Source organism: Panicum virgatum, chromosome 4K (assembly GCF_016808335.1).
Source record: "Panicum virgatum strain AP13 chromosome 4K, P.virgatum_v5, whole genome shotgun sequence".
Taxonomy (NCBI): domain Eukaryota; kingdom Viridiplantae; phylum Streptophyta; class Magnoliopsida; order Poales; family Poaceae; genus Panicum; species Panicum virgatum.
The window spans coordinates 40404577-40460174 of record NC_053139.1 but is presented as its reverse complement, the minus strand read 5'-3'; the positions used below and the strand labels follow the sequence as shown (position 1 = coordinate 40460174).

General features: G+C 45.2%; 8 protein-coding genes and 1 pseudogene across 14 annotated transcripts; 5 read left to right on the top strand and 4 right to left on the bottom strand.

Moving 5' to 3' along the window:
• Positions 1 to 1782: 1782 nt before the first annotated feature.
• On the bottom strand, positions 1783 to 4375 carry LOC120704033 (ESCRT-related protein CHMP1-like). Of its 2 annotated transcripts, none has more exons than XM_039988276.1 (2): positions 3509 to 4375; positions 1783 to 2064 (listed from the first exon to the last, which is right to left on the bottom strand). In XM_039988276.1, the coding sequence occupies exon 1, from the start codon at positions 4149 to 4151 to the stop codon at positions 3537 to 3539; it is 615 nt and encodes a 204-aa protein (XP_039844210.1). In that variant the 5' UTR covers positions 4152 to 4375; the 3' UTR covers positions 1783 to 2064; positions 3509 to 3536. The 2 variants fall into 2 exon arrangements, with proteins under 2 accessions (XP_039844210.1, XP_039844209.1); XM_039988275.1 differs by having other exon boundaries at positions 1783 to 2053; positions 3509 to 4372.
• A 6314-nt stretch (positions 4376 to 10689) lies between these two features.
• Positions 10690 to 14411, top strand: LOC120704031 (proteasome subunit beta type-3). Its single transcript, XM_039988272.1, has 7 exons — positions 10690 to 10864; positions 10958 to 11139; positions 11233 to 11340; positions 12533 to 12622; positions 13591 to 13675; positions 13863 to 13957; positions 14108 to 14411. The coding sequence occupies exons 1-7, from the start codon at positions 10859 to 10861 to the stop codon at positions 14154 to 14156; spliced, it is 615 nt and encodes a 204-aa protein (XP_039844206.1). The 5' UTR covers positions 10690 to 10858; the 3' UTR covers positions 14157 to 14411.
• A 9069-nt stretch (positions 14412 to 23480) lies between these two features.
• On the top strand, positions 23481 to 30926 carry LOC120704030 (PX domain-containing protein EREL1-like). The gene is made up of 10 exons (XM_039988271.1): positions 23481 to 23779; positions 24795 to 24923; positions 25414 to 25512; positions 26376 to 26468; positions 26589 to 26697; positions 26807 to 27459; positions 27718 to 27882; positions 27966 to 28208; positions 29122 to 29340; positions 30221 to 30926. The coding sequence occupies exons 1-10, from the start codon at positions 23666 to 23668 to the stop codon at positions 30497 to 30499; spliced, it is 2103 nt and encodes a 700-aa protein (XP_039844205.1). The 5' UTR covers positions 23481 to 23665; the 3' UTR covers positions 30500 to 30926.
• A 581-nt stretch (positions 30927 to 31507) lies between these two features.
• Positions 31508 to 34302, top strand: LOC120704029. Of its 2 annotated transcripts, none has more exons than XM_039988269.1 (5): positions 31508 to 31965; positions 32776 to 32911; positions 33395 to 33618; positions 33744 to 33917; positions 34004 to 34302. In XM_039988269.1, the coding sequence occupies exons 1-5, from the start codon at positions 31777 to 31779 to the stop codon at positions 34088 to 34090; spliced, it is 810 nt and encodes a 269-aa protein (XP_039844203.1). In that variant the 5' UTR covers positions 31508 to 31776; the 3' UTR covers positions 34091 to 34302. The 2 variants fall into 2 exon arrangements, with proteins under 2 accessions (XP_039844203.1, XP_039844204.1); XM_039988270.1 differs by lacking the exon at positions 31508 to 31965 and adding an exon at positions 31998 to 32438.
• Positions 34303 to 37910: 3608 nt separating this feature from the next.
• On the top strand, positions 37911 to 42393 carry LOC120704027. Of its 4 annotated transcripts, XR_005687365.1 has the most exons (9): positions 37923 to 38086; positions 38179 to 38326; positions 38725 to 38912; positions 39008 to 39179; positions 39779 to 39990; positions 40289 to 40411; positions 40491 to 40594; positions 40926 to 41022; positions 42040 to 42182. XR_005687365.1 is itself a non-coding variant. In XM_039988266.1 (8 exons), the coding sequence occupies exons 1-8, from the start codon at positions 38014 to 38016 to the stop codon at positions 42172 to 42174; spliced, it is 1155 nt and encodes a 384-aa protein (XP_039844200.1). In that variant the 5' UTR covers positions 37911 to 38013; the 3' UTR covers positions 42175 to 42393. The 4 variants fall into 4 exon arrangements, 3 of the variants coding, with proteins under 3 accessions (XP_039844200.1, XP_039844201.1, XP_039844202.1); XM_039988266.1 differs by lacking the exon at positions 40926 to 41022 and having other exon boundaries at positions 37911 to 38086; positions 42040 to 42393; XM_039988267.1 differs by lacking the exons at positions 40926 to 41022; positions 42040 to 42182 and adding an exon at positions 40713 to 40883.
• Positions 42394 to 43829: 1436 nt separating this feature from the next.
• LOC120702232 (receptor-like kinase TMK3) lies at positions 43830 to 45171 on the top strand. Its single transcript, XM_039985957.1, has 2 exons — positions 43830 to 43927; positions 44163 to 45171. Exons 1-2 carry the CDS (start codon positions 43830 to 43832, stop codon positions 45169 to 45171), a joined length of 1107 nt encoding a protein of 368 aa, XP_039841891.1.
• Positions 45172 to 45481: 310 nt separating this feature from the next.
• Positions 45482 to 49751, bottom strand: LOC120704026 (UMP-CMP kinase 2-like). 2 transcript variants are annotated; one of them, XM_039988265.1, is made up of 9 exons: positions 49482 to 49751; positions 49303 to 49350; positions 49144 to 49192; positions 48783 to 48900; positions 48505 to 48661; positions 47931 to 48011; positions 47506 to 47613; positions 46945 to 47009; positions 45482 to 45768 (listed from the first exon to the last, which is right to left on the bottom strand). In XM_039988265.1, the coding sequence occupies exons 1-9, from the start codon at positions 49587 to 49589 to the stop codon at positions 45762 to 45764; spliced, it is 741 nt and encodes a 246-aa protein (XP_039844199.1). In that variant the 5' UTR covers positions 49590 to 49751; the 3' UTR covers positions 45482 to 45761. The 2 variants fall into 2 exon arrangements, 1 of the variants encoding a protein (XP_039844199.1); XR_005687364.1 differs by having other exon boundaries at positions 46945 to 47613.
• A 1245-nt stretch (positions 49752 to 50996) lies between these two features.
• Positions 50997 to 53044, bottom strand: LOC120704024 (annotated as a pseudogene).
• A 133-nt stretch (positions 53045 to 53177) lies between these two features.
• LOC120704025 lies at positions 53178 to 55266 on the bottom strand. The gene is made up of 5 exons (XM_039988264.1): positions 54971 to 55266; positions 54389 to 54542; positions 53986 to 54164; positions 53711 to 53884; positions 53178 to 53624 (listed from the first exon to the last, which is right to left on the bottom strand). Exons 1-5 carry the CDS (start codon positions 55163 to 55165, stop codon positions 53538 to 53540), a joined length of 789 nt encoding a protein of 262 aa, XP_039844198.1. The 5' UTR covers positions 55166 to 55266; the 3' UTR covers positions 53178 to 53537.
• Between the last annotated feature and the right edge of the window lie 332 nt (positions 55267 to 55598).

Genomic DNA, 55598 nt, shown 5'->3' with positions numbered 1-55598 from the left:
TCTCACTTTTACGTACGTTGGCTGTCTGCAGAACAGAATAACGGGTAATTAGCACCTCATTACTCATCCCCTAAACCAAACAGTGTATTGGTTTGCTCCATTCCTCTAACCGAACACAATCAAACGAACGTCCGATCCTGTGAGGGACCAGTTCATTCTGGATTAGCTGATTTCGGATGGGGGCATTCCCCAAACCAGATCAATAGATCTTAGGTTCTGTTTCATTAAAAGTTCACTTTTTTTTCGAGCAACATCGGGGGAGATCCCCACCTACCATTAACTTAAAATTAGAGTTACAAAAAAATGCTCCCGGCATTCCAGGAGAGAGGTACAGGAGAGGGATTCAGAATGAATTAAGGAGAGGTTAGAAGGCCGAGCCATGCCCGCCATTCCCTAACAAACATTGCGTACTTCTTGTATCTACACATCCATCCGTCGATGTCTCGGCAAACACGGTTGACTCGAGTCGACCTGATTAAAAGTTCACTTCAGATTAGCGATAATTTTTCTTAGAGTGTGATTTCCATGTATGCCATAAAAAAGATATCATCTCAAAGTTTGCTTCTGTTGTGAGCTGCTTGTTTAAATTTTTCTCTCCCCTTCATGCAATTTTCTACTGCTTTCAATTTGTATCACCCAATAGGGCCTTGGATCTTGTAATTTTTCTTTACTATACGATGTTCAATTTGTCCCGGGCCCTCTGGTGGCTCCGCACGGCCACACAGTTCTTCGTTTGCACCGATCGACCTCACTGACAGGCCGGCGAGTCAGTAGTCACCATTGAGGCGGCGCCCGGTTCAGGATGGTGACACTCACGATCCCAATTAAGCATATGGTCATCTACGTCGGCCTTGAACACTAGATTAGCGGTGCCACAGAGACTAAGAACTGCCACAGGTGGATTAGCGTTTAGCAAGTTGAACACTAGATATGCATCTCATGCTACTTGAAATCGAACTCGTCGGAGTATGTGTGATTAGCGAGTGATGTGGCTGCCAAAACTGACAGCCAACATATTTGTGCTCGTTTTCGATTTTGGGCCGGGAGCCAATATGATTGGACAGCCCACAAGTGGTAGTGCGTGGGCCTAGTAGTGCGCGGTCGTCGAAGCACACTCCCAGTCCCCACCAGCAACAGCAACTGAACTACGCGGTCCCGATTCCGCCTCGTTTAGTCCCACCTCGGAAAACAAGCGGAGCGCGGCACAGCTTAAAAACTCGGCTCCCAGCCCGTTTTTTCGCCGAGCTCAGCAGCGTGAGCTTGTAACCCGAGCGGGGGGGCGTTAGGGTGGTGTGGACGTCGTCGTATGGTAAGTGGGTTTAGGCTGGGTAAGTGGGGGGGTAAAGTGGGTCGGCGGGGCTTATAAGCGTTTAGGCTGGGTCTCACGATCCATAATGTGCGGCAGGCACGGCGTGAGGCTCTCTTCACAGAGCAGCGACAACTGCCCGCTTCCAACGGTGGAAGGATAACGGGCCGCTGCGCTCTCGGGCCCACAACGGGCCTCGCAGCCTACCCCGACGGACCACCATCTTTTTGTTTTTTTTCACGTTGTCCGACTCCATACGCATATCCTCTTCATTCAAACCCATGGTGCAATCAAATGCCACTTAAATCCCATGAAAGTCAAAATTCCCTCAAATTCCTCTAAAAAGGTAATCATAGTTGCGGTTGAGATTAATTTACAATTAAAACCATTTGTATACGAGTACAACCTTTGATAACAGTTTGAATTTGTTGGTAACAGTTTGATCTTAAATTTTTAATGCAAGGGGGTGAACGGTATAGCAAACTGATGCCAGGCATTGACAACTTCAACATTGTTCAGACGAGACGTGGACTGTCCAAACAGCAACACAGAACCACAGACGTTTGCAAGCCCGCAAATTATGGATTTTATAGTACAAGATAACACAGCAAAGTTTTCAAGTCCACAGACCCCATATGGCGATGCCAACACACTTAAGCATAACAGTATTTACGAATCTACCAAATATGAGTAGCAGTCAAGGTGACACTGGGTAATTGCCGCTCAACAGCATAGCATGAATGGCATCTGCAAAAGAGCTACAATGAAATTAGTATACAAAAGGTAAGTTCAACAAGTTAAAAGCATGAACCGGAAGCATTTTGCACTACGGTAAAGAGCAATCAGAGGAATAATGTGGGTACCCAGCATCCATTAGTTTAGCGCACACATAAGTTAGAGGACATTCGCATAGCATTTATGAGTTATGACTTGCCATAAATAAACATACCAGAGTTAACAGTATTATTTATAGTTCATTATAGTTCAGAAGTTTGAAAGTCTGGATCACATAGTATCTTGGCAACAACAGCACAGAAATCATTATCACTGTTTTCTTTGATGAAGTTACAAGTTTGAGCAAAAACAGCCTCTATTACAAGACAAACTACTGATGGTGTGCAAAATGTCACGTGTGCTTCAGAAATTCATTTTTAGATATGCAATCTAAATGGCAACACACAGTAATTGAGCAGCACATCAAAACAAAATTGAAGTGAGACTAGTAGTTCATCCATATTACGAATGGTTCTGCTAATTCTGTGAACATGCTAATAAATTGCTATCAGTATAACAGACTTCATATAGTAACCTTAAATCAATTTTACTACAACTCTATCTGACCTTATCTTAGACTTATTCATGCCTTTGCTCCAGCAAAGGTAAAACCGCAACAGTATGCAGAGCCACAGAGGTAATCAGGTAACAGCACCATCAACAAATAAATATATACATTATACTGGAGCACAAGATGAGCATGTTCCATACACTGTAAGTTCAAGAAACATATGCAATTGTTCACATAATATTTTCCAAGAACATACCCAGGCTATAGCTGGCACTAGCAACTTATGGAACAGCTAACTAGCAGAATGTCCTTAAGACAAAATGGAACTTGAATATTACCAGGAAAAACAAAAAAAAATGTGCAGGGTCCTCGTAGTCAACTATTACTGGGGCAAGTGATTTTAGCAGCACAGCCCTCATTCCCAGAATTGACCAGACATTTTGCGACGTGAAAGCCACTATCACAAGATGCTACCTAGAGAAACTCACGTCTATAGCATTATCAGATTTAGTTATAGTACTGCAAGTCTTTGCCAACCATGTAACATCCATAATAGTGATTTTAGCGTTATAGGTGGTGCTATATGCTGCTTCAGGCATCCACAGACATTAACAGCTGTAGTAACATTACGGTTATTTTAAATGCAAAAAAATAATAAGGTACCCCACTATCAATATATATCTTGGAAATATTTAGTGGTGAAAATTTGAAGAGAAGGCACATCATTAATTGCTAAGTGTATCTGTCCTCTGTAACTCAAAAACTCAAGTTTGGTTGAATTGATTGTGGATACATACAAAACCACATTCACTTGCAATTGGGCACAATGTTATCCAGCAAAGCAATCGAGATAGTAGTTCACGACAATATCCGTAGGCTGCTGCAGCAAAACATACATCAACTGAATCTATCATCACCTGAAATGGCTGAAAGCCTGAAAGGTGCTCAGCCGCGGGCCTTGAGCTCGGCAAGGCGGCGAGAGAGGTCGTCCTCGTCGACCTTCTCCTTATCCTTGGCAGCAGGGATGGCGTGCGCCGCGGCCTGCGGGAGGCCGACGGAGACCTCGAGGCCATAGTCGTCGGCGACCTGCTGCATGAGGCTGTTGACCTCGGTCTCGGGCGTGGAGAGCGAGGTGGAGCCGGCCATGGCGCCCTCCATGAACTCGGCCTGGACCTCCATGTTGACGAACTGGCGCTCGAAGTTGTCCATGGTCTCGGACATCTTCTGGAGGTTCCCGGTGGCGAGCGCGGAGTCGAGCGACTTGACGATGGACTGCATGGACTTGCCAATGACCTGCATCTTGGCCTGCGTGTCAAGGCGCGCCACGACGGCGTCGAGGCGGGAGGCGAGGCGGAGGTAGTTCATGTGCTCGGTGCGCTTGCGGATGGCGTTCTCGGCGTAGATGCGGGCGCCGTCCACGTTGCCCTTCTCGATCGCCTTCTTCACCTTGAGCTTCTGCTCCTTCTCCTCCTTCTCGCACTTGCGCGCCTGCCGCTGCAGCGACTTGGAGGTGAACTTGAGGTCGAAGATCTGGTTCATCAGCTTCTCGGGGTTCCCCATGGCGGCCGGCGGGCGGGAGTCTGGAGGGCTGGGCTGGGCTGGATCTGGGATTCGGCGAGGGTTCGGGGATGATCGGCAGTAGATCGAGGCGGGGAATCGGGGAGGTTTCGCGGCGGCGAGGAGGAGGAGGGGAACGAATGGGGATTTTTTTTGTCGAGGCGATCGGGTTGGGGGAATTGGATACGATTTTGATCGGGGAAGTCGACGACCACGCGGTTTGGGGGCAACACGGTTAAGCAACGTGCTGCCGTTTGGGTGAGGGAGCCCGTGCGGTGGCTGCGCCTGCGCGTGGGGTCTCGACGTCTCGTGTGGCGGCCGTGTCCTGGCCGTTGATGGTAAAGTCACGGCGTGCCTCGCGGTTACGCATCCACCGTTCATGGACGTCCAACGCTCCTTCTTCGTTGACTTTCTTTTTCCCAATAGTTTTCTTAATGTAAAAAGTACATATTACTATACTCCGTATATCATCTCAGTTGAAATAAAGAAAATATATAGATCTTTCCTAATTGAGATTTGGGGTTCCAAATACTCATCTTACATCCTAACACCTATAAGCATCATGTGTTTTTATGTTCGTCATATGCTCATTGTTGAAAGAGTCATGTAACTCTAGTATATTTCGGTTAGGATGCAGGATAACAATTAATCATGTGTTAGCCGAGAGTCAGCTTGTTGTTGTAGATTAAGTCTAGATCAGTTAGCATATATCTAGATTTGTTGTTGAGTATATCTCTTATAACAAACTCTTGGCTGACCTTATCAGGTTGTTATCCTAGCGTCTATGTAAGCCACCTGAGGGGCTGTTCCTCAAATTAATCTATTAACACGCAAACACCAGAGACCTGAGTTTGGGCTCGGTGCTTCCATCATAGACGCCTCTGATTTTTCATGGTAATCAGAGCCAAACCTTCCTAGATCTTCGACGTCGACCATGGCATCGTCTTCAGCCGCTCCGCCCAATCCTCTCGTGGCTAGCTCTGTCACCGAAAAGCTTTCCAAGGCAAATCATGTCCTCTGGAAGGCCCAGGTACGGTCTGCCATGCGAGGTGCTCGCCTGCTGGGCCATCTCACCGGAGCAACCAAGGCGCCTGCGGAGGAGATCATCGACAAGGAAGGGAAGAAGGCTCCGAACCCGGAGTTTGAAGAATGGGAGGCTAAGGATCAGCAGATCCTAAGCTTCATCCTAGCATCGCTTGGGAAAGATATCCTGGCGCACGTCGCCACCGCGCAGACGGCGCATGAAGTCTGGAGGTCCATCGAGGCCATGTTTGCATCGCAAACCCGTGCCCGCGTTGTCAATCTTCGCATCGCTCTTGCCACAACCAAGAAAGGTAACCTGTCCATTACAGATTACTACACTAAGATGAAGGGTTTTGGCGATGAGATGGCAGCAGCAGGGCGTCCACTTGATGAAGGAGAACTCGTCGAGTACATCATCACCGGCTTGAACAGCGAATTTGAGTCGCTCGTGTCGGCCCTGGTCACCAGGGTTGAACCCATCGGCATGGAGGAGTTGTACTCCCAGATGCTGAACTTTGAGACCCGTATGGATCTCACGTATGGAGGCAGCGATCACAGCTCAGCCAACTGGGCTGGGCGTGGAGGCCGCGGAGGTGCCAAGGGCACTGGTCGCGGTGGCTGGGGCCGGGGCTTTGTCCCTGGTCGTGGCCGCGGTGGCAATCAAGGCAGCACCAACCCGCGCCAAGGAGGAGGCTACCCCAACAAACGCCAGTACAACAACAAGAAGCCGACCCCAACCTGCCAAGTCTGCTTCAAGAAGGGCCACACCGCAGCTGAGTGTTGGCATCGTTTCGAAGAAGATTACACCCCAGAGGAGAAGCATGTCGCTGCTGCCGCGACGTCTACATATGGTGTTGACACCAATTGGTATACTGATACCGGTGCAACTGACCATGTGACTGGTGAATTGGAGAAGCTCCACATCAAGGACAAGTACAAGGGTGGCGATCAGATCCATACTGCCAGTGGTTCAGGTATGGGCATTAGTCACATTGGTCATACTACCGTTCACACCCCTAGTCGTAACATTCATCTTAATAATGTCCTATACGTCCCTGAAGCAAAGAAAAATCTAGTCTCTGTGCATCGCCTTACGACTGACAACTCTGTATTTCTTGAATTTCACCCTGAATTTTTCTTGGTAAAGGATCAAGCCACGAAGAACACACTCCTTAGAGGGAACTGCCGCAAGGGGCTCTATCCCCTGCCTGCATCTACGATGCCCACAATAAAGCAAGCCCATGGTGTCACCAAATTACCTTTGTCTCGGTGGCACAGTCGTCTTGGCCATCCCTCTTCTTTCATTGTTAAGCAAGTTGTCAGTAGGAATAATCTCCCGTGCTTAGACATGTCTTCCAGTGAGTCGGTCTGTAATGCATGTCAACAAGCAAAGAGTCATCAATTACCATACTCTAGGTCTTTGAGTGAATCTCGTTTTCCTCTAGAGCTTGTGTATTCTGATGTCTGGGGTAAAGCTCCAGAATCTGTTGGGAGAAAACAATATTATGTTAGCTTCATTGATGATTACAGTAAATTTACCTGGATTTATCTGTTGCGATATAAATCTGAGGTCTTTCAGAAATTCCATGAGTTTCAGGCAATGGTTGAGAAACAATTTGATAGAAAAATTCTCACCATGCAAACTGATTGGGGGGGGGTGAATATCAAGCACTTCATTCTTTTTTTACCAAGATTGGTATTGTGCATCATGTTTCCTGTCCTCACACCCATCAACAAAATGGGTCGGCCGAACGAAAGCATCGTCACATAGTTGAAGTAGGGCTGTCTCTGTTGGCTCATGCATTTATGCCATTAAAATTTTAGGATGAAGCATTCCTTGCTGCCACCTATTTAATCAATCGGGTCCCTAGCAAAGTTATCGACAACACTACACCTCTTGAGCGTTTGTTTCATCAAAAACCAGATTATAGTTTCCTTCGAACTTTTGGCTGTGCCTGTTGGCCCCATCTTAGGCCATACAACACAAGGAAACTAGAGTTCCGTTCAAAGTAGTGCGTTTTTCTTGGTGTTAGTGATATGCACAAAGGCTATAAATGTCTTGATATTACCTCTGGCCGAGTTTATATATCTAGGGATGTTATTTTTGATGAAACTGTCTTTCCATTTAGCACTCTTCATGCTAATGCTGGTGCACGGCTCCAATCTGAGATCACCCATCTACCATCCTTTCTTCTAAATCCAGGATATGGGGGTGACGTAGTAGATCATGTGGCTACTAGCTCTCCTGAATGTGCTAATCGTTTGCATGAAGTTTGCAGTGAAAATCCAGGTCAAAATGGTGCAAATTCTGCATCAGATCATGCAGCAACGGGGGAGAACGCAGGCGCTGAACACGAGGAGAATCTGCCTACTAATCTCCCTGCTCCTCTGCAACTTCCGGCGACAGCATTCAGATCGGGATCGGCGCCAATCATTGCTGATTCGCCGACCAGCGAGCCAGAAGCGGCCGCGTGCCCGACCACTCCACCGGCAAATCCAGGAGTCGAATCAGGTGCTGCCACACCGGCTGTGGAACCTGTGGCTGCTACACCGGCTGTTGAACCAGAGAATGTACAACGTCCACGTACCCGTCTACAAGATGGTATACGAAGACCAAAGGTATATACCGATGGTACTATTAAATATGGCTGTTTTACCTCATCTGGTGAACCTTATAATGTTGAAGAAGCCTTGAGTCATAAAGATTGGAAAGCTGCTATGAATAGTGAATATGATGCATTGATGAAAAATAAAACTTGGCACCTTGTTCCACCTTTAAAAGGGAGAAATGTCATAGGATGTAAATGGGTGTACAAGGTCAAGAGAAAGGCTGATGGGAGTTCAGATAGATATAAAGCTAGATTGGTAGCAAAAGGGTTCAAGCAACGCTATGGCATAGACTATGAAGATACATTTAGTCCAGTTGTTAAAGCTGCCACTATTAGAATTGTTCTCTCTATTGCTATCTCGAAACAATGGAGTATGCGACAGTTAGATGTTCAGAATGCTTTCTTGCATGGTCTGCTGGAGGAAGAAGTGTACATGGAACAACCTTCAGGATTTGTTGATACAACCAGACCTAATTATGTGTGCAAACTTGATAAAGCTCTATATGGGTTAAAACAAGCTCCAAGGGCTTGGTATTCTAGGCTAAGTACTAAGCTTATCTCTCTTGGTTTTCAAGCATCCAAAGCTGACACATCACTGTTTCTCTATAGTAAAGGCAGTATAACTATGTTTGTTCTTGTTTATGTTGATGACATCATAGTGGTCAGTTCTACAGAAAAGGGAACGACAGCATTATTGCAGGATCTCAAGGAAGATTTTGCGTTGAAAGATTTGGGTGATCTTCATTACTTCTTGGGAATAGAGGTAAATAAGGTGAATGATGGCATAGTTTTAACTCAAGAAAAATATGCATCAGATTTGCTAAAGAAAGTTGGTATGTCAGATTGTAAACCGGTCAGTACTCCTCTATCTACCAGTGAAAAGCTGTCTTTATATGAAGGGTCGCCGTTAGGGCCAAGTGATGCATCACAATACAGAAGTATAGTAGGTGCTTTGCAATATTTGACTTTAACTAGACCTGATATTGCATTCTCGGTTAACAAAGTTTGTCAATTCTTGCATGCTCCTACTACTGTTCATTGGGCAGCAGTCAAAAGAATTTTGAGATATATAAAACAGTGTGTGCAGCTGGGACTTAAGATACAAAGGTCAGATTCAACCTTAGTAAGTGCCTTTTCAGATGCTGATTGGGCTGGTTGTGTGGATGATAGAAAATCAACTGGAGGATTTGCTGTCTTTCTTGGAGCTAACCTTGTGTCATGGAGTGCAAGAAAACAAGTAACAGTCTCACGCTCAAGTACTGAATCAGAATACAAAGCAATAGCTAATGCTACAGCAGAGATTATGTGGATACAGACATTACTCAAGGAGATGAGAGTGCCATGTCCACAAGCCGCAAAGTTATGGTGTGATAATATAGGTGCTAAATATTTATCTGCTAACCCTTTCATGCCAGGACAAAACACATTGAAGTTGACTATCACTTTGTAAGAGAAAGAGTTTTAAATAAACTCTTAGTAATTGATTTTGTTCCCTCTGGAGATCAAGTTGCTGATGGCTTCACGAAGGCACTGCCAGTTCGACTTTTGGAGAATTTCAAGGTCAATCTTAACCTAAGCTCGGTTAGGATTGAGGGAGGCTGTTGAAAGAGTCATGTAACTCTAGTATATTTCGGTTAGGATGCAGGATAACAATTAATCATGTGTTAGCCGAGAGTCAGCTTGTTGTTGTAGATTAAGTCTAGATCAGTTAGCATATATCTAGATTTGTTGTTGAGTATATCTCTTGTAACAAACTCTTGGCTGACCTTATCAGGTTGTTATCCTAGCGTCTATGTAAGCCACCTGAGGGGCTGTTCCTCAAATTAATCTATTAACACGCAAACACCAGAGACCTGAGTTTGGGCTCGGTGCTTCCATCATAGACGCCTCTGATTTTTCACTCATTGATCAATCGATATAATTATCATTTTGTTTATGTTTTTATTTGACTTAGCATTATATATCATGAGAAGACACGAAAGACGTTACATATCCACTAATTACGCGGAGCTCTTAAAATAAGAAGAATCATATAGGATACATTTATTTATAAGATTGTAAAGATGAATATTTGAAAATATACAAAACTTGTGTATATTAGGTCGAAGTTACTGGTAGGTGGATATTTGAAAGTTATGAGCCTGTTTGGTTGAGCTCCAAAATTTACCTTGCCAAAATGAGGGCAAGCCAAGATATTGGCATGCAAACTTCTTTTTGCCAAAATTTAGGTTTGGTTTGGTGCCATGAATTTTTGGACAACACTTGGTTTGGTGCCAAAACGTGTTAGCCAATATTTTGCCACTGATTGGTTTTATGTCAAAATTAATTGCCAATGTGGTGGGCTAGTAGTATCTGACTGAGTGAGTAGGAAATCGCACACACAAAAGGAGGGGAAGAGGAGTGCTCAGGCTGGAAGAGCCAAAATGTGGGCACCGAAACACTGAGTTTGATCTGCCAATTTATTTTTGATTTGAATCAAGGGAGCGCCAAAGTTTCGTCATGACAATAGTTTTGGCAAGGCACATATTGGACCTCAACCTAGCAGGCCCTATATCTCTTTTTCTTTGCTTTTGTAGATTCCATTAATAAATTAATAATGTAAAAATTAGTCTTACATTGACTGTATTTCCACCATCCCAAATTATAGACCATTTTAATAAATTTAAATATATAATTTTTGCTATGCATATCGAGATGCATATACACAAATAATGAATCGAGAAATCCTACACCATCTACAACTCTATATAATGGAGGAAGTACAAACCTGCTGCAAAACGCAAATAAATATTGTTTAGGAAAAATCGAATTCTATAGTTTGAATTTAAGAGACACCCTTACTAACCATGTTGACTCGATCACTCGAATAGAACCCCGATCACAAACCGCACACAAACTGAGGTGAGGTCGGACGGTTCCGGCATCGCTGGACCCTTCTTCTTGCTCACCAAGAAGCCCAACTCGGCCTCCATCAAAAAGCCCACCTCCGTCGCTACTACCACCCCTTTGCTCCGCTCCGCTCCTCGACGCCGACGCACCAATCGAACCCTCCTCCGCGACCTCGCCGCAGCTCCGGCCATGTCGGTGAGTACCCCCGACCACCGCGCCACCCGTGCCTTCCTCCCCTCCCTCTGGATCTCGAATTCCTGACGGGTTTTCGACCCCCGCCCCTCGCAGATCTTCGAGTACAACGGGTCCGCCGTGATGGCGATGGTGGGGAAGAACTGCTTCGCGATCGCCAGCGACCGGCGGCTGGGCGTGCAGCTGCAGACCATCGCCACTGACTTCCAGCGGGTGTTCAAGATCCACGACAAGCTATACATCGGCCTCTCGGGGCTCGCCACCGACGCCCAGACGCTGTGAGTCGCGGCTCCCGGATTCGGCCCCTGCCCGCCCCACGGGCTGTTTTTTTTTTTTGGTTCGGCGGCTTAGGGTTTTGGGTCCCTGTGCAGGTACCAGAGGCTGGTGTTTAGACACAAGCTGTATCAGCTGCGGGAGGAGAGGGACATGAAACCCGAGACCTTCGCCAGCCTCGTTTCTGCGCTCCTTTACGAGAAGAGGTGAAAATTTTACTACCGCAGTTTTGGTGGAATTGTGTAGAATACTGGATAGACCTTGCTTGGTAGTTCTTGTCTTAATGCTCTGCCAGATTGTGAGACAGTAGATGCACAATTTACTGGAATTTTGATGCTGCTTGAGTGTTTGGTCATAGGAAGGTCTACTGGAGACAAGTACAGTGATTTTAGTGTTGACATGTATTTTTGGGAACAGATGGAAGTGAAGCTTTGCGCTCACACAAATTTATGTCTAAAGTTTTTTTTAAAAAAAAAAATCAGCCGGCGGGGAAAGACCGCCCCCACAGTATTGCACTAAGAAGAAGCTCTTAGTTAACCGACCAAGAAAAGGCCCCGAACCCAGCTTCACCCCTACATGTCTGCACTATTACCTGGGCCGGCAACCACTGCTACTACGGTGCTACCCCTGTAGGGCTACTGGCACCCTGCAACTATTTTTTTAGGGTCGCCAGTGAGGGTTTCTTTTTTTTTTTGTGTGTGTGTGCGCGTGTGTGCCGCCAGGTCTTGGACCCTGTCTGGCAGCTCCTACACCTAGGGATCTGACCGTTATGCTATGAAAGTTTATGCTAGTGTATGTTGCACGGATTGCCTGTTTGTGGCTTTGTGCTGAATGTGCTTTCTATGAACTATACATCGGTGTTGCCACCATTAATTGTTTCGTTTGGATCCAAAAATAAGTACATACTTTTCTGTGCACAAGATATTAGGTTTTGTAATTGGTCAGAATATTCAACATCATACTGTAATGGTGTTTGGGGATGCAGAACTTTGACGCTAGATGTGTTGTTTTGTATTCTAAACTTGCTGCGACACTAAGGGAGTACTTCATATGTACTTTGTATGCTTGTTATGGTCAAGCTATGAATTATCTATTTTCTCCAGAATTAGCTGAACGTAAACCAACCTCATTGACAATTTTAAAGAACCCTTGTTACAACTAGAATGATATGTTGCAAAGTTTTTTCTTCTTAAAGGAGGAAGATGAAACTAAATCATTATCTAAGGAACTAGGGTAGGTATGCTCATATTTATGAAGATTCTGATTGATATGCACCGTTTTTTGAAGTCTTTCAATTTGCAGTTGCTCATAAATTATCTCTTGTGTTCCAGTACTGATGCTGACTCATGGCAATTGCAATGTTCATCTAATTTTTATCACGCCACATGAAATTTTCAGATTTGGGCCATATTTCTGCCAACCAGTCATTGCTGGACTTGGAGATAACAATGAGCCGTTTATTTGTACCATGGACTGCATTGGGGCAAAGTAGGTACCTGTTTACCTTGTTTTAACTTTTTGAACCTTGGTTTATTTCTGCTTGGAAAATTGCATTTTATGGTATTAGACTATTAGTGAAACCAATTTTTTTGGCTAATGAGTTTCATCATCCCATGCCATTGGTTTCATGGTTTGTAGAACTTTTCCTTATAGTTCGCAATTATTGTCCTGAAAATGGCATTAACAACCATGCTAGAAGTTCGAACCAGTTCCAAAAAAGGTCATGGCGCCAAAGGAATGTGAAAATTTCTCAATGCCATGGAATGAAAATTCTGCTATGCTTATCATCTACATCAATTTTACTGTGTTGATACGCCAATTTAAGTTCTTGTTCGCCTGGGGGATATATTTCACAATAAATAGGGCAAGATAATGTAACATGTTATTTAGCAAAAAAAAAAACTGTGCTAAGATACAATTCTGAATATTCAATATTGTTCATTTGATTCTTCCTCTTGGCGCACATGCACGCAACTTGTATTTATTGTAAACAAATACATGGTTGATCACAAAATTTTCAGACAAAAAAATTATTGATAATCTGAGTATTGGAACTTGCTCCTCAAATCTTATCTTTTCCCTCTGGTTTCAAATGTAAGTAGTTTAAGACATCCATACAGTCTCTAATATGACATTTTGACTTGCAATTATTTAATAATAGTACTATTTTAATTACAGAAAGGTATATACTATGAAAGTATCTTGTACAGTGAATCTAGTAACATCGATTATTTGTTTGTCAATCTATGTAACTTTGTACTTATTGATGTTTCACATTAATGAAGTTTGAGTGTTTGACCAACTAGAATCCTAAAACAATGTTTGGAACAGGGGAACTGTGCTTGATGATAATTTGTTTGTCGACCAAATTTGATAGCTCTTGTTCATCACCCTCATTATGCCTCTGTCAGTGCTGTGTTCTAGTGAACTGATTGAAGATGTATCTTCCTATGCAGGGAACTAGCCAAGGATTTTGTTGTTTCTGGGACAGCATCAGAATCTTTGTATGGTGCTTGTGAATCCATGTACAAGCCAAACATGGTATATGTCTTCCTACGCTTCATCAGCCTGTTTTCTTGAGAATAAGACATGGCATATGACATTTTTCACATTTGTTTTGGGTCTACCATGTTTATGAAGTTTCTTTTCTGGGCTGTACTTTTACTTCAGTTCTGTTCTTATTTTGAGCAAAGTGAAACAGTATCATCCTTTTTTTCTCATAACATAGGAACCTGACGAACTCTTCGAGACTGTATCCCAAGCTCTGATGTCATCAGTAGATCGTGACTGCCTTAGCGGGTGGGGAGGATACGTGCTGATCGTGTAAGTTCACTGGAATGAACTTTCTGTTACCACTCTTTAGTGATATCCACCATGTCTCTAAAAGAAATTGATAGTAAAGAGTAAGGAATCGTTGTACCAGGGAACTTCATTTGCTTATTATCACCTTATGTATCGCGCTTGTGGGTGCAGAACGCCGACTGAAGTGAGAGAACATGTGGTGAAGGGCAGGATGGACTAAATCAGCACCCTAGATTTCTTTGCCGCTTTCCGGTGCTTTGATGCCGGCATGTTACCTCCGGTCTGACAGCAGTATCTCGGTGCTGTGTTTGGATTGTGAAGTAACATTGTATCATCACAGTTGATGTTACATTCTCTGAGGGAACATTTGATTTCTTTGCCCCACTCACTTTGTTTGGCGAGACTTGTGACGCTCATGCATGGTGCATTTCAGCTTAATGGTGGAATACTGAATCGATACTATTATTCGAGCTGATGTGGGATGAGTCGGTTAAGAGAGACCTTAAAGAGTGGAATATCTTTAAAGAGATAGCTTTGGATAGGAGCGTTTGGAGACTAGCTATCAACGTGCCTGAACCTTGAACTTATTTCTTTCGGGTTTCATCTCTAGCCTACTCTAACTTGCTTGGGAAAAAGGCTATGTTGTTGTAGAAATCTTCAGAGTAGCAGATTGTAGTGACTGTACGGTTATGTCAACAGTTAAGACTAAGGACCACAATGTTGTATTTGGACCAAATGGTCTATATGAGTGGGCTCTGTGGTAGTAGTATTTAGCTATTGCAATTACCGTAGTGTTTATGGTATTAGATAGAGAAATATATCAGGTGCAAACCAATTTCTCCATACAAATTATGAAAATTTCAATTTAGACCATTATATCAACATTTAAGGGGAGGGGCGTAGAGAGGTGGGAGAGGGGATTTGCAAAAGTGTGATTACCCAATCCAAGGGCAGGCCTAGATTGTAAAATTATTCAATCTTTCATACTCCTTGGATGTTGATTCAATAACTTAAATTGAAATTTTCATAGTTTGCATGAAGAGGTTGGTTTGCACCCGATACGTTCCCATTAGATAGATACATACTGCAAAGGACGAAGGTGTTAAAATGTCTGGTACGGCTTTTAATTACTCTGGCCTCACTTATTTTTACTTAAAATGAGGCACTGCAGCGAGAATCTGTTCACCAATAAAAAATAACCGACAGCCTGATAACACTATTCTTTTTTTTGGGTCAAACTTTCCTTCATTGGTGAGGCTGTTTCAGAAGCGGCCCTTCCAAAATACTTAGGGACCCCAAATACTTATATCCCCTAAGGACATGAGTTGTAAGTTGTTTCTTTTGTCAAATTTTCCTTCATTGGTAGGCTGTTTCAGAAGCAGCCCTTCCAAAATACCCCCAGAAGATATGAGTTGACCATCCACAGCGAGAGGAGGAAATGGAGGAGTAAATCTACTGTTTGACACTGTAGATGCACTGTTTGGCACTGTAGACAGAGAGGGCGTGGGAAACGAGGCAAGAGCAAATTTGCTCTTGCTCTTGCCATTGTGGACAGCCTAAGAAGTTGTTTTGACAAACGTGTCTATCCAGTAGGCCCCTAACAGGCAAACACGCATGCCCATGCCAAAAAACGCCTAGTGATTATAATGGTCTCATGCCCATGCCAAAAAACGCCTAGTGATTATAATGGTCTCGGTAGCACCCTAGATCTTAAGTTCGACTCCACGAGAGCGAATATTTTAGGATTTAATAGTGATGTGTATTCAGTGTTAGACGACGTTTCTGTTGACAGTGAGGCACCTATGGTGATTTTTACAATCTTGAAAATTTACTGGCTCAGACTTTAAAGATGCTCATAGAGCTAGAATTTGCGTACCTATATTTATAGGTGTGTGAGTATATGTGTTGTAAGTGTCTTGTATAATAAAAAAAAACATGCATGCCTATCACTTCGTAAAGTGCATGGGTGATAAGTTTTTTACACGTCGAAAAGTACTTTATGTATACGTACTTAGGGCAGCAACAACGCATATAGACCAACGGGTCTTTATGCTGAGCTCAGGCAAAGCGGTTCATAAACTGCAGCAAACTTGGCAATGTGTACAGGGCTTGTTTGGACGAAGGAAAAAAAAATTACGGCTCAAAAGGAAAAACTCACAATGTGTATACACGATCATTTAGGGCCAGCAATTTTCAAAAGGAAAAAAATCACTACTTTTTTTGTGCGTCAGATCGATGGAAAATAATGATCACATTCTTCGTGAATAACTTGTTCTAGCAATAATCCATAATTTGCATTTATATATACACAATTTACAAACAAGGCGATCACAAGCACGACTCAAATCGTGGGCCGAGAGGTCCGGATCCAACCGAGCCGAACCGCACCACCGCCGCGCCAAAGCGACCGCCGCTCCCGTCCGCGCTTTTTTCTTTTTTATATTTTTTAAAAATAAAAATTTTAAAAATATATGTCCGTTTTGAAATATTTCAAAAATACTCCCCGGTCGCCCCCCATAGGGCGACAGACCTTAAGTGTAATTTTTTTATTCAAATTTGCAATGAGGTTCTTGGAAAAAAAAGGGGTCGGTCGCCCCCCCAACGGGCGATAGGGGGGCCTGTCAGCCCCCTCGGGCGACCAGTGGGCCCAGCCCACGGGCGCGGCAGGGGGCTTTCGCCCCCCCCCCCCCGCGGGCGACCGGGGCAGGCTCTCCTATATAAGGTCCAACCCCCCTTCCCTCCTCATTTGAGCCCGAAAATTCCACCAAAAATCCAGAAAAAAAAAGAGGGGTGAGGAGAAGGGAAGCGTCGAAGCCCTGCCGGATTCAGCACTTATGATCTGTAGGTTAGTACATTTAGTTGATATATTTTTCTGTTTAAGTACTACGCATTTAAGTAGGAGTAATTTAAGTTGTGGTGAGTAATTTAATTTAATTATTGCTATAGTAGAACCATTTAAGTAGGAGTTTAATGATACTTTAGTTTGTAGTTACGTAGTAGTAAATTAGTTTAGAAAATTAGTACTATATATTTATTATTACAATTGCAGTACTATTAGAGACGTGTTTATAAATTAATTATGATTTAGAATAGAATTTAGCGTATGTAGTATAGAATTTGAGTGTCATCACGTAGTTATGAATACTTATACGTTGTAGTTGAATTTCATACTTAGTTTTTACGGCTTATTGAATAAGGTAGTGAAGTAAAGAGTATAACTCGATAAGTATTATGTGATATACAGATATGTCGAGCAAGATGCAGTTTCAAGTATTTTATGGTGAATATAATGTTATGTATGGGCCAAATGGAGTATATCTTTCTGCCTTTAAGTGCACATCTAACGCCATAGATAAACCTCTGGAAAGGAGTTTTGGTTCCATATGTAAGTGACTGCAGCGTGGGTTCCGTGTTGATCCGTTGACACATGTGATCACCGTCCAGTCTCTTGTAAATTGGGAGGTAGAAAGTGAATTATGGGAATTGATGATGATACAAAGCACTGATGACTGGCAGAAGTACATGCAAGCAGCTCTAGAGCGTGGGTGGCCTCTGGCCATTCTTGTTCAAATCCGGGAGAAGACACAAAATGAAATCCAACATTATGCAGATCAAGGAACTCCGAGTATTCGAAGAGATACCAATTATGTTGAGCAAGATGAGTCAGAAGAGACAGAGAATCAAAACATGGGACCACAGGGCCTTGCTGATGAGGGAGAGAGGATACATAGCATTGTGGACGAGATGGAGGCTGAAGACCAAACCGCAATAGAGATGGAAGAATATGAGGGCTCATCTGATGACGAGCAGTACTCATTGCCAAAAGAGTGGAAGGAGCATGGTTTTGGAAGTCATGTCGCAGAAGATGTACGAAATCAGGAGTGGGAGTACAGAGGGAATGAGGTAGTGCAAAGTGCAACATATCCAAACATTGAAGCCGTAAAAGATGCTGTGAGACTATGGGCAATATCATTGAAACGAGAATTCAGAGTCGTAAAGTCTGTCAGTAAAGAATATGAGGTGAAGTGTGTGAATGATGGATGTCCATGGCGAGTATATGCATTCAAGGGAAAATAGAAGTCCAACTAGAAATGTTCCATTGTGACAGAGCACACTTGTTTGCTGTCAGAAGTTCTTACCTCGCATCGCAATATATCATGCGACTTTGTTGCAAAGCAAATGTATGGGTTTATTATGGACAACTTTAATTATGAGCCAAAAATGATTGTTCGACACATTGAGCAGACTTACCAGTACACCATCAGTTATTTGAAGGCATGGAGGGCTAAACAAAGGGTGTTCGAGATGCGGTTCGGCACATACGAGGCATCATATGATAACCTACCTCGTATGTTATCCCAGATTGCTGCTAGAAATCCTGTAAGCTTTTATGACACATACCTCGTACCAGCCGTGACTAGGGGACAAAGAATTATGCAACGAGCCTTCTTTTGCATCGGTGCTTGTGTTAGAGCATTTCAGTTTTGTCTTCCGGTGATCTGCATTGATGGCACATTTTTGACTGGAAGGTATAAAGGTCAGATACTCACCGCAATCGGTGTATATTGCAACAACCAAATAGTTCCGCTCGCATTTGCATTTGTTGAGAATGAGAACATAGACAGTTGGTATTGGTTTCTTGAACGAGTGAAGATTCATGTTGTTGCTGCACGCCCAGATGTGTGCCTTATTAGTGATAGGCATGCAGGTCTGCTGCAATCAATACTGAAATTGCAACGTGGAACTGCGACAACGCCTCCATTGTGGCCCGATGTCCAAAACAGGTGGTGCATTAGGTATATGGGTGCAAACTTCTATGAGCACTTCAAGAACAAGTATCTTAAGAAGCTGTTTAAGAGGTTGTGCACCCAAAATCAACAGAGAAAATTCAATGCATTATGGCAGATGCTTGATCAGTTGACTTCAGAGCTAGTGAAGGTAAGGGCATCAGGAGCAGGCATGAGTCAGGCTGCAGAGGCTAGGGATTCAATTGAGAAGCCATTTTCACACTAGATTCGAGGTGCACCTAAGGAGAAATGGTCATTCCTTTATGATACCAACGGAATACGTTACGGTATTTAGACAACGAATCATGCAGAGTGTTTCAATATGGTTATGCGTTTTTGTCGTGTCTTTCCTCTTGTGGGAATTGTTGAGTTCATCATGTATGAGTGCATGAAGTATTTCAGAGAACGTTACACGGCTGCAAGCATAAACATCAGCAACCCCCAAATTCAGTTTTGCAAAAGATTGACACAATATATGCAAGAGAAGATTGAAAAGGCCAAACTGCACCGCGTCATATCGACAGGTACAATGGAGCATAGATTTGAGGTTCTATGCAAGGATAGAAGTGGTCGTGGTATCCGTAGAGATAGGGTGGTACATGAGAGTTTGATTACAGTAGATGGCAAAGCCTTCTGCTCTTGCATGAAGCCTAAGTTACTGCATTTGCCATGCTCCCATCTCATTGCGGCATGTGCAGAGTCTGCGTTGCAGCCAGGAGTATTTGTTTCACCTTACTTCAGCAAGGAAGCAGCTGTATCCACCTAGGGACATGAGGTATACGGGATTGGAATTGTGGGTCCTTTCACTCAGGATAATGAGAATAAGATGTTTATTCCTGATGCAGCCACTAAGAAAGGCAAATGTCGTCGTCAGACACGTCGTATTCGGAATGGTATGGACGAGTCGGAAGCAAGCAAGGCACAAAAGCGTTGCAGCCAATGTGGAGCTTGGGTCACAACTACAAGAAGTGTCCTCAGAATGCACTTCACGATGCTGCTGACGTCGGTTCTTCCAGAAATCCGAGAGATGGAGCACCTCCTACGTTCAGACGAGCATCGGCGAGAATTGCTCGTGGAAGGCAATCGGTGTCATGATCCACAATTATGTTTCATTATTTGTAATATGTAGTAATAAAATATTGCAGGTATGTAATGAAGTATTATTGTACCTATGTGTCCAGTTTGTATGAAATATATATTTACCTATGTGTTCTCATATATTTTTGAATGCAGGTATGGAGATGGACTCCTTGCTAGACCCAGTGATCGACTCGAGCCACAGGTCTTACTTTGCAGCTGTTGAGCACCGAGCCCTAGAGGTGCTACGTCCTCATCCACCCGGGGAGGCGATCTCTATACACCACGATTGGTGTGACTGGTATGTAATGAAATATTATTGTTTATCACTTATGTATGCAGAGGTCCTGGGCGCATGCGCAGGTTAGACGCGCATATCCTGAGTTTGTTTCGGAGCTCGACATGCTGACGCCCGAGGACGTTGTCTGGGAGCCTTACAGCCCAGAGGCTGTGGCTACCCGTGCACCAGCAGGCCTGTCTTCGCACTGCTCCGCGAATGCGAGCCTGTGGCTTTCTACCGCCGTCCTGGTTTATGACATCGCGGTTGAGGCATATTGCCCCTGGAGAGTCAGGAGACAGTTTGGGCAGCGCCAGGAGTTTCCGGTGCCCACTGCGTTGGAGCGTGTCCGTCGCCAGGATCACAGGTAATTATGAATGAACTTGGCTCATACATTCGTGTCGAATCTAACGATTCTTCGTGGTCCACTTTTGTAGGTTGTCAATGAGTGGCTTGCCGTGCTCTGATGATTGGCTCACCAAGCTGCAGCCGTGGGTGGACCAATGGGAACAGGCAGACGAGCACTTGGTCCATCCAACAGGACCACACACAGACAGCTCCTTTAGAGCTTACCTCACCTGGTACTTACCCCGGACTCGGGCTCGTCTGGTTTACGTTGACACTCACCCGCAGCCACACCAGGCGAGGCCTCAAGATGGCTATGCCCGGCACCACGTGGAGGCACTAGCTGGCGCGGTGAGTCTCTTGATCATATTTGCATATATATATATATTCATATTCGTAAGATAATTCATGTGTTTCTAACTGTACCTTTACTGAATGGATGCAGTTTCGCCTTTGCAACATGATGGAGACGGACTGCTCGACTTACCTGATGAGGGTACGTGCCGGATCCCCAATGACCCAGTTTGAGCAGACAGAGGCATGGTCGAGGCAGCGTGATCAGTTGCGTCAGGTAGTGCACAACTTGGGAAGCCGTGTGCAGTACGAAGACAGCCACGGGTCGTCCGAGGCCTCCTCGTCGTTCCCTTGTCCGTCGACCGTGCACGGGCCGACGTCGCAGTTCTTCCCAAGTGCAGGTAACGTACATATCTTTTTAAAATTAGATCAAGTGTTCCTACATATTTACTAATATCACATACAGGATACGATCCAGCTACTGCGTTCGGCCATACTGGAATGTTTAGAGAGACAGCACCAGTTGGCGGACCGTATCCAGGGATGACACCGGGGCCACAGATACCGGTCTACACAGGTTAGTTTATGTTTCGTATTTCGGTTTCTACATGTCATGACGAAATACACAGGCGTACGCTAACATCCACATTTTATGCGTAGGATTCTACCCGGATGCGGGCGCCGGACCTTCTTCTTCCTCCTTTCGACCAGATAACGAGGCATTCACCTTAGACGACCTCGACAGCTTGACTCCAGAAGAGCCTGCCGCGCAAGGTGACCCCGATGTCTTGGGGTATTCACAGCTAGGAGGAGCACCACTTGGGATCTCTCAGCAGTAGACACCGCAACCCCTTGCGCGTCCTGAGCGACAGGTGAGATCTCCGGATGTTCTCACCTACTCTGAGGGCCATGTCCGTGCCCAGCAGAGGGATAAGAGGGTCCGATGCCCTAGGGGTGGTTAGATATATCTAATGTTTATTTGTAATGAGATAGCTGTGGACCGCTTATTTGTATCCGATGTTTATGATTGTGCTAGTTTACTTGTCATTTGTTTCTAAACATACTATTGATGTGAACTTGCTATGTTTGTGGGTTCCATAATGCTCGTGAAATAAGGGAAGTTCTTGCGAATTTTTTCCGTGATTTAATGAAGGACAAGTTAGGTGCGGTAGGAGTTAGCGGCCGAGATCCTGCCGACGATGATGATGACTACACGCTCGAATAGCTCAAAATAGTAACCATAGTGTATCTAGCTGCGAGTAACATGATGTATTGGAGGTCATGGTTTGGGGGGCATGAAGTTATCCATGTCGTCATCCCAGTTAACACAAGTTTGTGCTGCAGGTGGTGCAACATGACTTGACGAACCTCTTGCCTTTCCATTTGTCTCCTTTCTGATTCTAGGTTCATGTAAAGGGGAGGAACATCATGTGTTGGAGGCCATGGTTTGGGGGGCATGAAGTCATCCATGTCGTCATCCCAGTTAACACAAGTTTGTGCTGCAGGTGGTGCAACATTACTTGACGAACCTCTGGACATCTGTTCTTGCGCAAGCCAAGTACTATCACACGAAGATCTTATCCGCCTCCTTCGTCTAGTTTGCGGCATAAGTCCACCACCGAAGATACATACCAATTTACGGAAATTTGGTATCGTTTTGTTAATCAACTCCGTGTCCTCGGGGTAATCCTACCGTATAATTAAAAAACAATGTTACTGTTTCATAAATATGGATTCGAAATAACGGACGGGATTACAACTGAATGAGAGTTATCTTAATGTGCATCTCATACACCTCTGGCCGCATCCATATCTTACAAGAATTTTGTAAGAATCCAATGATATTAGGATGATTCGCTAGTTCACATACTTTCATGTATATCTTTCGACGTTCTAGCAGATGTCCCTTTACATCTTGCGTTGTAATACCTCGAAATAATGTGATATCTTTAAATTCTACTACTTTGGACAACACCATCTCTATCGTACCATCCGCTAACGGATCCAACTTCTTACTGATAACAAGATGGGTCATGATATCAAGTATTATACTAGATTTTTCTTCGGTCCATGAAAATCCTCCACAATTGGAGGCAATCATTGCCTTATACTGCAATATCAATAAGGTACTTTCATAATTCTATTTTAATTTATAATTAATTTAAAAACAAGTATGTAATAGTACTGAAATTGTAATACTAAACGAGTGTTCTAAAGCACCAAATCTAATTCAGCTAATCCGCTAATTAAATTAAATTGTTATACAATATCAATGGATTCATACGGAAGTTACCGGTAGATCACAAGTACGCAATTCGGCAGAGCTTCGCCGCTTTCCTTCTCCTCACCCTCTCTTTTTTCCTGAATTTTTATGCTCAAATGACAAAGAGGATGGCGGCATATGGCGGCCAGAGCTTATATAGGGGGAGGGGACCCTGTCGCCCTTGGGGTGGGCGACAGGCCCCTGTCGCCCGTTGGGGGGCGACGGGCCTTTTTTTTGCCAGGGACCTCGTTGCGAATTTGAAGCAAAAAAATTTACAATTAGGGCCTGTCGCCCTATGGGGACGACCGGGGGATATTTTTGAAATATTTCAAAACGAATATATATATTTGAAATTTTTATTTTTAAAAAATATAAAAAAGAAAAAACGGCCTCCCGTCCAGCCGGCCGGCCCAGCTCCACTCCACCACCAACGCCATCAGCAACACAGCGGCGGTGGAACCAAACCGTGGAAGGCACGGCGGGGCGGACGCTGCCTTTGCTGGCGTTGACAGTTTGATGCGAGACCGCGGGAGCGTCCGCCCGTCCGCCTCCCCTCCGCGTCCGCCTCCTCTCCGCGGCTGCCTCTAATCTCCCTCCAGCACTAGTGGGAAACTACGGAATCGTCGGCGCGACGCCTCGGCAGATTCGTCCGCCCCGATCCCGCCGTTCCGCGCGGCGCGGCGGCGATGGCGACGCCGTCGTCGAGGCGGAAGAAGGCCCCCAGCCCCCCGAAGCACCGCCACGACGGCACCTCGCCGCTGCCGCTCGGCATGGACTGGAGCCCTCCCCCGAAGAGATGGGTGAGCGCCCCCCGCCGCGATCCCCTCTCGCATCTCCTGCTCCCAACTCCGTTCGCGCCGCCCCCGCCCCCGCCCCGCGCCGTCTCGATCCGGCTCCCGCTCTGATCTCGGGGGCAGATGCCGGCTCCCGCCGGCGGCGCTGCTGGGGCGCTGGCGATCCCGCTTCCGGGCTGGATTCGGTGCTGCTTTGCTCGATTCCGCGGCACGTAGTGTGTTCGCCGTGATTGGGGTGTTGCCGATCGTTCGATGGGGCAGGCGGTTTCGGGTTGGATATCGCTGCAGCTGCGTGGGTCGTACTAGTATGTTGCTGCATGTGTCCGGGTATTAAATGTGTGGGTTGGGATCTGCAGCCAAATTCGCCGAGTTGAGCATCACGTTGTGCGGGTTTGCTGATTCAGTAGCTTAGAGCTTTCCTTCCGTTAGGGTTTTGAATTTTGTCGTATTTCACTTGCGAGGAGTAGGATATGGGCTTGACGCATTAGCTTGCTGAGTGTGGGAGTGGATGAGTCAATTTTAAGTCTGCTCCTTCTATTAGGGTTTTGGATTATGTTTATCTTGTAAGAAGTAGATTTTGTGTTTCATAGTGTACTTTTGATGAGAGTGGGGTTGGAAAAAATCAGTTGTACTCCACCTTTATTGCCTTGTTACTCGGTAACAGTCTTCTGTGGAGTCTGAGAGCTTCTTTTTTCCAGGATTACAGGTGTCCGTTGTAATTTAGCTGGAGCGTTATTGCATGATTTGAATTTCTGCCTATGTTGTGTCAGTTATGAAGGTTTCAAGTTAGTATGATCAATGGCACCTTTACCACACTTTTGCCTGAAATAATTCTGTATGCTTAATTTGGAAAATTCGCTAATGCACAAAGATGTAAACCGTGGCAGAGTTTCCATGAAAAGGCATCCCTATTCTAAAGGGTTTCCATCAAGGAACATTTCTTGTACTTTATTGGTTTCAGCAAAATGCTCTGAACTGCCTATTAGTTGACGCTGTCAATGGGCTTGTTGCCTGCATGTAGGAGGGAAGGAACACCATATGGCCACATAACCCTCAAACAGGATGGAGCTACTGTGTGATGATACCTTCTTGGATCACTCAGACACCTGAAGCTGGTGTGACCGCTGACAGCTTTTTGAAATCTGTCGTTGTAAGTACTGTTTACCTTGTAGTTTCACATTGTAGGCTTCTTATTTCTCCCATTTGTATCAATGCATGCCGTAAATGACTTGAATACAGTCAATTTAGTTGCATTCCATATGCCAATTGGAAGGTGTTTCAGGGATTGTCCTAATGTCCTTGTTATACAATAAATTTAGCTACATGTGCCACAGAACTTTTATGAACCAATGGAAAATGGAGAAAAGAAATTATTCAGCAAAAACTGTTTTTCTTTTAAGGACGTCTCCTTTTACAAGTATTTGGACATCTTAATATGTTATTAACTATATTTTGGGACCTCAGTGTGTTTCTAAAAGATTGTGTTACATATTCCCTTTTTTGTGTGTGATGTGAATAGTTGCAATCAACTGGGAAAAGGCACTTATCATTTGCATGTCGTGTTCATCTTGAACCTTGATTTATCTAAACTTTGCCATTCTTCTTTTTATGTATCTCTCTTTAATGCCCATAAAGGACAGTTTTACAGGATACATGTTGGTATACAATCTCCAGAAGGCTTTAGCTCAAGCCATGGAATTCTCCGAAGGTTTAGTGACTTTTTGAAGTTATGTTCTGATGTAAGTTGGGGCGCCATGTTATTTCAAATATTCCAAGTGTTGTCATTTGTTGTTTCAAATATCGAGCATCTTAAACGTGCGATATTTATCTTCCCGTAACTCAAAATCTGCTCACGCTATCTGAATATACCATTACTACTTACCGTCATTACCGATAATAGCTATGGGTATGTAGTTCTATGGGTTGAGAATATTGAACAAGGAAAGGCGAAGTGAAACAAGTCTTTGAATAGTTGGTCTTTTCGGAGAGAAAAAAAAGGCATGCTCCTTTAATCCTTTTAAAAAGAACAATCGTTCTTTAGCCCAACTAACCTGGCAAGCTGCTCGGACTGACAGTAAGTTTTAGAATGCAATCATCATGAAAAAAATCACTTTGTAGCTCTAAATAACCAATTTTGTCGATAATGACTTGAATGTGCCGCTACTCTATTAAGTTTTAGAAATGCATTCAATCTGTAAGTATCATTGTGTACTGCACTGCACAAACTTACTGATGTTGCTACTCGTTGCTGCATTACCTGTTGCAATGCATTACATAGATATGCAGTGGTTCATCTTCTAACACCTACGGTTCCACTGTTCTTACAAGTTACAAGTCTGTACCAACACTAGTTCACAGTCCTCCTTATTAACCTAAGGAAAAATGATCATTGCTTTGTTCTGATGTCGATATGTTTCATTTGCTATGATTTGTTTTTATGGAGAACCTTGTCATATTATTTAACTTGGTGATCTCCGAATATGATATGCCAATGAAACTCTGCTATTCCATATTCATTAGCTCCTGATATATCATTTCATAACCATGTGTTTTCTTTCAAGTTCAATATTTTCTCTCATACTTAAATTGTCCCATGCTGCAGCTTAAGAGTGCATTTCCCAGAAAAGATGTCCCGTCGGCTCCTCCGAAGCATGCTTTCTTGAGAATAAATACAAGCAGGTTGCTTCTAGAAGAGGTAAGATGCATCTTGACTCAACATACTTGTTAATTTCCCCATGTCACCTGGATGCTTTATGTTAAGTAGCTATTTTGTGTTCTACTTAGACTTTGTGTTCTCAAACTGTTCTGGTTGCAGAGAAGGCATGCATTGGAGGAGTGGATGCAAAAGTTGCTTTCTGACATTGATTTGTCAAGAAGTGCTCCTGTTGCTGCTTTTCTTGAACTTGAAGCTGCCGCACGTTCATGTATGTGCTATTTGATTTATATTCCCCCCTAACTGTAAAGTATTCATTGTCTTTAGTGTGCACATTGAACATAATAGCAGGTTTAATTATATTGTTGTACTGAATTTAGATTTCCAAGAGCGGAATGGGCGCCCTTCTGAAGCAGGTTCTTCTGCTAAAAGTAGTACCGACTCTTCTCCACATCCTGATGGACCTGCTTCTGGTTCTCTCACTGAGTCCAATCAAATAAATCATGCACTTACTCGTGGTAGCAGTCTGACAGGAGCAACTGGGAATGGTGTGTTGGGAGAAGCTATCTTAGATCAGTCCGATGAGCATGTTAATAGTGTCCCGAATCACAGGAAAGGGGTCTTTTTGGAACATGATGGTAGAAATGGTTCGGTAGCGTCTTACAGGGGAGTTGTTTCTGAAGAGGATCATGATTCTAATCCCGGCCATGCTCGGAAGGACTCTTCTGAAAGTATTGGGAGTGATTTGAGCTCTTTAAGAGGAAGTGAACTGTCTGTTCCAGGTGCTAGTAGTTCCCTATGGGATGGTCCTGTGGATGGACATATTAGTCAAACAGAGCATCTTACTGGTTTAGATATGCAGCTTTTGTATGATGTGGATACACAAGTCATCCTTCCAAATGATCAAAAACAGAAGTTATCTAGACTTTTGATCACCATGCAACGAAGAATAGGGACAGCAAAAACTGATATGGAGGATCTCATAGCAAGAATAAATCAGGAAGCAGCTGTCAAAGAGTATCTTACTACAAAAGTATTGCTTTTCATAGTTCATACTATTCATTACTTTATAATTTGCATGCATCGAGCTCTACTTAGTATTAGAGGTTCGTACATTAAAAACAAAATGTGCTTTCAGTTTCCGTGTTGAGTTTAACATTGTATGGTTTTTCAAGTTACTATATGTTTTGTTATTTTTTGTGCATTGTTAGTTACATTCAATGGATTTGTGTGTATCAACCATTCTGTGGATTCTAGGCACTCTGTTCAGTATTTATGATTTCTCATGTAGGTTAAAGATTTGGAGGTTGAATTGGAGGCCACAAAGCAAAAAGGTCGAGAGACTTTACAACAAGCTATCCTGGCTGAAAGAGAGAGGATTACCCAGATGCAATGGGATATGGATGAGCTGCGCAGGAAGTACTCTGAGATGGAGTCCAACCTGAAGATTGATCAAGTAGCTTTTTCTTCACTTTCTTGTGGTCTAGTTATTTTATTAGCCATATGAAGGTACTGATTTCCTCATGCTGTAATGTGCAGAATGAGAAAACTCATGCGGAGTCAGAGATAACATCTGCTAGTGGTGAAAATGAAACATTAATTGAAGAATTGGAAATCAAACGAAAAGAAGTTGAGAGTTTGAAACAGCGTCTTGGAGAAGTTGAGGCAAAGTCTAAAGCAGATATGAAGGTTCTTGTCAAAGAGGTCAAGTCTCTTAGAAACTCCCAAAAAGAGATGAAGAAAGTGCTGAATCAGTATCTTGAGGAGAAGACTGATTTAGAGGTATAGTGAGCCTAATATCTAAAATGATAACCCTCGAACATTGTTATAGCAATAGCAATTTTGGTGGTTTTCTAGCAATGCTTGTTTGCTCTTACTGACAGCATGCTCAACATTTTCAGCTGGTTGTAAACTTGTTGTACCAATATGGCTAACTAACTAACTGCCCTTTCTTTCACTTGTGTACCCTGCATGCTACCCTGGAACTTAAAACTTAAAATCCTATAGAACTGTTGCCATGTTAAGCGTGGTGCATGCTAGCTGGTAAGATGTTCTAGCATTAAAAAATATGACTATCTCAATCACTAGACCATGAGTATTTTTTTTTTCTTTTGGTTTTTAACATCTCCGCGTGTTTCTTTTTTTTTTTCAATCGTGGATGGGATGAAGTTGATAGGAGCGCTTGGAGACTAGCTATCAATGTGCCTGAACCTTGAACTTATTTCTTTCGGGTTTCATCTCTAGCCTACCCCAACTTGCTTGGGAAAAAAGGCTACGTTGTTGTTGTTGTTGTTGTTGTTGTGGATGGGATGAAGTTGCTTTATCAAGCTGGGAAGAGCAGTTAAAGGCTGCGATTGTTCTTAAGACCAACAAATGCACGAACACTTTGTTTTATTTTGTTATCTCCATGCGATTCCTCTTGTCAAACTTGGATGGATAACAGTTGATCTATTTATACAAGCTATGGTCTAAAAGGATTTCTCTTTGTACATTCTTGATTTTTGGGTATTCGAATTTAGTACTGCTTCTTTATTTACTTATTAATTGCATGAGCTGAAGAAACGGGATGTGTATTTTTATGCATGCTAACATCTCAAGATCAATTACTTAAATCCAAGCTTCTGTACACTTGTAATGCTGTAATTTCAAATTTTATGCATTCAGTATTTTTAATAGTATCTTTTTTTTGTGCCAGAGGGTTATTAATAGAGAGAAGCAGCGGTCAACACGTATGAGGTTATCCCGAGAAAAAATTCTTCACGAGTGCAGACTGCTGCGTGAGCGTCTACAGGAATGTAGTGCTAAATTTCTAGCAGAAGAACAAGACAACTTTACTATAGATCCGTCGTCCTTGCCTGATGCACTAGATCTTCTGGCAACATCAGACAACAGAATACGCCTACTCGTTGCAGAGGTAAAATTTAAATGTTGTGATAGACTAATGTCATCTATTACCTGTTTTAAATGTTATGGTAGACTAATGTCATTTATTACCTGGGCCTGCTTGGCCAAATTCTAGTCTTGTATTCCTGGAGAGCAGCCAAAGCTATGTTTCTTTCCTTCAATATAGAAAAAGATACTTTTTGTCCTATGGTAAAGTAGAATGTTATGCAAGAAGATTAGAATTGTGTTACAAGCTCCGTTTCAAATTATAGGTTGGTTTGGCTTTTCTATATACATTACATTTGCTATGCACCTAGATGTAGGTTATGTCTAGATACATCGGAAAAACAATGTATCTAGAAAACCAAAATGACCTATAATTTGAAACGGGAAAGATATTTTATCCTAACATAGTAACATAGAGACGACTAATCCAGCTTCGAAGCTGGAGCTGGAGCAGTATTGTGAAATAGCTTAGTTTCTGAATTCTTTTTTTAATTGAATCTAGATTGTTTCAATTTTGTGAAACTGGGTGTAGTTAGGTAAACTTGGATAATGTCCCCAGCTCCCCACCAACTTCCTAGCTTTATAATTGTTAAGATGAATCACAAGTTTGCCACATCTAGTTCTGCAACAAGGGCTTGCACTCTGAGTTGCAACTCATGTTTGGAATTTTGTAACAATGCCTTCTTCAGTAGAAGCTAGTTTTTCTTTGGTTCTAAATTTGGAGTCTGAGGCATTTATGATAAATTTTACCTGGATATAGCCGCATTGGATCCTTGAATCATTTGGTTTAAGTTGTAGATTTTTTTCACCCTGGAAAACAAATTTCATGCGGTCAACACTCAACTTCATCCCACCACTTAATGTGGGTGCCTTTACTAATCTATGCTGTGCATTCATACCTCCAGGCTCAACTTCTAGCACGAGATGATGAGCAAGGTTCTTCTGATGATGGTGACAATTCTGATAGTAGATCCTCATTAACTATGTCCACTGAAGAGGCAATTGTTACTGGTGAAGATACAACGAGAATGCTGTCTGATCTGCTTATCGATAATGCGCAGCTGAGGCTGCGCCTCAATGCTGTCATCCGCAATGCTGTAAATACCGCCGTGAAGCCAGAGAAAGAAGGCAGTGGCGAAGTTCTCCCTAAGAAGACGGTCCTTAACTGGTTGCTCGACAGATGAGAATTGAGAAAGCACCTATGTATATTCTTGTGAATTAGATCCTCAAAACCTATGCGGCTTGATCAAAATTATATGATGAGCATATATAGGGCCAGAGAGTAGCCTCAGGATAAACAATGCCTCCATGCTTTGGGAGCCTGGAAGCTTGACATGCTGTTGTACGATTGTTTATCTGCATGAAAATCATGGAGGATAGTATATTTGGTGATCCGGTTGCGAGGATAGTAAGGTTTGCCCAGCTATGGAGAAACTCGCAATCGGGGTTAGATTCATAGGGGCCCCGTTTTTGCGTCATATATATGTATGTAAGCTGGCGGATACCTATATGTACATATATGTTTCTGGCTCTCAGCCCGTGGATCACCAGCATGACTATACACAGTGGCATCACTCTAGATCCATCATCTCCCATGGACTTGCCGTTCCAGTGTCAGTTGTGTATTTCAGTTTGAAGGAATATTCCACCACGTTCTTCTCATCTTTTGAAAGTTTGTTCTTCACTTGGTGCATTCAACTGTAAATGCCATGTCAGTATGCCCGTGCGTATCAGCCTCGGTGGCCTGGTCGCGATCGCATTCAGGATGATACAAAGTCGTTTTTCGTATCTTATCTGTGGTCCCTTGATCAAATCATGCAGAGCCCCGACGCATGGATCGCAGTCACAGCTGCACGACTCACTCGGGGAACATCTTGCACGGAAATCGCCCTAGGTCACGGGACGGACGGTCAGATGCAAAAAGCGCCCCGCGCTGGGGCCCGCCGGCGACCCAACCCGGGCCCACCTGTCTGCCATACAGCACCCGGCAAAGCTGCGCCGTGTGAACACACTCACGTTCCACTACACGAAAAAAAAGAACGCGCAGGTCCCACGCAGACGCAGGCCACAAGCTAACGTATAAACACTAAACAGATTATTTTAAAAGGAAAAAGAGGAGAGAGTGGGGCAAAAAAAAAATCAACGGTAAACGAGAAGGGACAACGCGATAAATACCCCCCCGCTCTCGGCGAGCACGGACGAAGCCGTCACGAACCCAACCCAACCCCATCAGAGCCCATCTTGCGACCCGGGACCAGACCAATCAGGGCGGCTCTCCGACGCGGCGGCGACCACAGAGAGGGAGCGGGGTCGAGGCCGGACGTGGGATCGTCGGCGGGGCGGGGAGGAAGCGCGCGCGCGGCGGATGTCCCGCGGCGGCGGGGACTAGGGCGACGGCGGCGGCGGGGACCGGGTGCTGCGGCGGCGCGACGAGGCGGCGGCGCGGGAGGGCGGCGGCACCATGTCTGCGGTAGTCTGTGGCAAGAGGTCCTCCTCCATCTTCGCCGACGAGCTCCTCCCGCCGTCCCCTCCCTCCCCTCACCACCACCACCCGGCGGCCAAGAGGTCCCGCCGCTCCCCGCCGCACCGCGGCCGCCGGGAGGGGCTCCTGCTCCAGCTGATCCCCCTCTTCCCCGACATGGATCCCCAGGTACGCCTCCCGAGCTCTATCCTTTCCTCTCCCCATGTCCCGTAGGTCGTAGATGGCGAGATGCGGCTCCGGTCCCCGTGATCTAGCGCTCACCATTTCGGGTGGGATCGGTACTCCGACGCCGAGGCGCGGTTTCGCTGCGGGTAAAGTTGTGATCCCCAGCGATTTTATCGTGTGCTGATGGGGATTTGGGCGCGGAATCGGAAGATAATGGCACCTGGAAGCTGAAATGGAGCTCCTTTTCTGGGTTTGATGTCTTTTTACTTACAAACTACGAGATGTTAGGCTGAAAAGCTCCATTTCCTGTGTTGTCTTTGATTGATATATGCTTAAATGCTTGCTCAGGTGCTTGGGATACTGTGAAGGTAGAAATAGAATTCTAGAATGGGTTGCCACTGCTGCATTCGATGGCTTTGGGGCATGATGGCACTGAAAATCGTTTGTCAATATGTTTTCATCAACTGATATCCTGTGTAAGCTTTCTTCTACAGTGGTAATTGCCAAGGGGAGGTCTATGAACATATGGATTAGCCATAGTTAATTCGTCTCACTTCTGAAGCTGTACACATCATGTCCTGTAGCTGTTTCAAGAATGTGATGTCCCCAGCACACAAAATGAATTTCTTTAATCTACAAGGTTTTCCTACATAGGCACAAAATTATTCTCCTGCTGGCTCCTGATGGTTTGAATTATTTCTGTGTAGTATGAACTAGGTCTTATTTGTACTAAATGCAGATATTTACTTTCTCTGCTATTATCTATACTATATGTGCAACTAAGCTGACAATGGTTATTTGAAACAATTGTAGTTGCTTGAAAAGGCTCTGGAATCATCTGGAGATGACTTGGATTCTGCAATAAAGAGTTTGAACGAGCTGCGCTTGGAGTCCACTGGTCTCAAATCTGAAAATGGCCAGCATACTGTAATTCAGCCATCTGTTGAAGGTTGTTTTTCTACCAAAGACCCTTGTTTTCCTTTGATGCAATCATGTTTCAACAATCATACCTCCGGCAATGAATTGATGGAAGCTTGGGTTTTGATACTCCCATTTGAATTTGTCCATGAGTATTATTTGGAGCCCTATTATATTACTAAGGTTTCCTTGATTTGTTAATCCATAAATTTGTAACCATGCGATGTCTCAAACTCATGCTTGGATCATAAATTTATAATACATAGAATTGGATCATACTGCTTTGTCTCTGGTTTTGCGCATAACTTCACCTTGACATAACATCAAGCTGTGAGCTCTTGCACTGCATTTAGTGGTTAACATAATGATGTATCACCTAGAATAGTATTACTGCCTTGGTAATATGATTGTATCACAATTTATTTCCTAATTCTTTTTTTTTAATTTCTGAAAAGCAACCCTAGATTTCCAGATTGTATTACTGATAGTAGCAATGATTTTGCATCCTTAATAGGCATTCCTGATGGTGGTGTGGATACCTCTACAGAACATCTGCCTGCCGCTGATAATTATCAGACAAGTAATAATGGCTCTGAATGGGTTGAGCTATTTGTCAGTGAGATGACTAATGCTTCTGACATAGATGACGCACGGGCTCGGGCATCTAGAGCTTTGGAAGCTTTGGAGAAGTCCATTGTAGAGCGTGCTGGAGCTGAAGCTTCACAAAATCTGCATAAGGTACACACGGGTTATTACATCCTGATCCTGTAATTACCTGTAGCATTTGATTAATTTTGTAGAAATCTTGATGAGCGAGGAGGGCATGTTCATTAATAATACTTGCACATTTCCTTGTCATATAGGAAAACATGATGCTCAAGGAGCAATTGACAGTCGTTCTGCGAGAGAACGCTGTCCTGAAGCGGGCAGTCGCCATTCAGCATGAGCGCCAAAAGGAGTTTGATGAAAGGTCTCATGAAGTCCAAAGCTTGAAGCAACTTGTTTTGCAATACCAGGAACAAGTGAGGACATTAGAGGTAATAATCCTAGTCCTTCAGTCATGTTTCTTTTCTCAGTGACATGTCAACTGACGAAACTTTTGGGTTTTGGTCATGTTCTGCAGATAAACAACTATGCCCTCACAATGCACCTCAAGCAGGCTCAGCAGAACAACTCCATACCTGGGCGCTTCAATCCTGATGTCTTCTAAGCATAGCTGCAGGATGACCACCTTCAGATTAATAATCTATGAAGATGTCATGTTTTACCAACTCCCCCTGGAGTGGGGATGTGGGACTGGTGGATTCACTCCCCATGGGTCCAAAATTTTCTTGTGACAATATATATTTAATTGTGCTGCCTTCATGCAATTTGGCTATTCGATATAGTAATGTTTTGAGAGTTTCCCCATGGGTGTTTCAATCTATGGCCCTGTTTGGCAGGGCTCCACCAGCGGCTCCGGCCGGAGCCCTGCCAAACGGGGTCTTCACCCTTGGCTCCGGCTCTGGAGCCCCGCGAAACGCGCTCACTGGAGCACTTTGGCGTTGGTGGAGCCACGAAATGGTGGCTTCACCTGGCTCCGAGGGACTCCAGAGCACCATTACCAACCCTACCCTCGAGCAGACATGTGGCCGACGGCCGCCGCAGGAGCGCGGCTCGCGGAGAGGAGGGTGGCCGATGGGAGCTTGCCGCGGCGAAGGGAGGTCGTGCGCCGGCAGCAGCTTGAGGTGCGGCGGGGCGGGTTGGTGAGAGCGCGGACGAGGAGGGCAGCCGATGGGAGCTCGCCGTGGGGGCAGCCCGAGGCGCGGCGGGGCGGGGCGGAGAGATCCCAGGGTCGCTGGCGAAGCGGAGGTGGGGCGGGCCGCCGGAAGGGAGGAGGGCGGCGGCCAGCAGGGCCGCGAGTGCAGGGGTCGGCCGGAGCTCGCGGCGGCGGTCGGTGGGAGGAGGCGCAGACGGCAGGAGGAGGGGCGCGGGTGGAGTCCGGTGGGTGCGGCCGAAGCTCGCAGCGGCGGCCGGCGGGAGGAGGTGGTGGTGGCCTGTGGGAGGAGGACCAGGAGGTGCGGGCGGCAGGAGGGAGGCGTGCCGTGGGGAGGAGGCGACCGGCGGCGGCAGCGGGGAGGAGAATGCTGGCGGCGGCCGCGGGGAGGGGCCGCGGGGGGCCGGCGGCGCGGGCGGAGGGCTGGAGGCAGCGGCGCAAGTGGAGATCGGGACGCGGGGCGGAGGAGAGGAAGGGGGACGGACGATTGGATAAGGAGAGGAGGAAAAAAAGAAAAGGAGGGGAAAAGAAAAGGAGAGGAAAAAAGAGAAAGGAAAGAAAAAATAAAAAAAATATCGGAAAGGGCAACTTAGACATTTCACAATTCCAGTCCAATAGATGAAGCCATTTTGCCAAACGTTTTTCAAAACCGCTCCAGTTCCACCAGAGGAGCCGGAGCCCTCCCAAACAGGCCCTATGACTACATGCACTCCTGCAATTTGGTCTGTTGGCTTTTAATTTCTCCAAATATATTCAGAGTAATCCATGAGTTCAACAAAGAGCTCACACCGTATAACAGATATCGAGATTCCAATGTTGCTTTTGCCAATTATTTATGACCATATCTTGTAAATCAAGAGAAAGTGTCCCATTGTGAAAAGAGGTCATCAGCGCCATGGACTGAGGACACGTTACGCATAGGAGAGAGATAAAAGGATATCTTCGTTGTTATTGAAATTGTACAAAACATATCAATAACTATTTAGAATCACGTTCTTTCTTCGCACCAAGTTAATAGAGACAACAGCTTCTTTTTTCCACCTATGTGCACTTTCCTTTTTTTTTTGAAATAAAACCCATGTGCGCTTTCTAATATCTCGAAGCTCCATAGGCGATTAAGTATGCATAGTTTGGTTATTTTCTCTCCCTCTCATTTTAGCCACTCCCTTTGTGATGGGATATCCGTCGACCATTGACACGAAAAGAAAGGAAAAATGTCACATTTATTTGCTCGAGTCAAATGCATGATTTCATCAAAGTTTAGGATGAAGGAAAGTTATGGTGTCCACACGTAACATTGCATTATAATTTAGGATGGAGGAAAGTTATGGTCTATTTTAACTCTTTCGGCTAGCAAAAGTTGTCATTTCAGATCAGACAAGTAAAATGTACGCAGCAAAGAACTTACTTGTTTTGTCTGAAACACCAAATTTTGTTGAGCTGTTGTAGTGTGAGACTAAGAAACCAATCTCAATGGAGTGCAACAGGAGTGTCATTAGTATTAAATATCATAACACATCAGTAAATTTGCTGATATGATAAGAGTTATTTATAAGTCTCGAGCTGCATGCACCAACCAATTTAACCCAAAAATTTAAGCTAATGGGAGTGTTTAAGATAATTATACGATGACACTCCCTACTGTGGCTGACCTGAGGACCTGTTAATGGTAGATCGGGATGTGTATCAGTCTACCAGAAACCAGATATACACCACGTCATGCAATTGAAGCAACACAGTAAGATAACCTTCACCTCACCAGTCATCATAGAGAGAAAAACGTGAAAGGCTCAAAGTCAGTGAGCTACTGAATGGGACTTTAGGCTCTAGTAGCATTTTTCAGGTTCTAGATTCGAATACCGATGGAGGGAATTTTAGATTGAGGTTAAATTCTCCTCGCTGGCTAGAGAAGACAGGGTTCAAAGGTTTTTTTTGGCCGAGCAAAAGTTGCTGCTTCTTGATAAAAAAAATGGCGAGAACATCGTACCCGATCGAGTTTTTTTTAGAAAGCCACTGAGAGCTTGGTGGAGGAGCTCTCACGTTTATATACACTGTGTTCGGCAACCAGCTTCAGCTCCAGCCCAACATTATTTTTCTCTCACACCACTCCAGCCTCCAGCTTCAGCCAGCCCAACAGTATTTTTCTCTCATACCACTCCAGCTCCAGCTCCAGCCTGCCGAACGCAGTGATATTTTATTTATTGTAGTTCTGGAATACAAAATCGTTACAAACTAAAGTTTAATAATATAACAAAGATAACTACTTTAAAACAATATATTTATCAACAAATATTTTAATAAATAGATATATAAAAAATAAAACTAAAATAATAAATAAGTTCCCCCGCTTGATTTGGCGGAGGAATCTCGAGCTTGGAGGAGGAGCTCGGTCCTGGCCGGTCGTGTTCCGGGATGCCGGCCGTAGGAAGCTCAACCATTAGGACGTTGGCTGGGGCGAGCTCGTGTGGCACTCGATTTGGACCGGCGCCGCTTGATCTGCTAGGAGAAGGAAGATGCGAGGTCGAGGCACCACTGCAAAATAGCAACAGCCGACGAGTAGAGCCTCCTATGCGTCCGTGGGAGAAGAGGCTCGGGAGCAGAATTTAGGAGCCTCCTAGCGGGGATGTCTCCAGTGCTCCCAGCCCATGAGGTGCTCCCATGCTCCCATTAAAAAAATACAAAGAAAAAGTTCTTGGTAAATTCAACAAAAAATATGTGTGCATACATGATTACAGGTTCTACATTGTTGCAAAATTCCAAGTCCAACGAACTTTTGTGTAAAGAGTAACAAAAAAGACAAAACCAGCATGTTGTTAGCGGGCATGATAAACAGTAAAAACGGACCCGTTTACATGCTGATTTTGTCTTGTTCCTTGCTCCGTGCACAAATATTCATTGGATCTGAAATTTTGCAACAATGTAGAGAATTGAATCATCTATCCACATATATTTTTGGTTGAATTTACCGTGCACTTTTCCTTTGCATTTTTTTGTGGGAGCATGGGAGTACCTATGGGTGCGGGAGCACCGGAGACGTTCTCGCCTCCCTAGAGCAGGGGTACAAGGAGTTTATTATTTTTTTAATATATCCTGAGTCCCTATTGTCGAGTAGGAACTCTATGGGTCCGGTCCCTTTCCACCCCAGCGCCCCCACCTCCCGTTTTCCTCTTTATGCAAAGGTTGTATCATAAATTTGCAACAAAGTGGATGGGCAAGATGCAAATACCAGTTTTATTATATAAATAATATCCAGAATCAAAGATTGTTCCCTAACAGCCCTCTTTCCTCTCTCTTTTCAGTCTGCGCCGCCCCCCAAACCGTCCCCCCCCCCCCCCCCCGAGAAAACCCTGAACTCCGCTAAATTCGAGGAAAATTCCATGGGCGGCGGCGGCGACATCACCCCCACCAGCATCCCCTCCTCACCGTCGTGCTCGTCGGAGGTTCCTCCTGGTGATTTCTCTGCCACCACCCTATGATCTCATAGTTCCCAATCTGGAACGATCATCACTTTATTGAACTTGACTTTTTTTGTGAGGGTGTAGAGTTCGCCGACTACGTGGCCATCTCGTCGGTTTGCAACGACGAAGCATCTGATGGGTGCTCTGACTGCGACGACGCCGAGGTTGAGGCTCTCTACTTCGGCCGCAGGCTGCAGGACCGCCTGCGAGAGGCGAAAGAGTTCATCAGGAGGTAACCTGATTTTTCTTTTCCTTTTTCTTTGGAACAACACAATCGGCAGAGTCCGAAATTCTAAAAGTAAATCTCTCCCTTTCAGCCAATCTTTCCGAAAACTATGTTCTTGGTGTCTGATTACGGTTTCTACGGTAGAATACACCAATAGTCAAATTACAGTTTTTGATACAAAATACAACGATCGCATCTTGAACATACTCTGTTTACCAAACAAACACGATTTTTTTTAGACTGAATTTCTGGTTTTGTCAAATAAACCACCGAATCTAATTACTGGAAAAGATTAATAACTGTCACCTAACAGTGCAGTGTTGCGGTGCGCCACAAGCCCCTAAGTTCACTTTATTAATCTTCAACTCAGTAAGTGTGTTATTAGAAACTCAGTTTATGAGCAGGTATAAGCCTGGGGATTGCATTGAGGGAGCTGGCGGCACAAAAGCTGGGGATTATATCTTGCCCGAGATCACTACACTACTTTTAGTGGGCCCTAGAGGTGCGGGCAAGAGCACACTTGTGAACCGAATTACAAGGGTCTTTGACAAGGATGATGTTCCCTTTGCACCAGATCGAGCGCAGGTGTCACGTAAGTTTCTGTATTGTTTTTTTTTGTTTTTTAGGATGCTGTTTCTTGGCAATTTGCAACTGAATTTGTTTGTCTATTACTGTTTATTTTGCTAGGAAATTCAAAATCAAATGGTACGCTTTTTCTTCAGGAGTACCCAATTCCGAGGAATTCGACTGCTATATGTATTTATGATACACAGAGCTTATCAATCGATCCACAGAAAAAATTCAATATGCTGCAGCAGTGGATGACAAAGGGAATCAGCCATGGGGAGACAATGACGTGGTAAGCAGTTTGTAATTATATTATCTTATCTTTGTGCTTTTTAGCATTTATTTGGCTTTACATTTGTGACAACTTTTGAGTCATCACTTAAAACTTGGTAGCCTTTTGTTTCTTGTGATGAATTTATCAAAACAGTATACACTGAATGATGTTGTAAGAATAGTGATTTATTCTGAGTGAGCAAAACTTAAAATGCTCCTCTTTTTTTTCTGCCAACATATCTGAGCAGATTGTAGCCAGGATCACGATATCTTTTGAATTTGGATTTTGGATGTGACAGTGTTGTAATCATCCAAAGAAGTCCTCATTTTGCCATATTATTTCTATTTTCACCTCATGTTTCTTAATCCCCAATTAATTATACTTGAAAAGCTATGCTTGAGTTAATATTTAATAGAAAAATCATGAAAAAAATTCAAGAGTTTGTTACATGACTTACACGTTGGAATGCACATAACATGGCATTCAGAATATTTTTATGTGGTAATATTGCTTGGCATGTCTGTTTCATTTTTCTTAATTTTCTTGTAGCCTTAAGCTGCGGAAGTAGCATATCAAGACTACTCAACATCACCTACCTCAATGAATTTGTTTTACAGTTTTAGCAGGGATACTGATGAAGGAAATAAAACTAAGGACATCAAACCATTTGGGAGACAATTCAATATTCTTTGTTACAAAACCAGGAAGGTCAACTTTGTTATATTTGTTGTTGATGGTGTTTCTATCCTTGAGGCAACTGAAAGCAACAAGAAAGGATACATTGACATACTGCGTGAAACATTTATGTATCCATTTTTATCAATTGGAGGTAGGGATTGCTAAGATGTTTATAGGATAATGCATCCCTTTTATAATAGGAATTTTACTAATACAGTTTTTTCACATAGATGAATAATACATTTAGTTAATTCCATATTCCTGTAACTGGTACGATGCTTTTTAGAGAAAATGTACGTGTACATATTATTGATTTTTGTAGTAATATATCTGGATATAAATTATTGGTTTGCATTGTTTACTTGATTTGTGAAGAATGCTCGTTTTGCATTGATATTTAAAACTAGCTATTGTAGACATGGATGTGATGATGACAAACATTACTGCAGATGACAAACCTGTTGTTGTGGTCACACATGGTGATTGCCTATCGATGCTCCAGCGCGCACATGTTCAAAACGAGTTAGCAGAAGTATTTGGCATTCCTGCCTGTCAAATTTTTGATATACCAGGTATTACATTGCTTGTGTCATGTTTCAAACTTTTAGTATGCAGTATTATGATGTACTACATCTGATATATTCTGAACAGGATCTGATGATTACCAAACTGATCTGGCTATATTGGATATGTTACGTTACTGTATCCAACATGCTGAGCAGAACTTCCCCATTAAATTGAATTATCTTTTAGAGGTTTGAATTTCTTCCTTCGTATCATGGATCAATAAATTTTTTTCATACAGCATTAAAAGTTAGCAATCCCACATTAAAAAAAAACTTTCTAGTGATGATTCACCCATTGTCTTTACAGGGTAATTTAGATCTCCATTCTCGTTTTGCCCAGAAACATTCATTTTCCATCACATCATCACAATTGAACTTTATTTAAGGAAATGTAATGTTGTTAGAAGCTTGGCTCGAGACAGTAACAGGCTTTGTTTTCTTTTGTTAAGATCTCCTTTTTGAGTCTGCGACTTCTCCCTGTACATACTTCCTTATTTTATTCTTCTATAAAATTGTGCAGTAGGGGTCTCCCCTCCTGTTTCAGTAAGAAAAGGTAGTGTTGGATTTGGGGGACAGCCAGCCAGGGGGCAGGCTCCCTCGCATGGCAGGATTTTTCGGTATATTTCTTGCTTGCCTTTATGGATTATCTCCGTGCTTTAACAAAGAGTCCTCAACCATTTGGAACTGATGTATATGAATAAATAAATAACTATTACTGACCTGTTGCTAGCTTCTTGATCTCTCAGTTCCCAACTTAGTGGGGGAGACTATTCAGCTACTTTGCCGTCCTAATTCTTGGGACAGAGATTCTCCTGCAGTACTGCTACAGTTTTTTTTTTTTTTTACATCAACCAAACAAAATGTCAGTAATTAGTAGTAAAGAGGGCTACAAATGATTTAGCGCTTCTCACAGCTTTCCTAAACAAGTTATTGGTCAATAGGCAGTAGCAGTTGATAACTTGAATTGTGTTATTAAACCATAGTCTTCCTTTCATGTATTAACTATAAAAAAAAATTCGACCTGCGAGGGGCTAGCCGCCCCCCCCCCCCCCCCCCCCCCCCGAGCATTCTTAGAAGGAGGCCTTCTAACGCAGGCCGAGAAACCCCCCGAACCCCGGCTCTTTCTGACCTTGGGTCTGGTGCCATTTCCTGGAACCGTTACCCAGGCCGGGACCGTTACCCACTGGGCCGGGAAACCGTGACGCCAAGCCGGGCCAGGCTGACTACACAGCCCAAGCTATCAGGAGCACAGCGAGGGGGTTTTTTCCCACAGGCGGGGAAATTCGCCCCGGTGGGGGTTCGAACCCCCCACCTGTGGAGTGCCGCCGGTTGCTTCGCACCACTCGGGCTAACAACCTTAGGCTTCATGTATTAACTATCATTCTATCAATAGTCCATATAAAGCTAAAGGAGAACTAAACCTGCATTGTTTGTTTTCTACCTCGACATGTTATTTCTAGTGATATTTCAGCGTCTAGTTCTATATAGTAGCAGGTTTGACATGTTAGCACTAGTGATACTTTTCACTTTCTTGCCATGCCTGTCGTTTGTCAGAATTTAGATTTGTAAAGATCGTTCTGTAAAATAAAAAGATTTCCTGCACTACTACTTACAACAAAGCTCATATTGGGCAGGTGCGTGGGCGTGAAACTTTTAAGAACGCAGCAGAGCGGTTGATGGCCTTAGATGCAGTAATCGAAGCCACCATTATTTTCCTTTGCATCATGATTCTTCTGATTCGAGTTTCAGATAAATTGCTGCAATTGTAACTATGTCCCGCATTGTAAATAAGAAAAACAGGGAAGACATTCCGCCTTCTTCCAATGCCATAATCTGACGAACATTTGTGCAGCATAATGAACCTGTTATGCTAATTCCAGTGTCTGGGCCGCCTTTGAACAAGATCCAACAATGTGGAAAAGAAAATGGGTTAGGGGGTGTTTGGATCATAGGGGTTAAACTTTAATCCTATCTTTTGACACCGATTAGATGGACTGAATAAGGGCTAATTGCAAAAGTAATTGTACAAGTTGTGGCTAATTGTTGAGATGAACCCATTAAACCTAATTAGCCCATGATCAGCACGTGTTTACTGTAGTACAATATTGCCAAATTTATGATTTCATTAGGTTTAAAGGATTTATCTCGACAATTTGCCTTTATTTATGCAATCGGTTTTGTAATTAGCCTACATTTACTCTTAATTAGTGTGGGGACTGAAATTTTTGTCTCACTATCCAACGGGGCCTTAGACTCCTGTAATCCATTTTGCGAAGGAAATAGAATTCACAAAGTTCTTTGTTCGTGAAGGAATATAGGGTGGATAGCTAGCTACATCAGTCACGGAAGAAATAAAGTTCTATATATTTAGGTTCTTGAGAAAGAAAATGCATAATAGGGAGAAAATACATGACTGGGTATCAATAAAAAGTGAATGCGGCAACATTAACTTTTACTTTTCATTCATCGGTCCTAGCAATGCTCAGTTCCTCACAAAGGTGTAGTACATGTCTCCAGAGCATCTGAACGGCATCAGGGGATTCAGGGAAGATACATGCAGACCTATCGATCGAGCTGTTCAATTTTTGCCGCTGCCAAACAAGGTTTGTAAATGAATGCCAAACACATGGACAAGGCCACCTTGCTGGCCAGGGTGGTTTGCCAGCTGAAGGACCTGAAGAGGAAAGCCGCCGAAACCAGGCAGCCGCTGCCCATCCCTGCAGAGGCCAACGGCGTTACCGTCGACTGCTACACGGGCGCGGCGCCGCCGCCGCCGGCTAGGGGAGGCTGACGACGCACATCAGGCCTCCATCACTTGCGATGAAAAGCGCTTTTACAATTCATCCGCGTAAATATCTAAGTAGAATCCATTCTACTTACAATTCGGACACTGAGACGTCTTTATGTCAACAAGTTTTGAATAAAAATATTTCTCAAAGTTCAAAAACCTAAACCTTTGTTACACAAAAATAAATGATAACTAAAAATATTATAACTAAAAATGAAATACTCTGATGATGCTATCGTTTTCCACAGGTCATATATGAGGCTTCGAGTGGGCGGGGAGGATCGTTTCAAGAGTAAATTCCATCTATGACGTTGAAAAATATAACTCATCCCTTGTGTGTCTTGGCATATAGGGAATTTTTTTTTATGTCTATGATATGTGAGGTCAATGTCATATAAGGGATGAGTATAATTTCCAATGCCATAGAACGTGACCTTCCCTTCCTGCCCCCAACTGCCAGTAGTAGTGAATTGAAGTTTTGTGTTGGAACTTGGAAGCTAGCCGCGCTACTAGCTGTCAAAATTTACTGAGTAGCGCGTGCATGCAAAACCGTAGCGCAGATAAGCTGTCAGCCAGACGTCGACGGAGAAACCCCGGCGGAGACGCGGCGCGCGCCGCCTCGAGCCTCGCTCCACCATGGGGATGGAGATGAAGCATTTCAAGATCCCCCGCCGCGTCACCGCCATCGACCTCGCGGGGCAAGGCCTGGCGGGGACCCTGCCGTCCTCCCCAGGGTTAACCATTTCGTTTTCCGGTCAAATCCCGGTGTTTAGCGGAAACGGAATTCCGTTCCGAAATTTCGGTAAATTTCGGCGAATTTCGTTGAATTTCGGTCGAAATTTGTTGAATTTTGAATTTGAAAACGAAATATACCGAAAAATACCGAAATTTCGGATCCCGGTAACTAGCGGAAACGAAAAATTTTCCGAAATTTCGCCGAAATTGTTAACCCTGGTCCTCCCTCTCCAGCCTCACCGCGCTGGAGTCGCTCGAGCTCCAGGGCAACGCCCTCTCCGGCGCGGTCCCGCCGCTCCGAGCCCCGTCCCTGACCCGCCTCTCCCTCGAGGGCAACGCCTTCACGTCCCTCCCGGGGGACTTCCTCCGCGCGGCGCCCGCGCTGCGGAGCCTCAGCATGGACGGCCTGCCCCTCCCGCCGTGGCCGTTCCCCGACGCCATCTTCAGCTGCCCTTCCCTCCGCGCCTTCTCGGCCTCCAACGCCAGCATCACCGGCCGCTTCCCGGCGGCGGCCGTGGTCGCCAGCCTCACGTCGATCAGGACGCTGCGCCTGTCCCACAACAACCTCACCGGCGTGATACCGGCGTCCCTGGGCAGGATGGCGAGCCTGGCAGACATCTCCCTGTCCTACAACCACCTCCAGGGCCCGGTGCCGGCGTTCGGCCCCGCCGTGGCCGCCGACGTGGTCGCCGGGAACGGCTTCTGCTTGGACGAGCCCGGGCCATGCAACGCGCAGGTGAGCGCTCTGCTGCGGGTGGCGGAGGGCTTCGGCTACCCGCTCAATCTTTCGAGGTCGTGGACGGGGAACGACGCCTGCAATGGCTGGCTGGGCGTGGTATGCGACGCGTCAGTGGTGACCGCCCTCGGCCTGACGAACTACAACTTGTCAGGGACGATATCGCCGGCCATCGCCAACTTGACAGGGCTGAGGAAGCTTGACCTGGCCGGCAACCGTCTCACCGGGGAGATCCCGGATGCCCTCGCGGCGTTGCCGAATCTTGTCCTCGTTGATGTCAGAAACAACAGGCTCACCGGCAAGCTGCCCAAGTTTAGGGCATCGGTTGATGTGTCAGCAGAAGGGAACAGCCCAAGTTTGAGGAGCCATCATGGTTCAGGGCAAGGTAGTCTCGATGATGGCTCTTCACCATCTTCAGACTCCGCTGCAGATGCCTCATCAAAGTTGAGTGCAGGAACTACTGTTGGCATTGTCGTAGTTGTGCTTGTTTCCTGGATGGGCAATTAGCCTGTAAATCTCTTGTTTGTCTCCATAAGATCCTATTTTAATTCAGATTTGCCTATGCTTCTCTGAGTTCCTAATGAGCTTTTGCAAAGCTTTTATGTTATCTGAAAGTCCAAGTGAGCAGCCCGCCATGGCACAATCAAGAGGCTCGATGTAAAACACAGTTGCGCATATGGTTCTCTACTCCATCTTAGTAACCAGCCACTAAATCTGCATAAAGCTAGTACAACACATGCCACGGTTTTGACTTACTGTTGTCTCAATCTCAGGTAACCAAATCTTATATCCGCATCCATCATAAAACGGTAACAAGTGAAAAAGAAGACAAACACAGAGCATGGGCGGCAAACCATATGTAGGAGTTGCAGTACAAATTCAGAAGAAGAAAAAAGGGAACAAATAATTCCTGCACTGCAGGACGAGCTTCAGGTTAGATGTGTCACAAGGCATATGTATTTCTGTGGGTATTATTTGGTAAAGGCATAGCGTGTATGTACAATTACTGCACCAAAGTGAGCACTGGCTTTAAGAAAAATAAATACCAGATAATTCCTAAGCGAACTCCCGGGATTCCTTGGAAGACAGTATCCTCATCAGAACCTGCAAAGAGTGCAAATTTCTGTTGTTCATGATCTTAGTATAACATGAGCTAATGATTGAAATTCACAGTAATTAGAATTCTCTTTCGCCTGCATGTTGACAAGTAATGCACGAGTTGCCCTACAAATGGTAAAATGATTACACCACCCTATACATAACACTAACAAAGTTGGGGCCTGCAGATGTTGTCGCCATCATCAAAATGGGTCAACAAAATGGCTACAAGCATAGCTTAAATGAGTCAACAAAAATACAAATACATCCCGTTCCATCCTTATCCTACTCTCTTGCTGCCATCAGCCATTTTGCTTGTCAGCCATGCCTTTCTTTGTTGTCAACCATCAACACAAAGGGCACGGAATCATAATAGTCAGGCTTTGTTGTCGACGCGTTTGTTGGCAAGCACTACCACCGGCGCAACAAGCGGCAACAGGCGCAACAGCAAGGTGGCTAGCGCAGGCTTCAGGTGCTGTTTTCACGGGAGAAGCTAGGAGTTTGTTTCCGCATTAGTAGGAGGTTGTTAGCAGGTTGTTAGTAGCTAGCTTGATCGGGACCTAATCTATAAAGGTCACCGCCTAGCTTGTAATCAGGATCATCGAGGAATAAAGCTCTCCCGCTTTGGGTGCGAGCTGGCTTCGGTCACGGCCGAGGAACCTGTCCTCGCCGGTGACGAAGACAGTCCGGCGCCCGTCCACTCCTCGCGTTACGTCCTGCGCTCTCTTCCCCAATCCCAGCTGCTTCTGCGTTCCCCTCTGCGCACTCCACGCCGGCCACGCTGTACCAGGCTTTTACTAGCAATAATGATTAGCTTAGCTGATTGCTTTCTATAACTACAGTGGCAACCCTACAAGTGAGAAATTGTTTTTTACTTTTGAGTAGTGATGAAAAAATGTTACCATGAAACAACTTGCTACTATTACCAATTCACCATCATACATGACGACTACCGATACACAGACAATTTGGTGCTATTAGATAATAATCTGCAAGCAGTCATATAAAGCAAAAAATAAAACTTCTTTAGGACAGCCACACATGGTTCACTACTCTAGGGCATAAAATTAGGCATACCAAATATGTGGTCCCTTTCTTCTAGAAGAAAAACAGCATAACCATTTCTATAACTGTATCATCAATCTTTCAGAGAAATTTCAAATGTCATGCACTGGAATTTACCTTAAGGACGAAAAGAGCTTGCAGACTGCTTCAAAGATTTCATCTGCAGTGCCCGTGGCATTTATCTGCATGCAGTTGAACAGTTCTAGTGTTATACGTACTATACCCTCAAGTCGACATACAGAGAAAAACATTATACCAAGTATATCCCTGGTTCATCTCCCTTTTGCAGCAATTTAGCGACTTAACATATGCAAGGGATGTTCCCCGGATGATCACACCAACAGTTGCTCATCTAAAATCTAACCGATATGTAGATTTCACTTCTCCCCAAAACAAAGAAAGTTGAGGTTATACAGCAACGCAGACGTTATCAAAGGAACTGTGTCATATCTGTTAACTTTTGTGTTTCAACACATGCCGCCATTTATGCTTCTTTAATCATATTCTTCTTAAGTACATACACTGACATTAGATAGATTCCGGAATACAGATAGAAATTTTACAGTTAGACAAAGAAGCTTTGCCATTCAGCTTTGCAACAAAAGGAGTCAGAGCAATGTAAGATATAGAAGTTGTCCTGTTTGCATAGCTGTGTGCAGAACAAAATAGTTTACTTACCTTGCGAACCTTTCCCCTAGAAGAATAGTAGTCAATAACAGGAATATTCAAACTCTCAAACACCTTAAGACGCTTCTTGATTGTCTCAATGTTATCATCAACCCGCCCCTAAAAGGTATTTGTGAGAAAATGACAATAATAGAACAAAAGGAAGGGATTGACATAACTTAAGCTTAAACTTAGTATATTCATATTTGCATTGCCATATTTCAAAAACCTTCAGTAGATTTCTGCTAAATATTTGTTATGCGCCTTAGATTACTGAGTTAAATAAGTTATTTTTTTCGTTTTTTTTCTTTATAATATATGAATATAATTCTATTTTCAACTACGGAACACGATTCCTCACACTATACTGTGGGAAAATCATGCTTGCTTTGAGTAAATATCAGTCAAGAGTTCAAGAGCGAAGGGTAGAGACTAACCTGGTTACGGCCTAGAAGGCGTTTAACCATCTCATCCTCAGGACAGTCAAAGAAAACCACAATGTCTGGTTCTCTTCCAACCTGAAAGTTTTTGGTACACATACATTGATGTATTAGAATTGAGAACAGGTATGAAGGAGTACTAATTTACATAAACATGAAAAAAAAAACTCAGGTGTCATGCTGGTCTTCTTAATAAATGACTGCACCAGCACTAATTGATATAAGTACTCCAAAAGAGTGCATAATTCTCAAGCATCACACAGTGATTTGTACAATTGTGATCATCTGCTTATTCATAAGACATACTAGTAATAGAAGTATAGGCCAGCATGCATGCTGTAGTAAAAAAAGTAAAGTCATGTCTGCTAAAGTTATTAAATAAATTGAGCAGCTTTAAACAGCAGAAAGGTCCATCCATGTGAAGTATTGGCAAAAAAAAGTTCAACCAGAAGTCCAGAACTGATGTGTTGAACCGCACAGAGTTTGTAATTGTTTATCCAAAAAAATCACTTTGTAGGCAGTCCTGAACTATCAATGCAATGCAATGCAGGGGGGGTCAAAATTGACTTACAATTCTTTCAAAAGCGATTCTGTTTTCCTCACACCTTGGGAAGCCATCAATAAGAACCTTATTGGCATTGCTCGCTTCCATAGCTTTCCTGATGAGTTCCACGGTTATCTCTGATGGGACAATCCTCCCTTCCTTAATGATGTCCACGATCAACTCCCTGAAGTGTAAAACCATGCGTAGCGTTGAAGCAATGCACTGAAATTCTTTGCACAGGAAGGGCATCCAAAGATGGACAGGAGGAGATGACAGGAGGAGATCATATGACAAGATACTATTACCCTTTCTCACTGCCAGATGCTATTTCATGGCGCAGAAGGTCACCAGCGCTCAAATGGGCAAATCCGAAATCTAAAGCAATCTTGGTGCATTGTGTTCCTTTGCCACTGCCAGGACCCCCTACAGGGAGGAATTTGTTGTTGAATGATGTGATTATGCAGCATTGAACCAACCAGAGTCAAACTTCAAATAGCATCGGTTTGACATTCATTGAGTGGAAGTCTGTTAAGTATGTCTCTAGTAAATACTCGTGTGGGTTTTACGGTCCATATATGTCGGGGCAAAAGTGCATGTAAAGTAGGCAAAGTAGAATCTTCATCTCAGGGGGCAAAAAAACAAGAAGAAGAAAAAGGAAAACTTTACCTAAGACGAAAGCAATGAACGGCTTCTGGGAATTGCCACCATCACTTCCCTGGAGAAACAAGAGATCCCAGTGAATCGATTACTCACACGCGAGGAGCAGCTTATTATGCTGCCGAAGCGAACAGCAATGCATATGTTTGAGAGGAAACACGGAGTTACAGCTTGGGACGTGAAGAGCCTTGCAAGACGATTGAGGGCTGGAGGTTCCTGCAGCACACAGATCCGAAGACCATAAGCGTGGAGGAGAGAGCGGTCGACGAGGCCCGGACGAGGTGTGGGATGGAATGCGCGCGGGGTGGGAGAAGGAAAAAGAAAAAAGAATGAGAAAATAGTGTTACCTCGCGGGGGAGGAGGTGGTGGCGGCGATGCTGGCAAGAAGAGGCGGCTGTGGAGGAGGAAGACGGCGGGGATCGGAGAAGGAAAGCTCCCAGCCGCCTCCGCCACATCTCCTCGTCTCCTCGCAACCGCACGCTCTAGTGGAGCTCTTCCCCTTCCGGCGCTCGCTCGCTGGCCGCCGTCTCCTCCACCTCCCTCGGTTGCTCCGGCTCTTCCCCTCTTTTTTCTCAGTTCCGTTTCTCTTCTCTCTCTCTCTCTCTCTCTCTCTCTTTTTGAGAGGGCTCTCTCTCTCTACCTGAAGCACAAACTCAGAGTAATCAAGGCCCACAGTTTGTCCACGGCCCACGAGCCCCTCTCCCTCTCATCCCTTTTCTCTTTGGTTTTCTCTCCAAATTATTATCTCCAAATTTATTATTTATGATAAAAAATCATAGTTTATTATCTCCAAGAATTTTTGTAGCTTGTAACCAACCATTCTAATATGGGTTATGCGAGTCAAATTATTTGTATTTGGTCCAAATTTTATCTCTCAATCCGAATGAAGTTGTGGGTAACCTCTAACCTGAGCCCTGACTACCCTAAATTGCGGACCCCCTCCCCCCCTCCCAGCCCAATCTGTGTCTTCTCGCTATCGGTGGCACGGCAGGGTGGAAGACCATCCCGATCCACCGCGTTCGCCGCCTTACCCAATGAAATGGCTGCCTCCATTGGCTCCCACTTTCCTCCCCCTCCACGACCCCAAGCCTCCCACTTTCCTCCCCCTCTCCTTCCCTCTCCCCCCACAAACCCCAACCCTGCCGCCGCTGTGCACCATCCCAACGCTTTCATTTCGCTACCTCACCATATGCCCACACTGGTCGTCTTGGGTCGTCGTCGCTCTCCGCAACCCCGTGTTCGCACCCGCAATCACCTCGTCCAGCATCTCCGGCGCCGTCACCACCTCCAGCGCCGCCATCACCCCCAACCGTGCGGCCCTCTCCACCCTACTCTCGTTTTGGGATTTGGGTACCCAAACGTTTCGCCTACCAGTGGCCCCGGCCACCTTCATCCTCGAGGGCGCGCTCGTCCTCGCCCCCCCCCCCCCCCCCCAACCCCACCCCACCCCCAACACCCAATAAATCAATAATCAATCTTGAGTCTTGTCCTTTTGAGATGTGCAATCTAATTTCAATAGCACTTGCAATGCCTGATGAACCCCAAGGACAAGTCACAAAGTGACAAGGTGTTTCTTCCCATTCATCTCAGATGGCCAACCTCCTGAACAGCTGCTTGCTTGAAGCAGTTGAGTACAAGCTCCTTCAATTAAAGTAAATGGTGACTCGTGAGTTCACCATTTCTCTCTGAGTCTCGAAGATTACTTCTTGGGTCTCTATGAACCTGAAGCAATTCAGCCCAATTCAGTGAACCTCTACCGCCACAAAATCAATATTGTATAGTATCTAGGAAAGAATGTTCAAGTTAGGATGGAAATGTTCGAGAAAGAAGAAAATAATTTTTTATGGAGGAAAAAAGATGTTCCATCCAACAAATAAAATATATTTTCTAGGATTCCACCCGCTCACAGATCCACCATTCTTCTTCCTCCCCTCTAGATATTAGATATTAGGTGCAGGTACGCGCACGGTGGCCTGCATCCACAGGTCGGTCTTCCTCCTCGCCGTGATCCCGAGCCCCTCGGCCATGTCGAGCTCCTCCGGGGAGCTCCCAGTCGAAGTGGAAGAGGAGGCTGGCGAGACCGAGCTCCATGACGGCGAGGCCAAGCGCTATGCCCGGGCAGATCCTCCGGCCCGCGCCGAACGGCACGAACTCGAAGTCCGTGCCCCTGAAGTCCATCTCCGCCCCGGCGCCGCCGCCCTCGAACCTCTCCGGCAGGAACTCCTCGGCGTCGGGGCCCCAGGTCGCGGCGTCCCGGCCGATCGCCCACGCGTTGACCAGCACCATCGCGCCCCTGGGCACGTCGTAGCCGAGGACGCCTCGCGTCTCCTCCTGGCACTCGCGCGGGAGGAGCAGCGGCACCGCGGCGTGCAGCCGCAGCGTCTCCTTGATGACGAGCTGCAGGTAGCGCAGCTCCGGCAGCGCGTCCTCCGTCACGCGGCCCGCCCCTGCGAGCACGCGGCGCACCTCGGCCTGCGCCTTGCGCAGCGCCGCCGGGTGCCGCATCAGCTCCGCCATGGCCCACTGCAGCGTCGTCGCCGTCGTCTCGCTCCCGGCACTGAAAAGATCCTTCGCAGCATCCGAAAATTTCGTCAGGTGTGTCGAACGCGTAGAACATGGTTTATTCGAGGACGTTGGCGAATGGCGACTTGGCGAGATCAGGGAGCTAATCTTACGATGATCACGGCGCGTATGGTGCCCATGTCGAGGGGAACCTGCAGGCCGCCGTCCTTCTGGATCCTGAGCAGCACGTCGAGGAGGTCTTCCTCCTCGCTGCCGGCGCCGGCCGCCCTCCTCTGCCTGTGCTCCTCGATGACGCTGTCCATGAGCCGGGTCATCTCGCGGTGGTGCGCGCGCGCGCGGCGCGCCGCCCCGCTGAACGCGCGCGCGAGCCGTGACGACGGGAACACGTCGGCGAGGCTGAACCCCGCGGCCACCTTGACGCCCTCGTCCAGCTTCTCCAGGAACGCGTCCCGGTCGCTGATCCGGTCGCCCACCACGGCACGAACGATCGCGTCGGTGACGTACGTGGCGAGAAGGGCGCTGACGTTCACGGGCTTGGTCGGCGCCGACGACAGCGACGCGACGGACGCGACGAGGTTGGCGGCCTCGGCCTCGCGCCCGCGGCGGAGGGACCGCACGCGCCGCGCGCTGAGCAGCTCGGTGACGCAGAGCTTGCGGAGCTGGCGCCAGTGCTCGCCGTGCGGCGCGAACGCGACGCCGAGCCCGTCCCGCGAGAGCTCCCGCAGGGTGGCGGTCCGGGGCCGCGTCGCGAACGCGGCGTCGTGGGTCCGCATGACCTCCCGCGCCGCGTCGGGCGACGACGCCACCACGACCGGGAGCTCGCCCAGGCGGAGCAGCATGAGCGGGCCGTGCCGCCGGGCCAGGTCACGCATGGCGCGGTGCGGGAGCGCGCCCACGAGGTGGTGCAGGCTGCCGATCACCGGCAGCCGCCATGGCCCTGGAGGCGGGTTCTTGCTGTGGTTGCGCCGCCGGAGCTTGACTGCGAGGAGAGGTAGCAGCAAGATCACGACCAAGAAGAAGTAATGGTGGGAGGATTGGAGTTCTTGGTCCATGATTGAGGTTGCATCTCTGCTTGATCCTCAAGGTTACATATCTAGTAGCACAGTACTTCTCATGAAGAAAAAAAATAGAGTTCCATGATGTGGACTGGCATTGTTTAGGGAAGCAGGTGAATGGCGAGCGAAATATAATATGAAGATTTGTGTTCAGATCTGGAAGCAATGTGCCGTAACAACGTCAAATAAAAATACACATTGTTTATTAGATGGATGATCCCTGGAAGATGGGAAAGTCTCCCAACATGCACATGCGACCAGATAATCTATCTACATGTGACCACATAATGTATCTACACATGTTCATCTCGTCCACATGAGATGTCATCCAACCATTCATTTTCTCACCTACTCATGATTCTTTCACCCATCTCCAACCATTGATTTCAAAATGGATTGCTGTGATAGACCATGCGGCCACAAGTGCATGTGAGATGCTTACAATAAGTGTGCAAGGAAAGAGAATTAGCCACATCCTCAAACCCCCTGTATAAAGGCTTTTTTATCATCGTTTCTCAGTAGGAGCTTGATGGAGAACTATCACAATATGCTATCATAATAATTTAGAACAAAATGGTTTACATGACTTTTCCAATCACTCGAATTTTGCTCGCTTAAACTAGATTGGATACTTTTTCTCACAAAATGGTTTAGAGAATTCTGACAAACACAAAGTCATTGCAATACCACACATGAATATATCCTTTGATACTTTTTCTGTCCGAAAAAGATTTCCCTCCTCAGTTTCAGGACCTGGTGGATTGACCCATAAATTTCTGCAGTAGTATGATCATTAGATGTGTGTTCTTCAACAAACAGTATTGGTTAGCAGACGTCTGGATTGCGATAACCGTAGGTGTTGCTGCATTGGTTCACTTGCTGAAGATGAAATGACAAGGCATAGTTCTTCTCCTGTATAGTACCGGATGAGATGGTCAGTAGAGAATTGATGAAAATTAAGAATTATTATATTATAGCTATTGTTTCACGAAACCTACCTCTAATGCCTTTATTTGCTTCTGGTAATTCTCAAGGATCTGATTGAATTGAGACCGCTCCTCCACCATCTCTTGATACTCCTTGAGCCGATTGTGCTGTATGAGAAATGCCCGCTTCAGAACGCCGTTCTGGTGAAGTAGGGCTCCCAGCATCTGCTTCACTATCTTGTGCTCCTGGATGGGCAACACTAATTTAGGTGAGCTCAGAAGTATGAATAACTTATCGTTAGCAAGTCCAGTTTCAGAATTAAGCAATATATAACTTTTGATAATACCTTGTTCACTTTGTGTTTTTCATCTGGGCTAGCCCTAGCAGCAGAATTTTCCAGTATTTTGAGTATCTTGAAGGCGCGATTCTTGGCATCAACCAAATCTGAAGCAGAGGACATCTCCTTGACAATGAGCTCTGCCCATTCAGAGCCATTGGTGGGAATAGTTGACAGTGGCAAATCAACTGCAATAGGCATTGATGATGTAAGGTTTAAGTTAACTGGTTTAAATGGTTAAGCTAACACTTTTTTTTTGATTCATTAAGCTAACACTTTGGTAGCATGGAAATATGTCACAAATAGCCATGGCGTATTGGCAGCAGTGACAATTGTTGATTTTCCTAACTGTGATGAATATAACAATTGCGTTGTAAATTGAACATTTTGGGTTTATGCAGATGTTGCATACCTTCAGATGGGACGGCATCGTTTGCCCCGCTGTCAGATGGAGCATAGGTTAAGGCAGAAGCAGATTCTGTGCTTCTATCTGCCAAATAATCTTTGAATGCTCTGATTGCAGCATCCAAGACATTTCCTGACGCTTGTAAATGATCTCGTAGAATCTGTAAATTAAGGGGAAAAAACAAAGTATCAGGCACACATCCTAATCAGTACCATCTTGCACCGTAAGACAAACAGCACATGACTGAAGATGTTCCTTGGTCCCGACTGGTCAGAACTCAGGATACCTGACCGGTTCGTGTTGACCGGATGGATTGAAATCCAAAAGGCCCCGAGTTTTGCAGTCAAGTTTATCAGTTGCTAAAGATTTCACGCTAATCGCAGCACAAAAAATATCCACTGTCCCTCGCTTGCCCTCTGCTCTATCGGTGCGTTTCTATTTCTGTTCGTCGTGATGAATTAGGACTAAAGAAAAAAAAAATCCACGTATCAATGCATCATAACAAAGCACAATCACGAGGAAGCAGAGCGCGAGCCAAATCAATCATTATCATCGATGGGGGCGCCGCGCGCACGTACGTTGGCGCACCTGTGGATCGGCGCCGGGGAAGATGAGCTGGAGCGCTTCAACCGGGTCGGACTCCAGCGGGAAGCTGAGGTCGGCGGCGGCCGCGGACGCCGAGCAGCGGCCGCGCTTCATCAGGCGCGGCAGGTCGAAGGGGTCGCCAGCGCCGAGGAAAGCGTCCGCCCCGCGCTTCCGGCTCGCCACGACGGCCGGCCCCATGAGGCTGGCGGGGGAGGTAGGGTTCGCGCGCCCGCCGACGCCGAGAGGTCGGTGGATTTTGGATTGGAGCAGAGGTAGAAGAGGCGGGACTGTGTGGGCTCTGGGTCGCGCGTGGCTGGGCCGTCGATGAATCTATATGGGTCGGGCGGCGGCTGTTGGGTCGGCGAAGCCTTGAAGGACACGGCCGGGTTACCGTGTGATGGGACACCGACTCGATCGCGACCGTCCCCAGTGCACGCCGGGTCCGGGATCGGACTTGCACGGCGAAATTGGACTTCTCCTTTGCGGAACTAATTTTTTCGTGCAAATTATAGAAATTTTAATCTGAGTCATCGAATCAACATCTAAAAGTATGGGAGATTAAATAATTTTACAATCTAGACTCGCACTTGGATTGGGTAATCACACTTTTGCAAATCTCCCTCCCACCCTC

Excerpts from the sequence above, each read along its gene's own strand:
- LOC120704025 (XM_039988264.1), bottom strand. The coding sequence starts at position 55,165 with ATGGGGCCGGCCGTCGTGGCGAGCCGGAAGCGCGGGGCGGACGCTTTC. Across the intron at positions 54,543-54,970 it reads TCCCCGGCGCCGATCCACAG|ATTCTACGAGATCATTTACA; the intron begins GTGCGCCAACGT and ends CTTAATTTACAG. Across the intron at positions 53,625-53,710 it reads AGCAAATAAAGGCATTAGAG|GAGAAGAACTATGCCTTGTC; the intron begins GTAGGTTTCGTG and ends GGTACTATACAG.
- LOC120704033 (XM_039988276.1), bottom strand. The coding sequence starts at position 4,151 with ATGGGGAACCCCGAGAAGCTGATGAACCAGATCTTCGACCTCAAGTTC.
- LOC120704031 (XM_039988272.1), top strand. Across the intron at positions 11,140-11,232 it reads GCCACCGACGCCCAGACGCT|GTACCAGAGGCTGGTGTTTA; the intron begins GTGAGTCGCGGC and ends GTCCCTGTGCAG. Across the intron at positions 13,676-13,862 it reads CCATGTACAAGCCAAACATG|GAACCTGACGAACTCTTCGA; the intron begins GTATATGTCTTC and ends CTCATAACATAG.
- LOC120704029 (XM_039988269.1), top strand. The coding sequence starts at position 31,777 with ATGTCTGCGGTAGTCTGTGGCAAGAGGTCCTCCTCCATCTTCGCCGAC. Across the intron at positions 31,966-32,775 it reads TCCCCGACATGGATCCCCAG|TTGCTTGAAAAGGCTCTGGA; the intron begins GTACGCCTCCCG and ends AAACAATTGTAG. Across the intron at positions 32,912-33,394 it reads AATTCAGCCATCTGTTGAAG|GCATTCCTGATGGTGGTGTG; the intron begins GTTGTTTTTCTA and ends CATCCTTAATAG.
- LOC120704026 (XM_039988265.1), bottom strand. The coding sequence starts at position 49,589 with ATGTGGCGGAGGCGGCTGGGAGCTTTCCTTCTCCGATCCCCGCCGTCT. Across the intron at positions 48,012-48,504 it reads GAATCGCTTTTGAAAGAATT|GTTGGAAGAGAACCAGACAT; the intron begins GTAAGTCAATTT and ends AAAAACTTTCAG. Across the intron at positions 47,010-47,505 it reads CTAGGGGAAAGGTTCGCAAG|ATAAATGCCACGGGCACTGC; the intron begins GTAAGTAAACTA and ends AACTGCATGCAG.
- LOC120704027 (XM_039988266.1), top strand. The coding sequence starts at position 38,014 with ATGGGCGGCGGCGGCGACATCACCCCCACCAGCATCCCCTCCTCACCG. Across the intron at positions 39,180-39,778 it reads CATGGGGAGACAATGACGTG|TTTTAGCAGGGATACTGATG; the intron begins GTAAGCAGTTTG and ends TTTGTTTTACAG. Across the intron at positions 40,595-42,039 it reads AATTGAATTATCTTTTAGAG|GTGCGTGGGCGTGAAACTTT; the intron begins GTTTGAATTTCT and ends CATATTGGGCAG.
- LOC120702232 (XM_039985957.1), top strand. The coding sequence starts at position 43,830 with ATGGGGATGGAGATGAAGCATTTCAAGATCCCCCGCCGCGTCACCGCC. Across the intron at positions 43,928-44,162 it reads ACCCTGCCGTCCTCCCCAGG|CCTCACCGCGCTGGAGTCGC; the intron begins GTTAACCATTTC and ends CTCCCTCTCCAG.
- LOC120704030 (XM_039988271.1), top strand. The coding sequence starts at position 23,666 with ATGGCGACGCCGTCGTCGAGGCGGAAGAAGGCCCCCAGCCCCCCGAAG. Across the intron at positions 27,883-27,965 it reads CCAACCTGAAGATTGATCAA|AATGAGAAAACTCATGCGGA; the intron begins GTAGCTTTTTCT and ends TGTAATGTGCAG. Across the intron at positions 28,209-29,121 it reads AGGAGAAGACTGATTTAGAG|AGGGTTATTAATAGAGAGAA; the intron begins GTATAGTGAGCC and ends TTTTTGTGCCAG.